The sequence below is a fragment of the Alligator mississippiensis genome, chromosome 3 (assembly GCF_030867095.1).
Source record: "Alligator mississippiensis isolate rAllMis1 chromosome 3, rAllMis1, whole genome shotgun sequence".
Taxonomy (NCBI): Eukaryota; Metazoa; Chordata; order Crocodylia; family Alligatoridae; genus Alligator; species Alligator mississippiensis.
Genome location: NC_081826.1, coordinates 66,334,402 through 66,406,490, shown reverse-complemented (window position 1 = coordinate 66,406,490; position 72,089 = coordinate 66,334,402). Strand labels below are relative to the sequence as shown.

Genomic DNA, 72,089 nt, shown 5'->3' with positions numbered 1-72,089 from the left:
TCAGCAGAACAGTGAGGACCTTTGGTTTTTTGCAAGCTAGAGACTGGAACAGTAATTAATTGTCAACTAAAGTGAAAATCTGTATTTATGAGACGTGTGTTTTCTCCACTCTTCTATATGGCTCAGAAACATGGATGACCTATGCCAAATATATCAAAAGACTAAATAGCTTTCATATCAGATGCCTGCATAAAATTCTTCAAATAAGATGGCAAGACAGGGTGACAAATGCGGTAGTGTTAAATCATGCTGGTATGTCATTCATGGGAACACTGATTAGTAAGAAAAGACTCAGGTGGCTTGGTCATGTCAATCAAAAGCCAAGTCACAGGATCCTAAAGAATGTGCTGTACTCTGAAGCTTGAGAAGGGTCTAGAAAAAGCAGTAGACTGCTGCGCAGATTTCAGGATGCTTGCAAAGATGACTTAACATCCTTTGGAATCTCTGTGGATGGCTGGAAAAGCACTGCAGAATGCCAGCCTGGATGGCAGGGTCAGTTTGCAGATGGAGCAAGGCACTATGAGGTGGACTGGATCAAGTTTTGTGATGACTGGTGTCAGAGGAGAAAAGAATCCGCTGCTCTGATGCAGAACATTGGTAGTGTGAGGGCGTGCCCTACCTGTGGGCGGGACTGTCAGTCGCACATTGGACTCAGCAGCTATCAAAGAACTCATTGACTCTGTAAAGAACAGTGGTGCCAATTATTGACTGGTACATTATCAATGTTGTAACTTTGTTACAAGAACGCTGACATTCATCTGTGGCCTTGATAATTTTCATTGCTATATTTAAGTCAACACATGCTTAGGTAATGTTGGTCTTTATATATTTAGGGAATTCTGCAATTTTGATATTCCAATCGTGATCTGGCTGTGAAAACTACAGAAATGGCATTTCAATTTGTATCGAAAATGCCAACTGGAAAAAATAAACTCTTCAACGAGGTGCTGATTCATCAGTTGTAGTTTAAATAGTACTTATGAATAAGTGAATGAAAAATAAGTGGACAGAATCAGACTGTTTTCTAAAAAAGGTGAATTGGAGAAACTGAAGAACTGCTTACTATTACACCGAATACTTTGGATTTCTCAATTCCTAATTTAAGAAACACTGAAGCATTTTTTCAACAATAATGAGATTTAATATTAAATAACAATGATGGAAATTAATATTGGAACAACTTACCTTGCTGCCAATTGAGTTATTTAAGATCAAGACTGGATGCCTTTCTAAAAGAGATAATATAGCTTCCTTGTGGGCTGGATGCAGAGTGATCTCTTGTAGTTAGTTTTATGCAGGAAATGAGGATAAGGGAGCAAAATGGTCCCTTCTGACACTGAAATCTATCAAACTGTTTGTGGCAGAAGGCCACCTCTGTTTCTCCTCAAAAACTCTGCTCTGTGACAATTTGGTTAAGATGGGCCCTGCAGAGGGTACACACCTTACCCTATCTCGTTAGGTAACCTGAGCTGGATACATTCCTGAGGGAGGGGGGAAACCTGCTCCCTCTGCCTGCATGACTGGCATCACATACCTGGGTGAGGGGCTTGCTCCCTGGGGAGCTAGCAACTGCCAGTCTGCCCAGCAACTAGAGATGCATTTCAAATTTGTTGGCTGACAGCCAACAGGTGTTGGCCTCCATTGGACCAGGTAAATGAGGTCATAAGGGCTATATAAGTTAAGGACTGCCCAGGATGGGGGAGCAGCAGCCATGAGGAAGACTCAGAGAGAGAGAAGAGCTGGACCATCTGAAACTTGCTCTCTCTCTCAAGACTCATGATCAAGGAACTGCCTGCCTCCAGAGGGAATCTCCACCTGCCTCTAGATGATACGTGTGAGTAAGCTACCTGAGATCCAACTAGATATATAGCTTGCAGTAACTCAGATGCGTGATCAAAGGCTACCCAGCCATGCCAGTTGGCTCTATGGGATTTCTCTGATATTGCTCTACCCTGTACTCTATTGCAACCCTACCCCTTGTAACCAATAAAGTTCTCCTTTGTACCTAGCATGGGAGATTTATTGGATGTGGGTGTAGATTATGCCTTGGGGTCCCCTTAGTTCGGCTGACTAAGGGAGACCACTACTTGTGCTTCCGACTGAGAGAAGCACTCACAAGTGCTTGAAGTGAGTCAAGTACCCTTGAGGGCTACTAGGTCTGTGTTTCCCAGGGTGCACAGACCCAGAATAAAGTCCAGCCCTGGGTGGTGGCAGTTTTTACTTCAGGCTAGCGGGTATGCTCCAGGAAGGGGGTCGGCCAGATGTGAGGTGCCCCCAGGGAGGCACTCGGAGCCTGGAAGGTGGTTGGGCGCAGTGATGTGGGTGGCTCAACGCAGGAGCATCCTCTACTGGCTCACCACACTGTTAATATATTTGTCCATTTAAAACACCAGTTACAAGTGGTTCCAAAATCTTCATTATTTGTATAATTCTAAATACTAATTTAACTTCCTCTAACTTATTTAACTCTATACTGTCATAGTAGTTATTAAGTATACTTAATTATCTACTAAACATAATAATGTCTTCATTACACAGAAGTGGCTATTTCTTAATCCAGATTGCTTGCAGTCCTCTCATACGGTTGTTTCTTATGAAAGCTCTACAGTTATAAATACTAGATGTCCTCATTCCTAAGAAAAGTACAGAGAAGAATATTTCATTTCCTGATCTACTTTTCCTCTGTTGTACATTGGCATGACATTTTAAAGTTCTTGTACAGCCAATATACTCTCTGACATGTATGCTCCATAGTGTGAAATTAATGTCTGTGCAGAAGATCAGCAGAAGGCCAATTCATCACCTCAGGTCTCATATCAGGATGCAAAATGGTACAGCAGCCTTTCATTGATCTCTACACAGGAATAGATTTTACTAATCTAACATTGAATTCACTTGACTTTCTAATTTATCACTAGATCCTTTTTAGTAAATTATAAATTCTCCCTAAATTTACACCTTTTAACAAACTCTGTATTTTGAAACTATTCCATAGGTATTTTCATAATCTTAGTTTCTCAGGGTACAATGATTAACATAAGTATCAGTACTATTATTGTCAGTCTGTTATTTATTCTTAGTTTATAAGATCTTTGGGGCAGGGATAGTTTTTAACCACATATTTGTACAATGCTATTTTTACAATTTAACCAGGGGCCTTTGCGAATTCCTAAAATACAAATAATTAAACTATCTGGTTTTTCTTATGACTTTGAATAGCTAAGAGATAATCTGTTGATCTAAAACATTACAATTGTTTCTGAGAGCCTAATAACTTGTGTTCTTAAGCCCAGCCATTTTCAAATCATATAATAGCTTCTTACATTTTCTCAGTTTTTTTAAATAAAGCATGTATTGTCTTCTACTGAATTTTCATCCACTAGAACTGAAAAGAGAATGTTGCTCATAAGGATTTATTTGACCACCTTTTTCTAAGTCAAATTTGTCTTTCAGTTAGAACAGTTAGCAGATGGACACACAGTAAATCCAGGAAAGTGTCACTGAGGGCAAAGGAAAGACTTGTGTATCAACCTAGTGGTTTCAAGGAAATGATTCTTTTCCTGATTTTTCTGATACGCTAAGACAGTTTTCTTTAGAGTCATAAGGGTCTTCCAGTAGGGTTGTGAAGGCTTGCCAGCTTTACATTTAGTTCAAATAGTCTTTATGGCTTATACTAATGAAGAAATATTTGTTCTTGGAAGGGGTCCAAATCCAAATAACTTTGTAAACCACTGGTTTAGTGGATTCCCCAAAACTACCCTAGTGCTGAATGTCTACGTAATGAACATCTATAATGCAAATCTCATGCACAACCATCTAACAGTAGTAGATGTTGGGAAAAAAATCGTACACTTCACATGCAAATTAATTTTTTCTTGAGGTAACTATTATAATGGTGTGGGGGAAAATGGTTTTAGATGTAGGCATAGTGCACTTTGAAGAATGAACCATATGTATCTGTAAAGTCTCTAGAGCTACCTAATACCGGAACTTGAACTATTATGTTACAGACTAATTGCCTCAGTGCATTCCGGTGAGTCCTCAGAGACTTATATTATCCCCTTCAAAAAGGTTAATTTGAGCCTAAGAATTTGTGAGGCTTGCAGTATAGGTTAGAAACCTGCTGAACTTGCACTCTCTTAAAGGATATTTTTCACTCTTTCACATTCCTAGTGGTACAGATAAGGAAGAGTGGCATGGAATTCCTTCCCAACAAAGTCCTCAACTCACCAAAAAATTAGAACCTTTGGTATACAGCCTGTCTCACAAGAGCCAAAGCAAACATATAAATTAAAAATACTTTAAATTTACTACCTTCCTTTTTTTATTCTGCTGTTGTATTCTAGTTAATAAATCACCAGAAACCTGTGTTTCAAAAATACAATACTCCCTTTGGATAAGAGTTGCAATATTCACTACTAACCACATTTTAAAATTACCAATCAGGCCCTTAAAATTCATAAAATTGGCGTTAAAATAATGACTTTATTTCTTTTTTAAAGCTTTCAGAAACTGCCTTTCCTTCCTAAAGTTTTCAATATGGTCTTTACCAAAACATTTTTGTAAACAAAAAGCAGACTTTTTATGTATGTGATAATATCATTTGAATATGTAGGCCTTCAAGAAAAATAACAAATATTGTAAGACTAATGATAAAGTCATGAGAATTTGGCATCTGGCAAGACTAGCCAGATAAGTCACTTTGAGACCAATGAAATATTTTAGATTACAACCTTTGGACTGTTTGGTACAGAGCCACAAAATGATTTACACACTTAACATAAGACTAGGATAGTAGTTTGGCCTTTGAGTTCAAAGTTAGAATTCTCATAACCCTACCTCAAATTTCAGCATTTTTAATAAAATGGGCAAGTGGTAGCAGAGCACTGGGGGGAGGGGAGGGCGGGGGTGTGTGCCACCCGAAAACTCACTGCAGGCCCCCTATAACTCCTGCTCTGCCACCCACCCTGCCCTGGTCTGGAGGCACACCCCCGCCATGCTCTGCTGCAGCTTGTCCAGCCTGGGTGAAGCCGCTGCTCATCCGGGAGGTGAAGGGAGGCTGGGCCAGCTCCTGCCACTTCACGCCACTTGTCCTGAGGCAGCACAGTGACACAGTCCCATGCTGGCCCCATGCCAGATGGGAGAGCAGCGGGGGGGGGGGGGGGGGGGCACAGCCCCTGCTCCCAATGCCTTCTACCTTCTGCTCAGATTGCAGCCCTGGCCCTGTTTGTCCCACGCAAATCCTGGGGCACATGTCACTGCTCCATGCCCTCCTGGATCAGTGGCAGGAGCAGTGGTGAGAGCCGCCGTATAAACCACCACACGAACAGCTCCTGAACCGGAGGCACGCAGTGGTTTGAGCTGCCCCACTCCCTCCCTGGGCAGCGCTTGCCCCAGCCCCAACCCCAATTCCTCCCTCACTTTGGGTTTGTTGATCTGCCCCCCCCACACTCTTTCCCTCCCCTCTACCCCCACCACAATAGACTTACCAGCTGGAAGCAGCTGTGTCGACCATCGTAAAGGAACCACTACCCCTTTTGTAATGTTGTTCCTATGGGAAAATTGGTTCCGAGTTGCAACGTTTTGACTTAAGACACAGTTTTCAGGAACCAATTGTATTGTAAGTCTGAGAACTGCCTGTACCCATCAATCTTTTCTGGTCTGGGAAAAATGTCAGGTAAATATCAGATATGCCTAAAAGCTGATGCTATTCCATATGCATTAACTACTCCAAGTTGGGTACCACTGCCACTAATGGACAAAGTTAAAGAAGAGCTAACACGCATGGAGGAAATGGGAGTAATTACAAAGATTAAAGAACCTACTCCTTGGTGTTCTAGGATGCTGGTTATACCAAAACCCAATGGTAAGATTAGGGTATGTGCTGACCTCACACAGCTGAACAAGTACGTGTGTAGAGGAAGACACATTCTTCCTTCTGTGGAACAAACCTTGGCTCAACTTGCAGGAGCCAAAGTTTTCACAAAATTGGATGCTTGGGCAGGGTTCTGGCAGATTCCTCTAGCCACTGAATCATCTACGCTAACAACTCGGCAGTTTAAAAGGGCCCGCCGACCGGGAAAAAGCCCAGTTAGACGCGGGAGCGGCGAGAGACGCGCGGGTGAAAGCTCGCTGCGCCCCCGCTCCCCCGAAGCCCCCCAGAAACCCTCCAGCAGCCGCGGAGCCCCCCCGCTGACCCCCAGCGCAGCCGGGGTAAGCGGGGCCCGTGGAGAGAAGGGGCTAACCCCTTAGTGTGTGTGTGGGAGGCGGCGGCTGAGTGGAGCCGGGCCGGGTCAAGCCCCGCCCAGGCCCCTACTTGGCCCAGCCCCCCAGGGAGCCACGCGACCGGAGCCGCACGAACAGGCTGCACAAACAGGCGCGCTTCTCTGCCGGCGCGTGAGTTAGCGCGGAGTTCGCGCGGGAGGGAGTGCAGGTGGGCGCCGGACCCTGCCTGCGCACCCCCCAGGGTAGACACTCCAAGCCGTAGCCAGCCTACCAGAGGCATGACACGGATGGGCACGCGCCGCACCCCGAGGGTCCCCTCGGGCTCCGCGGCCCCCCCGCTCTGGCACCTCAGAGACGGCCACCCAGACGGAGCCCCTGGTTCCGGGCTCCACGCAGACGGAGCCCCTGGCTGCGGGGGCTGCCAGTCGCCTTTTCAGGCTCTGGGGCCTGGGAGCATGGCGACCTCCCCTTGCGGGGTCTGCTCCCTTTTGGGGTCTCTGGCGCGCCAGCTGGAGGAGCTCCAGGCCACAGTCCACAGACTGCGTGCCATCAGGGACTGCGAGCAGGAGATAGACTCCTACCGCCAGGCCCTTCTCCCCCGAGAGGCGGAGGGTAGATCACAGTCTCTCTCCAGGCCAGAGGAGGACTCTGGGACCTCCTGCTGTGTCCAGCCAGGGGCATGGACCAAGGTGGTCAAGGGCCCTAAGGCCCGCCGCACCAAGGCCCCTCCCCCACCAGAGCTGAGCAACAGGTACGCACCTCTTGCTGCTCCAGCAGAGCCTGCTGAGTTGCCGGCCCCCACAGGCAACATGGGCCTAACTGCAGCTCCCGCCCCTGCTCTCCCCAAGACAAAATGTAAGGTGTTTGTTGTGGGAGACTCCCTCCTGAGGGGGACTGAGGGGTCAATCTGCCACCCTGACCCTTTAGCCCGGCAAGTCTGCTGCTTCCCAGAGGCCCGCACCCGGGACATTGCGGAGAGGATCCCCAAGCTCCTCAAACCCACAGACCACTATCCCATGCTCCTTATTCATGTGGGCACCAATGACACGGCTCAGAGCACTCCCAGCCAGGTCATGAGGCGCTACAGGGATTTGGGAGCGGGGCTAAAGGGTCTGGGGGCACAGGTGGTTTTCTCGTCGATCCTCCCAGTCTCAGGCTATGGGCTGAGAAGGGACAGGAGGTCAACCAAAGACTGCGGCGCTGGTGTCGTCAGGAAGGCTTTGGCTTTCATGACCACAGCCCACTCTTTGGCGAGAGAGGCAGCGAGCTGCTGGGAAGAGATGGTCTCCACCTCTCTCCCCTAGGGAGGAGGCTCTTCTCAGCCAGACTGGCTGACCTGCTCCACCGGGCTTTAAACTAAGCCCGCTGGGGGACGGGGGGACTACCACCACTGCTGGCCCGCTGAGCAATCCTTGCAAAGCCAGTGGATCACGGCACTCAAGGGAGCCCACCCCAGCCCCAGCCCTGGTAAAATCTGTGGGCAAGGAAGGAGCCCCCCAGGGGGCACTTGACTACCTGTACACTAATGCCAGGAGCTTGGGGAATAAGCAGGAGGAGCTCATCCTCCTGCTCAGTGCAAACAATTACTATGTCATAGGGATAACGGAGACCTGGTGGGACTCCACCCATGACTGGACCACAGGGATAGATGGCTATACCCTGTACAGGAGGGATCGTGTAGAGAAAAGGGGCGGGGGTGTAGCTCTCTATGTTAAGGAAAGCTACGCGTCCCTGCAAGCCGATATTGGCGACCAGGGTGGACGGCTGGAGACCCTCTGGGTTAAAATCTGTGGGGAACACGGCACAGGGGACACAATGGTGGGAGTCTATTACAGACCTCCCACCCAAAGTCCTGAGCTTGACCAGGAGTTTGCCCAGGAACTGGCTGAGGCAGCTTGCTCCAGGACCATGGTTATCATGGGTGACTTCAATTACCCAGACATCTCGTGGGAGGATCGCTCAGCAAAATCTGACTGGTCGCAGAGCTTCCTCTCATGCATGGATGACCTCTACCTGACTCAAGAAGTCTATGGGCCAAAGAGAGGCAAAGCGCTGCTCGACCTGGTGCTGGCTACTGGGGATGACCTAGTCGGCGACCTAGTGATCGATGGGAAGCTGGGTGACAGCGACCACGAGCTGATCACCTTCACCATCCGCCGAAAAGCTGGCAAGTCAGTCAGCAACACGCAAGTCCTTGACTTCAGGAAAGCCGATTTTGACAAGCTCAGGAGGCTTGTCAGTGAGGCCCTAAGGGACCATGACCACAGGGAGAGGGGAGTTCAAGAAGAGTGGTTGCTCCTCAAGGGAGCGATCCTCAATGCACAAACTAAGTCTATTCCATCTCGGAGGAAAGGCAGCAAGAGGGCACAGCAGCCCCCCCTGGCTCTCCAGGGACCTAGCAGACCTCCTGAGGCTAAAAAGAAAGGCCTACAAAGGATGGAGGATGGGAGTCACCTCCAAGGAGGATTATTCTGCACTGGTCCGGTCCTGTAGGGAGCAGACCAGGAAAGCCAAGGCTGCAACTGAACTTCAGCTAGTTTTGAGCATCAAGGACAATAAAAAGTCCTTTTTCAGATACATGGGGAGCCGGAGGAAAAGCAGGGGCAACGCTGGACCCCTGCTGAACCAGATGGGGCAACTGACAACTGACGCCCAGGAAAAAGCCAACCTATTAAATAGGTACTTTGCGTCGGTCTTTCATCAGCCCCATGGGACGCCCATGCCCGCTACTGGGCCAGGAAGTCCGGGTGAGGGTGATCCCCTGCCCTCCATTAATGCTGACTTCGTGAAGGAACATCTTGAGAAGCTGGATACCTTCAAGTCAGCCGGCCCTGACAATCTTCACCCCAGGGTACTCAAGGAGCTGGCGAGCATCATAGCCCAGCCTCTAGCGCGGATCTTTGAAAACTCTTGGCGCTCTGGTGTAGTGCCCGAAGACTGGAAGAAGGCCAATGTGGTGCCTATCTTCAAGAAAGGGAGGAAAGTGGATCCGGCTAACTATAGGCCCATCAGCCTGACTTCTATCCCGGGGAAGATCTTAAAAAGTTTATTAAGGAGGCCATCCTTAATGGACTGGCCGACGCCAACATCTTAAGGGATAGCCAGCACGGGTTTGTTGTGGGTAGGTCTTGCTTGACCAATCTCATTTCCTTCTACGACCAGGTGACCTATCACCTGGACAAGGGAGATGAGATTGATGTCATATATCTTGACTTCAAAAAAGCCTTCGATCTCGTGTCCCATGATCATCTCTTGGAGCAACTGGCCAATTGTCGCCTTGGGTCCTCCACAATCCACTGGCTGGAAAATTGGCTCCGGGGTCGGACCCAGAGGGTAGTAATTGATGGAAGTCACTCATCGTGGTGTCCTGTGACCAGTGGGGTCCCCCAGGGCTCTGTCCTTGGACCCATACTGTTCAACATCTTCATTAACGATGTGGACACTGGAGTCAGAAGCGGACTGGCCAAGTTCGCCGATGACACCAAACTTTGGGGCAAAGCATCCACACCAGAAGACAGGCGGATGATCCAGGCTGACCTGGACAGGCTCAGCAAGTGGGCGGATGAGAATCTGATGGTGTTCAACGCCGATAAATGCAAGGTTCTCCACCTTGGGAAAAAAAACCCGCAGCATCCTTATAGGCTCGGCAGTGCTATGTTGGCTAGCACTATGCAAGAAAGAGACTTGGGGGTCATCATTGACCACAAGATGAACATGAGCCCGCAACGCGATGCTGCGGCTAGTAAAGCGACCAAAACGCTGGCTTGCATCCATAGATGCTTCTCAAGCAAATCCCGGGACGTCATTCTCCCCCTGTACTCGGCCTTAGTGAGGCCGCAGCTGGAGTACTGCGTCCAGTTTTGGGCTGCACAATTCAAAAAGGATGTGGAGAAGCTTGAGAGAGTCCAGAGAAGAGCCACGCGCATGATCAGAGGTCAGGGAAGCAGACCCTACGATGACAGGCTGAGAGCCCTGGGGCTCTTTAGCCTGGAAAAGCGCAGGCTCAGGGGTGATCTGATGGCCACCTACAGGTTTATCAGGGGTGACCACCAGTATCTGGGGGAACGTTTGTTCACGAAAGCACCCCAAGGGATGACGAGGTCAAATGGTCACAAACTACTACAAGATTGTTTCAGGCTGGACATAAGGAAGAATTTCTTTACTGTCCAAGCCCCCAAGGTCTGGAACAGCCTGCCACCGGAGGTTGTTCAAGCGCCTTCATTGAACACCTTCAAGATGAAACTGGATGCTTATCTTGCTGGGATCCTATGACCCCAGCTGATTTCCTGCCCTTTGGGCGGGGGGCTGGACTCGATGATCTTCCGAGGTCCCTTCCAGCCCTAATGTCTATGAAAATCTATGAAATCTATGAAACTTTTATTACTCTATTTAGGCGCTACTGATTTAAATGGCTACGTTTTGGAATCTCACCAGCTTCTGAATTCTTTCAGTTTCGGATGTCACAGCTATTGGATGGCCTACAAGGTGTTCTTTGCCATGCCGATGATATTTTGATTTTTGGGACCACCAAGGCACAACATGACACAGGATTGGATGCAACACTCAGAAAACTCCAAGAAGCTAGAGTTACACTTAATGAAAAGTGCACCTTTGCTACTTTGTAACTTATGTTTGTAGGGCACTGGCTTACACCACGTGGAATCCAGTCAGACCCATCAAAAGTTTCAGCCATCAAAGGGTTCCCAGAACCCAAAGCTGTCCCCAAATTACACAGATTTTTAGGCATGGCCACATACTTGGGCCATTTTGTGCCAAACTTGGCAACAATAACAAAGGCTTTAAGAGACCTCTTAAGTGACAAAAACATATGGCTCTGGGGACCGCTACAGCAGTTTGCTTTCAACAAGACTAAATCTATACTCATTTCATCCTTGATACTGGCCCAATATGATCCAACATGAGAAACTCGTATTGCAGCAGATGCCTCATCATACCAGATTGGAAGAGTGTTACAACAATGTCAGAAATTGGGCCGTTGGGCCCCTATTGCTTTGTGTTACAAGCGCTTTCTCCACCTGAAACTCAATATGCACAAATAGAAGAAGAAGAACGAGCACTTACATGGACATGTGAGTGATTCAGAACTTTCCTTGTGGGCCTGACTACTTTACAAACTGATCACAAGCCACTTGTGTCTCTGTTAGGAGACAAACTCCTTGATAAACTTCCATCGAGAATCCAGTGATTTCGACTCAGAATGCTGAATTTCACCAGGAAAGGAGTTACAAACAACTGATACTCTTTCTAGGGCACCATTACAGACTCCACTGTCTCCAGAGGAACTCTTCCAGGAGCGAGATATTGCAGTTTACATGGATGTTATTGTGGATGGAATACCTATATCTGCTTCTTTACAAACAAGAATTCAGGAAACTGATTCTTCTTGCCAATATATAAAGAAATACTGCTTGGAAGTCTGGCCTCAAGTAAGATTTAAGGACTGTGAACTAGCAAAGTACCAACAAGAGAGACTCAATCTCCATGTTGTCAGAGACTTAGTCATGTTCCACAACAGAGTATTGATACCTTCAGCACTATGCCAAGAAATCCTAGAGAAGATTCATGATGCTCACCAGGGCATTACAAAATGGCAAGCCAGGGCTCGCCAGACAGTTTGGTGGCCCTCCATTTCTGATGACATATACAACTGGGTGGCCAGTTGTAAGGTTTGTCCTCAACACTGAACAGTCCATGTGGAGCCATGCCTCACGACTGATTTACTAGATCACCCATGGCAGATGTTGGGAGCTGATTTATTCACCTGGAAGGATTCTGTTTACCTCATTGCTATTGATTATTATTCCCATTACTTGGAGATGGTGCAATTACAGAGCACCACAACAGAGAGAATTATAATGGCATTGAGCAATATATTTGCACGTCATGGCATACCTTCAGTTTTAAGAACTGATATTTGGCCCACAATTTTCTGGAGTCATGTTTAAGCAGTTTGCAGCCCAGTACGACTTTCAGCATGTCACCAGCAGTCCACATTTTTCCCATATAAATGGAAAAGTAGAACGTGCAGCACAGACTGTGAAGAATGTGCTCCAGAAGAATATCTCTATAAGGCACTTTTGATCTACCATTCAATGCCATTGGAGCATGGGTGGCATCTAGCCGAGTTGCTGATGAGTTGTCAACTCTGTACAACTCTCCCAAGTATGATCAATGACTTGGTTCCAAAACTTGTTGATCCACAGGAATTTCATGAGAAAGACAAACAGATAAAGGACAATCAGAGATGGAATTATGATACCAGGCATGCTTCAAGACGTGTACCTGCTCTTTCCCCCAGCAGGAAGTTTGGATCTCAGATCCAGGGATCCATCCAGGCTAGGGCAGCGTTCATACTGGGTGGAGACACCTAGCGGTCTTCTCCGTAGGAATTGAGAACATCTCCACCAAATTCCACCTGTTTACCACACTAGGTCTGGACGTGCCTCAGTTCCACTGAAGAGATTAGATCTGTGAATTAGTTGTGTCTAAACGAACAGACTTAGCAATGTTTCTGCTTTGTTTATGTTCATTTTGTAACAAAGTGTGTATCAACTTTTCCCCTAACAGAGGGGGATGTAGTAGTAAAGATTAACTCCCTTACTAAAGAGTGATGTCATCCACAGGAAGGGGTCAGTCGACCATTTTGGGTCAGGGGTTAGTTGTTACAATAAAGGCTTAATGAGAACACAGAGTCTTCCTGCTTCTTCCTAAAAATCCAGAATAACACATCATTCCAGAATAGCCTATAATCTCCACAAGGAGATACAAAATGTGAGATTAAATCCTTTCAGGCATTAACACAAATTTCTAATTGCTCAAATCACATGTGAGACTTTATAAAGGGGGATAAGGCTAGGTGCCGTGTTTATCGATCACGAGTTAGACAGAAGTTTGGACACACAATTCATACAAATACACACAAATCATCATACACATCATTACACATAGGCATACACAAAACAACCATTTCATCCACACATACATCAGATATAGTTACCAGCAATAGTTGCTCAATATCAGCCCAGGGTGGCCAACTCAGGCTTACTGAGTAGATGATGATGATTTGAAGATAGCAGATTTGAAGATAACAGCTGGAGCGAGGTGAACAGATGCATCTGTGCTCCGATGAAACATCAGTAGAGAAAGAGACTCACCCAATTTGGAATTTTAAAAGTGTTCTTTTATAGGGATTGGCATCCTCTGTTTCAGTGCTTTGGGGTTTTTCCATACCCAGCTTGTTTTTGTGGTTGTTCTTCTTTTGTCTTCAGCTTATCTCAGTCTTGGAGTGTTCTTGTTGCCCGTCTGGCAGGATGGGTACATTCCTTCTCCTCGTTATCTTCTTTGTGCCCTAGTCTTAAAAGGGATTCTTCAGCCATTCATTAATTAGTTTACTGACTGGTAACTTACATTTGGCACCTTGTTGCTTACATAAACAGTTAAATCTTCTTCCATCTCTATGCCATTCTTTCACCATTCACCCTTTTACACACACTCATACATAAGGGCTATGCAGAGTTCTTTCATGTATGTCAAGCAGAAGGATACAAAATGGAGTTTTTAAGTTGCTTACAGGACAAGACTAACATGGTTATATTTCACTATTATTACACTCTATGTTAACATCAGCTACATTAGTTCAGTTCATGCTACAAAGGGAGGAAACTGAATGCTGGCTTCCAACCTCTTGGGTGAGTTTTGTAACTTTTATGCTACGTTTTTCATGGGACCACCCCTATATACCAGCATCATCTTCTCTGGGATTATATAGCTGGGGATGATCCTGCTTCAAGCAGGAGGTTGGACTAGATGACCTCCTGAAGTCCCTTAGAACCCTAATTTTATGTGATTCGGTGATTTTATAAGGTGCTCTCTTTTCATGCCTAAGTCACAAGAGAACATTCAAGGGCTCTGGATGTTCAGTGGGTCTGGATGGTCAGTGTTCAGCCTTACCCTGTGGCCTTGAACCTGACAAAGCTTCGTCCTCAGTGACCGCATCTACATGAAATGCTTTACTTGAGATTAGAGCTAATTACTGCACAGTAAGCATCACCGTCTACACATGCAAATGCTTACTGCACAGATATTGGCTCTAACAGCAATTAAATTTACTCTTCATTACTTACTGCACAGTAGTGCATGTGCAGATGGCTGACCTGGAGCAAGTGTGCTCTTCCTGTTCATTGTATAGAGAGCCTGGGCACTTGACTCAGGGCCGTGGATTCCATGGCATGAGCTAGACCTCTTAGAGTTAGGGCAATGAAACGCTGAGTAGTGTCCAACATGATTAAGTTAAAGGAACTTCTCATAGAAATAGTGTGGAGCTGCAGAATTTACGTAAGCCATTCTTTTTTCTATTTCATATGGCATCAGATATCAACTTCCAAGTCTATGAGCTGCTGTCTGGTATTATTGGACAGTGTGGGGATTCCATCTACCCCAATCTATGAATCTATGAATCTGGGCATTTGTAAAGATTGCAGCTTTCAATGAAGTGCTGTGCTGTTTGTTGGACACTGCATTCACACAGGGGGCTGTCCAAGATGCTGATCTTGTGAAATGTTGTTTTAAAGTGTTCATTTCGAGATCTCAACTGTTCAGCTTGGCCCATACTTCTCTGTCAACATCATGCCCAATGGGGGACTTGTTCGTTGTTGGTATGAAAGGCTGTAGGAATAGGCCTGACCTTTTCTAGCAGTTGGCCCACTCTGTTCCTGCTCATAGGTTTGGTTCAGCATCCAGGAGCTTGCGGGCTTCGTGCACAGTTTACAACTTTTAAGATTCTTAAACCTCCACCTATTCGGGTCTTCAGTTAACCATTGATGGAACAGGTGATTTTCATCATCTCTTGCCTCTATTGCTAATAATGATGTTAGGATTTGTCTTTTTATATCACTTGGTCTAATGCTTGAGAGGACAGGAAGTACATCTGTACATGTATATACAGCACACCTATAGGTTAGGGAGTGTCCTTCTCAGCAGCTTGGAGGCAGAGAGGGATCTTGGAGTCATAATTGACTCCAAGATGAACATGAGCCGGCAGTGTAATGAGGCCATCAACAAGGCCAATCGCACCTTGTCATGCATTAGCAGGTGCATGACTAATAGATCAAAGGAGGTGATGCTCACCCTCTATGCGGCACTGGTCAGGCCGCAGTTGGAGTACTGTGTCCAGTTTTGGGTGCCGCACTTCAAGAGGGACGCAGGGTATCTCGAGAGGGTCCAGAGGAGGGCCACTCACATGATTAGTGGCCTTCATGATAGACGGTACAGGGGGAGGTTGAGAGAGCTGAATCTCTTCAGCCTTCACAAGAGATGGCTGAGGGGAGATCTTGTGGCCACCTATAAATTTATTAGGGGAGGTCAACGGGGAATAGGGGAAGCGCTGTTTACTAAGGCGCCCCAGGGAGTGACTAGGACTAATGGGTGTAAACTAGTTGAGAGTGGAATTAGGTTAGATATTAGGAAGAAATTTTTCACAGTAAGGGTGGCTAGGATCTGGAATGGGCTTCCAAGAGAGGTGGTGCTATCACCTAGCTTGGGGGTCTTCAAGAGGAGGCTAGACAGTCACCTGGCTGGGGTCATCTGACCTCAGTTCTCTTTCCTGCTAGGGGCAGGGGGTTGGACACGATGATCCAACATGGTCCCTTCCGACTCTACAGTCTATGAATCTATGTATAAGTTGTGTAGCCTGTTATGAGTCTCAGCACACTGTTAAGTATAGTGTTGAGCTTTTTAGTGAAACAACTTCCGGAGCATACAGCAGCAAAATATTCTGCTGAGGCATATACCATTGCAAGTGCAGTGGTTCTGAGCACTTTAAAGTTGGCACTCCATGCTGTGCTGGCTAAACGTCTTAATGCAGCTACCCATGCAATGACTTTACTGCTGACATTCTGAACGTGATGTTTCTAGTTGAGGGAATGGTCTCATGTGACTGTTAGGGAGGTTGTGGTATGCTCATGGGGAAGGATATAGTTGCCTACTCTGATAGTCAGTGTGCTGTTGGCTCAACGATTGTCTAGGTGGAAGAGTGATGGTACTGATACTCAACCTTAAGTGCCACCTATAGAGGTAGTCAGTGATGAGTTCTATGTCCCTACTCAGTGTCTTTTCCAGTTCTGTCATGTCTATTCCTCGGGTTACTATGACAACATTGTCAGCATACACGTATCACTTAGATGTTGGCAGAAAGTCTGAGGTATATACCTGGAAAAGTATTGATGCTAGCAGTGTGACCCTTGGGGGACTCCATTCTTCAGAATTTGTAGTCTGCTTTTTTCACCTTGGCTGGAAGTGAGCTCGAATGATCTACTGGAGATCATGTTCATGATGAAAGTGCATAGCTTATGGTCAGGTATCATAGAATATTTGAGGACTTGGTGTCATACAGTATCATAGGCAGCTATAAGGTTGATACAGATTGTGCCCCTTTTCTGCCTCATTTCAAATCCAGTTTGTATGTCAGATGTAAGTACTGTAAATTGGTCAGTGTTCTTTTGGGAGCCGTGAGTCAATGATGTTCTCTATTTTATTTAGAATTATGTGCTGAGATTGTATGTAATACAGAATAGATAGGTTGGTGTGTCAGGGCACTGTGTGTGCCTGCCACTTTAAGGGCCTGGAGCTGGCAGCCACCAGGTGCCTGATGAGGGCAGCCATTTTGGAGCTAAGGGCTGCCCATGTAAACAGGTCAGTTTGGCTGCTGGAGGCCAGGCAGCAACATTGCTTGGCCAGAGGGCTGCTGAGATCATTTGGAGGTAAGGGAGGAGCTGTAGGGGATGGTAAGGAGGCTCCTGGTCCTGGGCATGACCTAAAACTGCACCCTGCCGGGAGCGGGTGGCCTGGTGGGGCTCTCAGTGTCACAGGAGCCCCCAGGAAATGCCAGGCCAGTTACCACCCCGGTGAAAAGTGGATTGGGGTGCCTTAACCCCTAGCCCCCACCACCGGGTGGGTAACCCCAGTGTTTGTGAGTGGCCCAGAGGGTGGACCCTGGGAGAGAGTGAGGGGCTAGAGACCTGACCCGGACGAGAGAGTACCCTCGACTGGCCCATGCTGGGGCCAGAACCAGGAGGGTCAAAAGGGCCAGGGGCCCACTGTGAGGGATGCCCAGGAGCCGGGGCCTGGGGTCCCGAATGGCCTAGAGGTGGGCCAGGGCTGGTAGCCGAAGGTCCCGGGGGGACCACACCCGAGAGGGGAAAATGGCTTCAGGGGGGCTAGGTAGCCTGAATGAAGGCAGAGAGGCTGCCTGATTGGAGGGATCATGGAGGGTCCTGTTTGGATGATTCTGGGTCTCAGCATGGGGGCCGGTGAGGATATGAACATCAAGATGCCATCTGCAAGGCTTGGGCTGCAGTATTGGGGAGGAAAGGTGCTGCAGAGAGTGCCCCCTGGCATTGGGGCACCAAAATGGGTAGCCTCCCGCTTAATTGACATCCATTAATGAATCTATTAACATCAAGGCATGGTGGGCGAGAAGGCGGGCGGTTGGCCCAGGAACAGGTGGGAGGGCCATGGAGATTGGCCCTGAGTAGGCCCCCTGTTACAGCTGGTCAGCAGCTCTTCGGATGCTCTGGTGATTTATTGAGTTTTAGGATATTATGTCGGCTTTTCTCCAGATTTTTGGAAGTCTGTTACTTTCTAGACACGTATACATGCATTTCTGAAGCCATCTTTTCATTGTGGTTTCAAGCTTGTTAACAAATTCTGGAAATATCTTATATGGTCCAGCAGGCTTGCTAGTCTTGATCACTTTAATAGCTGTGTTGAACTCACTGTCAGAGTTTGGGATGATTTAAGTTAGGGTTGGTGTAAGGTATACAGTATATTTACAGACTGCTTCATTCAAATAGTCAAATCTTGTGTACCTGGAAGCTATAGAAGCCTTTTATGTGCCATGCTGGGATGAGCAGCGTGAACAGCTCTTCATCATCATCATCAAGCAATGCAATGACCCTGCAATCCTAAAAAGAACTACAGAACAGCTGGCTACCACACTGAACAATATTGAAAAGGAGAGATGTTCCCTACTGAAGAACTGGGTGTGACCCACTCCAGCAGACAAGTATGGCACACCTTTAACCGTTTTACAGGCAAAAACCGATGTTGCCTTGTGTCAGCAAACTCCCTCTCAAAAATACCGCATAACAGCAGCAAGTGCGGGGACCCAAGCAAGCAACACAGAGACATCATTTGATGCTTGACTCGGGAACAAGCTTAATCACCTTATGCCAGCCTTACTGGGTGAAGCATGCCTTTCAGTCACGGGGGATAGGCAAATGATTAATGGAGGGTGCACAGAGGGGGGCAGCAAAGGTCAGTTAAACTGGCACTTTTTTTTTTTTTTTTTTTAAGGAAAATTTTTCGTGTTCCAATCCAAATCAATTCCAAATCTGTGAATCATTCAAGAACCATATGCGGCCCTGCTACCAGCAAGCATCCCCTACCCCTGCCTGGGGCTTCAGATGCTTCAAAATCCTTCGGCAGGCATCCTACATGCTGGCCCAATGCTGGAGGCTTGGGGTTCGGAAGCCCCCGAGTTTCGCTTGCTCTCATCTATATAACCACAGGAGCAAGCTAGGGAGGAGTCTCTTCTTTTCATAAAGTATGTGTATAGCCAAGATTTTCCCACTGGAAGCAAAAGTGGGAGAGTATGCCTTACCTTGTTCAAGGTGCTTTCCCCTGCAAATAGGAAAACCATTTGTTTGGTCACGGTGTTTCCCTGGCAGGTGCCCTGAAGGGGCATATGTGTTAAGCAGATGCCTCAGGGGCCAGGTGCAGGGTCTGCGACGTGTGACAGCAAAAGGATGTGCTGTAGTCACCCCTGGTGTGCAGGCAGAAATTGCAGGGCTCCCTACTGGCCTACAGCAGCACCTGCAATTTCCAGGATATAAATCAATATTTTGGAATTACACCCTTTTACCCTGAAGCAGATGCCTACACTTGACACTGCCTGGCACCGCAACTTCCGCCACATCAGCAGCTCAACCAGGTTTGCACTAAGAGCAAACCTTGACCAGACCAGACCAGACCAGACAGACTGCGCATGCGCAGCTTGCACCGTCACCACCTCCCCCGCTTTTTTGAGCATGCGCACTAGAAAGAATCAAGCCTCGCTCCCATCCCCCTCACTGAACAGCCCCTGGCTCTTCCCCAGGCGCATGCGCAGTCACGAGCGGCGGAGGCAACGCCCACCCCTTCCGCCTGGCCTTGCGCGCGCGCGCAGGCGCCATGGCGACCAGAGGTCGCTCCCCGCCCCCTCCCCCTCCCTGCTGGAGCGGCTGGCGCCGGCCCCACGTGACATGGAGGCGGAGACGGGAAGGGAAAGGTCAGCGCGACGCCGGCGGAGGGGGAGCGGAAGGTCAGGGCGCCGCGGAGCGGAAGTGGGAGCCGGAGACCGTCCGCCATTGTGGGGAAGCGGAGCCCAGCGCGGGGGGCGAGAAGCAGAGGCGCGTCCGGCCGGCCGGCTGCTTCCAGCGGCGTCCCGAGCGGCGGCGGCGACAATCAGGCAGCGGCGGGCGGCAGCACTCGGGGCGGGGCGGAGTGGAGCGAGGGGATCGCGGCTCCCCGTGAAGAATGTCAGCCACCAGCGTCGACCAGGTACCAGCCGCCGGAGGCCCTATACACCCGGCCCGGCCTGGCCGCCGCTTCCTCCTCCTCCTCCACCCCGGGCCGGGCCGGGCCGGGCCTGGCCCATCCCGCCCAACGACCGTGGGGCGTTGCTAGCCGCCCCCTCGCTGCCGCGGCCCCTGCGCGCCGAGCGGCAGAGTCGCGCCCGCGGCCCTGGCCCGGCCCTGGGCCCTGCACGGCTCGCGCTCCGGGCTCCGCCGTCGCCCTTTCCCCGCCCCGCCCCGCCCCTCCTTGGGCCCGCGCTGCTCCCGGCTCCCAGCCTCGCTCCAGGCTTCTCCGCCCTTCCCTCCGGCCCGGCCATTCCTTCACTCCGCTGTGCCTCGGCCTTCTGGCGACTGCTCCCTCCTCTCCCTGCCTGGGGGCCTCGCACTCTTCTCTTCCGTCCCATTGCTTCCCCTCCTTGTCCCATGCTGCTTGGGCCTTTGCTTTTTCCGTAGGCCTCTGCCACTCCTGGAAACTTTCTGGTCTCCAAGCTTCCCCTTTCTTTTTTCCTTTTGCCTTTTCCCTGCTCCCCAGTTTCCTGGGTGCCAGTGTGGAAGACATCCCTCCCACTGTGCCCACTGCTCCTCATACCTGTCTCTTTGTCTCTTTGTCTCTCCTGTGCATCCTAGCTGGTCTGTGCTTGCAGGTGTTTTTCTTTTTTTTTTTCTGGTTTGAGGGATTAGTCTCTGTTCTGTCTGGGTTAGGGGAAGAAGTGACTAATTGGAGAGCAAATGGTTAGAGTGACAAGTCAAGGGGCCCACTCAAGTTCAGCAGTGCTTGCAGGTGGAGAGAAACATTAGCAGCTCATGGCCTAGTAGCTATTTGTATCTTTTCTCTGTCCCCCACCCCCCTGCTCTGTTATGGAAGACATTCAGATTGTGATTTGCACTGTTGTAATATCACTTGACAGATTAAAAGTGGTTTGTAGTTACTAATCCTTGAACACCTCCGTGAAGTATTATCCCTTTTCCTCCTGTGGAAGCCTCAGAGGAATGGCACCGGGGAAACCATGCAATTGACAGACCTGGGAACTAGAAAAAGACAACAATGTGGCCTTCATCTCAGGTTCATGCTCAATCCCATTTTGCCTGCTCACTTTGGGTATCTGAAAAGCAAAAAAAGTGTACATCACTTGTAAATTTTTGACAAGTTCCTTTAGTAATGGGCCCTTCCCTATCTGTTACCATAAAAGATCTCACATAATAAACAGTTTTTTTTATGCTAGTAATACCAGGTTTTTAGGCTATTAGAAAGGAGAATATTCTTAAGATTTCCTTTAGAGCTTTATTCTTTCTTCATTGCTTGCCTGTATTTCTCTAATCTTGGATAAGCAGGCTCAAAGTCAGTTTACCTTCCCAGTTCCTATTGCCGCAGATTTTAGGTTTTCAACAGTACAGAATAGCTTATGGGTAAAAAAAAAAAAAAAATTACAGTGAAATTTGAGATGTATAAGAAAATCTCTTAGGCCTCATACAACCTTATTTTTTGTAATACTTAAGTTTGGACTGTAATTTGAATTTTCCTTTAAACTATTAACCACAAACTTTAAGTAATCTACCCTGAAGTTTAACGTTTGTGGTTTATCATTGTTGTTAACTTGTTTGTTTTTCCTTTTTTTTTCTTTTTTTTTAATATGGCTATATACAGAGACCTAAAGGACAGGGAAATAAAGGTAAGTTCCTCTTTTGTGTCTATGTCAAAGTCTGTGACCCTACAGTTTGTAGAGGTAAATAACTGTTCAGCCAATCATATGTAGAGAATGTAACTTCACAATGCTTTACAATCCATTTCATCACAGCAGCATAATTAGAAATAGGATACCAAAGGAATATTTTCCAGTCATTTTAATATTGTACAATGATACATCATTATAAAAATGCTTTTATCTGCTGACCAAAGTAAACAGTTCATGACTAATCAAATGGTAACATGATATAATTTTTTCCATATAGCTATCTTTCAGTGAAAATGTTTGTACTATAGCTGTGCAAGTATGCGTAGGCACTTGAGTAGGGTTGGTGTACTAATATCAGATGAAGAGGGTCTTTTGGATAGATAAACAGTAAAGAGAGATGATCATTCCTGTTTCAAGTTTCCCCACTCATAACTGAACAGAATACATCCCTCCAGTTCCAGAAATCTTCAGTGGTTTCTTTTTCATTTTGACTACAGTACAGAATATTCTTCCTAGTATTTTTCTAGTTTCTCTCTTCTTCCTCTGTCGACACTTTGCTTATGATCTTTAAATACCACACTTGTTTTGGCTTTTCTTTGCCCACACACATTTTTCTTAACAGTTCTCCTCCATCCTCCCTGGAAAAGCCAGTGTCTAAATGACTTATTGACTTTTAGGATTATATTTTATGATCACTTTCTGTTCTGTATTTTCTAATCATGTTTTGTAAGTATCATTCATTCTCTTTGATGCCCTCTCTTTTTCCTTGCTTAATTTTTTTTAATGTGTATTTATTTCCTTGGGAGCTAAGCCAGTTGGGCTGTGCTATAGTAGACAGAATGCAACACGTATGATGTATGTAGTAAACATGCTTCTTGCTATTTTCACATGTAGGAATTATTTTGTGTGAATGCCTGATAATAGGAAAAATAGCATGTATTATAGTAGGAAGATAATCAATAACATTAAAGTGTGTTCTTGAACTATGAGCTTTATTTTGTTTGTAAAGTGTGGGATTTTTTTCATAATGTGGTCACACTTAGAAATGTTGCACTTGTTACTAGAACCCCAAATGAAAGAGGGTTTCACCATTCATATTGCATGTTTACTAGTTGAGTTGATCAAGGATCTCTCTAGGAACTGTAACTACCTTACATGTTTGTTGTCTTTGTCCCTCTCACTCCTGTGCTCTGTCTGTGCAGTTTTATCTGTATCCACAGTAACACGTCACATTGGTACAGGTGATTCCCAATTTATCGTTTGTACTTGGTACTTTTCCTTGGTGTTCCATCAGCATCTTGGGTTGTAGCTAGTGAAAACTGAAATTTATCTCTCACTTTGTCCATTATATCACTGCATAACCCCATACCTTCCTCCATTTTTGTTCTCTCATTTTCATTACAGCACCCTTCCAAAGGCTGGCTTTTAATTGCCTCTTTATGCTTTTCCCCCTTCACCTACCCCCTTGTATTTCACATTGTCTGTGTCCACAAAACTACCTCTTGTTCTTAAACATCAAAGTTACTGTATTTTCTTGTGTTATTTTTAAAACCTTAACCAGGTCAAAATTTTTCACTGCTGTGCTTTAACAATAACACATGTATTTGAAGTAGAATTTAAGGGGTTTTATTCTTGGGTGGTTTTACAAGCATTTGATATTGAAAATATGGTAGTCAGTTTTACTTTCATTTATCTGTACTAGCATAGTTTGGTGAAATTTGTGAGTACTGCAGAATGTTTATTTCTAATAAAACTTTTTTTAGAAACCATATCCTGGTCAGACTTGATTGATCCCTTTGAACTAGGCAAGATTCACCTTTGGAAAAGACAGTCCCAGCGCCAAATTACTTAATAGTTAAGAAAATACATTTTAACAGATGAAAGAGGAAGTTAATGAGAGTATTTTGGTTACATAGACTAACTCAAACAACTAACTGCCCACAAAACTATTCAGGTCACGTCTGCATTGTCAAAGACCTGAGTGTGGGACTGGCTACCATGCAACATGGCATATCTATCCGTGGGTGGAATACCTGAAATGCATGTGTTGTAACTGCTTTATTAATGTGTACCCACTACCATTTTAAACATGCTTTCATGACACATCTACTGGTGTGTACCCGTCACTGCTGTAAGGCAGCTACATTACATCCATTCTAGGTTTGTACTGCATGGTGTAGACATGACTTTAGAAGCTGTTTCAAGGGTATATATTAGATGCTTGTGGTCCCTACTGCTTGAGCATTAACAGTTAGTAATTGCTTACAGGCAGCATGGCATGGTTGTTATTTAAGGAGATTTTGAAGAAAAAGTGTGCAGGATTGAGATTACTTTGGGGAGTGCATTCCATACTTAGGGGATTAGCATGATTTGAAAATGGAAAAAGGGCAGTTAATGGCATCTGGAATGGAGGTAGTAGGAAGCTAACAATAATAGTAATTGGCATAAGCTATCATGGTTTAAGAAGGCACAGTGCTAGGATATAAGAGCAGATATGTTCTCTTTATTAAATGATACTGTGGAAGTGGCTAAATTGTGTGGTTTAGTTCAATTTCTTTTGACACCTTGTAGACAGCTCATTACAAATTGTGGGGGAAAGCTCCATGTGCCAACCAAAAATACTGAGATTTTTATTTCAGTTTTGGGCAAAAAAAAAAAAAAAAAAGCCTGCATTTCGTGCCTCTGTGAGAACTGATTGAATAAAATGTTCTCCTTAAGTTTCTTTATCACTTAAATTGTCATCTTGTACACATTGTCAATTAGAGCAGGTTTCAGTGCATAAAAAGTGCCTTTTTAGGAAAGTTCGGTTATTCATTTAAAAAAAAAATCTTTTTTCCTTTCTATTTTGTATATTGTAATATGTTAAAACTAAAGCACATGTGGAACTCAATACTTTCCTGTTATCTTTCATTTTATACAGTAAAGTTTTCTTAATTAAAACTGTTTAGGTGGGTGAAGTCTTATCTATATGAAGCATAGGAATGGAAACTTAATATACCTATATTATACATTGGTTAAGACAAATTGAACTCTTTTAATGTAAAGTTAGTTTTTCCATCTTTGTATCCCTAGCTGGTGAAGATCAATGTACCATAATATTTTGCTACCAATTATTATCTAAAGGTGGAAAAAAATAAAAAGACCACAAGAGTGGATTTTGCAGTTGAGCTATTTAAAATTTACAACTTAATAGTGTACCTGTAGACTGTATTTTAAAGAACTAAAAAGAAATATTTCATGTTTAAGCTAACATTTGAGGTAATGGATTTTTTTGGGCACTATAAACTAATTACTAGTTTGAGCTGGGCAAAAATTAAGTTGGAACATTGTTTGCTTAGCGTTCTTGGAATGGGGCATGTACTGTGGTCCATTTTTAGAACATTCTTTAAATATGCAGGGCTAAATCCACTATTTTTAATAGGGTAGTCCAACATACAATGAAAAGTTAAAATAAAACATTATCAGTGCTGAATTTCATCTCTGGGAGTATGACAGCCTGGCAGTCTAGAACTGTTTTATGTTTCTGTGGCTTAGGATGTGGCTACAGACAAAGTAAGAGAGCAAATACATTTTTAAGAAAGATCCAGCATTAGAAATCTGATGGCTGGACAAAGTAAGACAAAAAACTTAATCTAGATTTATCTTTAAAATATTTCCTAGACCACCAAAAACACTTATTTTAGATTGAAATTTAATGCAGATTCTTAGTATGAGAGAATTACTTCTGATAGAAAGGTTCTGCTGCTGGCATAAGTAATATGTTTCTCAAACTGTTTAGTAGGTTGATTTTGTTTGCTTGTTTTTTGAAAAATTTGTATTCCTTAATCATCTTATTATTAACCATTGCATCTGAGTTGTGGCCCTATCCATACTGTTTAGACCAAGCAATGAACCCATTTTTTTTTAAGTGACATTGACAATAGACTTTTTGTGGATCCACCATCCTGTGCAGCTGAGCCGAACATAAGAAGAATTGTATTCTTTCAGCTCATTAAAGCATTTTTTATTGTCTGCACTCAATTTAATATGGGTATATTCACTTCTAGTTTTTCTTTCAATACTGTAACTCAAGCCATGTATTTTTATTTTGGGGAAAAGTCTAGGCAACTTCATTACATTACATTTAATTAATCTTATTTGAACCTTTAAGTATTTCTGTGTCTCAGTTTATCTGTATCCTTCCCTCCTACCCCTCCCTTTTGTTTTTTGGGGGGGATTTTTATTTATTTATTTTTTTGGCTTAACCATTTAGCTGTGACCTCAAAATATGTCTTCTTTTTTTTATAATTGTGGTGTCAGGTGTTTTGTAACTACTGCCTGAATTGCTGAAAAACTAAAGGCTTACAGGAATTAGGTATGCTCTTAATTTTTATTTTGTTAAAAATATCAACACGGATTCTGATAATATATATATCAAAGGACTGCATGCATGCACACTTCCTACTTTAAGACATTAATTGTCAGCTCCTGGAGCTGGTACAGTAATTTGTTTCATTTATATTTTGTTGACATTGTAAGTGATACTGTTAAATGATTCCTGCTACTTAGTCACTATAGTACAGCTTTAGCTTCACAGTTGCCTTTGATTCTATATAATCTCATTCATGGAAACTTTACAAAATTGGGATGGGCACAAGCTAGTTTGCAACTTAAGTTTTTTAAAATGAGCATCACTGAACTCTGTAAGTCTTCAGCTTTTTAATTTAGATTCATGGCTGTATATGCTTTTTCAGAGGATTTTGACAAAAGAAGGTAACCACAGAAATAACTTTTTTTTGATTCCAGTCAAATAACTGAGTCAGTCTGACACATTCTGCTTCTCATGCTTGGAACTTTCTGTTTCAGAGTGGCTAAAGTGGGTCTTTAAACGTCATCCTTCTCACTAAGTTTATTGATTGCCAACCAAAGAATTGCACATAAGGAAAATTACACAGCTTTGAAACTCAACCTTCATCTGTAGAATGTATAGAGGATGGTCAAGAAGTTCACACTCATGAATTTCCCAACCACCTTCCAAGTGCCTCACTTTAAACAGGTTCTAGCCTGCTAATGGCTGATCTTGCTGGGGTACAACTGGGGGAAATGTGTTCATGGCTTGTGAGTACTCATCTATGTTTCCAGAGATGTTTACTTTCAGACTGGAAACTCCTTGAGGCAGGGACCTGTCCTTTTATGCCTTTACAAATGATTTAATGTACCATACATTGGTCAGTGTTGTTTGTATGCCACCCTAATACACTAAGTTCTGTTGTGCAATGAAAATAATTTGGCATCTTTTACGTTAGTTGATACTATAAAGTTAAATGCTGTTGTTTAGTGGAGGTAGATTGGTTGAGCGTGAATTGTGACTTGAGAGTTTTTGTTCTGCATTGTATAGGCCTTCTGTGGACAACAATACTGAATATATTTGTATTTTTTCTTGTGACTGCAGGAAAAATGATTTGCTATGACACACTGCTGCACTGTGAAATTATGCCAAATAAGTGTGCGTGCAGATACGTTCTTCTGGATAAAGAATTCTGTGCCATCAGACCTCTATAGTGTATAAAACATTAGTTTTCCTTTTCTGTTAATAGAAAACATTCTAACTGTGATATCTTAATTAGAATACTTTTTGTCAATGTTTTTCACCTAAGCAGGTGACCTTGATAAAATGTCATTAAGATTTAAACATTTGGGAACCTGTATTTTAGTTACTTGTAAAGAGTATTTTATGTGTTTATTAAAACGACACTTTAAATGACATTTTCCAAGAAGTTTATTGCAGTCACTTTGTGTCTACTGGTTGTAAGTGCATATTAGAATTTGCTACCTTATTTTGTTTCTATTCTTAGATAGAGAAGCACTGGTTTTCAAATACTCTAAAATAAATTCAATAATTAATTGTATAACAAGATGTTCCACATTTCACCAAAACAAGAATACAGGCAATTTCTCAGTACAGATAGCAAAATATGTGGAATTGAGTTGGACTTAATTTAAAGTTACAATAAAGCCCTTCTAAAGAGCGTTCCTAATACAGACTTACTTTTAGTTTCAGTACAAAACGGTTCGATTCATCAAAAGGATGCAGTAAATGATGATGATTTTGAGCCATATCTAAGTAGCCAGACAAATCAGGTAAGTGATATGAAATATATTTGTAGTTGGCCAACTAAGTTTCCTTCACCTTGGATATTATGTATGCAACTGATTGCATGGAGTGTAGATATATAATTTAATGACTGGCATATACCAGGGGTGGGCAAAATGCGGCCTGGGGGCCAGGCCATTCTATCTGGCCCGCGGGGTACCCCCCAAATTAAAAAAATTAATATTTATCTGCCCCTGGCTGCCTGTCATGTGGCCCTTGATGGCTTGCCAAAACTCAATAAAGTGGCCCTCTTCCCGAAATAATTGCCTGCCCCTGGCATATACTGTCATTAAAAACTAAATTTTTAAGAGTTACTGTTGAAAACATTGAGTAAAAAGATGGAAATTAAGTTAAAATTTTCCAATGTTAATATATTTGTATATTTTAGTATCCTTTAACTTTTAAACAACTTTTCCAGCTTTTTCAGTCTTAAAAGTATTGTTTACCATACCCTGAAAAACAGTTTATTGTCCCCCGGCTCCCTCCCCAAAAAGCAGTTCCTTGGCTTAGAGTAATATTAGCTGTGGAGACTTGATTTTCGCTGAAGTTGATGAAAATACTATGCACGATTGATGACCTAATGAATTGAAGTTTAATTTCGCCACCTTCTTGGGTGTAACTTTTATGACAATAAGTGAATGAAGTTTTTTGAATTCTGTATGCTTCAGGAATGCAGATTCATTTTAAATTTTTTATACATCTAATTTAATAATTAAGGAACATTTAAAAGTTGCAGGATTCTTTAGGAGGAGGAGGAAGTGGAGATAACATAAATGGCCTTTGGCATTTTTCCCTGCCTTCCTATCTCCTTTAATGTCACAACACTAAACTGAATTCTGCTGAAGGAAGATGGCATATGGCATTTTTTTCAAAGCAACATCACATATTTCAAGTAAGTTTGTGCTGCATCTTCCAAAAGAGCTGAATAATTTGCCCTCCTATTTCAGAAGCCTTGGGAGCAAGCAGATGTTTCACTAGACCATTGAATGATGTTTGAGATCCACCCTTAAGTAGTTGGAGACATAGGTTTATTTCTACTATCTCTGTACAAGACAGGCAAATGCTTTTGTACCCTCCATCAAAACACTGAAATCTTATTTCTTACTAGCATTTTTATTCCTAATAAGAATACCAAAAAATTGCAGTCATGCTTGCAAATCATGAAGCATTATTTATGGATTGGCAATATTTATAGGTTTCATTTTTAAAATGCCTTCATTTAGTAGTTTTACCATTGTCTGTGGCACATGTTTTGAATGAAGTTTTTTGGCTTAAGGGTGGGAAGATGAAAGTGTTAAAATATAGGGTGATATGTGGGCTGTTTAAGTAACTTTGACAGATTTGCCATCTTTGCTACAGACCCTGTATTCATCTCACTATCTTGTAAAACAATGTTCAGTCACTTTATATCTGGGAAAACATGTCAAACTATATTAGAGATCCTTGCATAGATAATATTAGTACTTGGATGCTAAAATACAAAATACTGTGAGAAAGTAGCCCTTAAACATAACTATATTTGTTATTTGTGTGCTTTGCTATTTAGGAGAAGTTGGTGCAAGCAGCAGCTGTTTATACTAACTTCAGGCCACTTCTATGTATATGCCTGACAATTTTAAATGTAAATCAATATTTAATGTGGGTGCTTAGCTTATGAATATTCCAGCATTTCTCTCCAAAGCTATTCTATATCAGTTCTAATTCTATGGGTATGAAAAATGACTTTTCATAAATAGCATATACGTTTCTTTTTTCTCTCTTAAAAATAATTTTAAGAACAGTAATACATACTTATGTTTCAGAATGCCAAATATATGGAATTATAACTAAATTCACACCTAGCCCTATTTAACTGCTTGCTTGATGTATTACTTAAAGCTTTAGTCAGTAAAACTGAATGGTTTGAGCTTTTTTTGTATCAGTTTTTTAGGAAAGGCTAAATGATTTCATGTTTCTCTATTAACAAGTTATAAAGAAGCCTATTGAATGGCTTTGTATCTGAAGAAAGAACAGTTGGGTTTTGCAAATTCAGGGATAACTCTGTTTTACGTGTCATCACTTGTGTTTCTTTCCTGAGCATCTTGTTCATGTCAATTGAATAGACTCTTCCTGATAATTGAGTATCTTAAATCTAGCTTTTTGAACACTTCTAGTGTTCTTTATTGCTCCACTTTGACAGGTGACACTCCTCCTGTCTTGCTGTCTTTAGGATGACAACTAGTACCTTTACTTTATTACATATTCCATTACAGATTTAACTTTTTGCTGGTGACAAGAGTGTATTTATACTCCATTCAGTTTTGAAAAATGTTGCTTCTGGTATTTATAAAGCTATCAGTTTTGAATAAAAAATAGTTTGACATTTATGCAGGAAAAATAATTGAACATTAGAAATGGAATGTTGGCATTTCTTATGGTGTTCTGTCTGTCATGCTTTCTTGAATTATGTGCATAGCACTGATTTTTTGCTTTATTTTCTTGCAGAGTAACAGCTATCCACCAATGTCAGACCCATACATGCCTAGTTATTATGCTCCATCCATTGGATTTCCATACTCTCTAGGTGAAGCAGCATGGTCCACTGCAGGAGACCCTCCAATGCCGTATTTGACAACCTATGGACAGATGAGCAATGGTGAACACCATTACATACCTGATGGTGTGTTTAGTCAACCTGGGGCATTAGGAAATACCCCTCCATTCCTTGGTCAGCATGGATTTAATTTTTTTCCTGGGAATGCAGATTTCTCTACATGGGGGACAAGTGGATCTCAGGGACAATCAACACAAAGCTCTGCTTATAGCAGCAGCTATGGCTACCCTCCCAGCTCTCTTGGTAGAGCCATAGCAGATGGACAGGCTGGATTTGGCAATGATACTTTGAGCAAGGTGCCTGGGATTAACAGCATTGAGCAAGGCATGACTGGACTGAAAATTGGTGGGGATATGACAGCTGCTGTGACAAAAACTGTAGGTTCAGCTCTGAGCAGTACAGGTATGACCAGCATTGCAGCAAATAGCGTGCCCCCAGTTAGCAGTTCAGCACCTAAACCAACCTCATGGGCTGCCATTGCTAGGAAGCCTGCTAAACCTCAGCCGAAACTCAAGCCTAAAGGTAATGTGGGAATTGGAGGCCCTGCTGTGCCACCCCCACCTATAAAACACAACATGAATATTGGAACTTGGGATGACAAGGGGTCAGTGGTGAAAGCACCCCCTACCCAACCAGTACTGCCTCCTCAGACTATTATCCAGCAGCCTCAGCCATTAATTCAACCACCACCATTGGTGCAAAGCCAACTGCCTCAACAGCAGCCTCAGCCACAGCAACCACAGCAGCAACAAGGACCTCAGCAGCAGGCCCAGCCTCATCAGTTGCAGCAGCAACAGCTGCAGAACCGCTGGGTGGCTCCTCGTAATAGGGGTGTGGGCTTCAGCCAGAACAATGGAGCTGGCAGTGAGAACTTTGGTTTAGGTGTTGTACCTGTCAGCTCTTCACCTTCTGGTGTAGAGGTGCATCCAGTGCTGGAGAAACTAAAGGCCATAAACAACTATAATCCCAAAGACTTCGATTGGAATCTGAAGAATGGACGTGTGTTTATAATCAAAAGCTATTCAGAGGATGATATACACCGCTCCATTAAGTACTCTATCTGGTGTAGTACTGAACATGGTAATAAACGTTTGGATGCTGCTTACCGTTCCCTGAATGGAAAAGGTCCACTCTATTTACTCTTCAGTGTGAATGGTAGTGGACATTTTTGTGGAGTGGCTGAGATGAAGTCTGTTGTGGACTACAATGCATATGCTGGAGTCTGGTCTCAGGATAAGTGGAAGGGGAAGTTTGATGTTAAGTGGATCTTTGTCAAAGACGTTCCTAATAACCAGCTGCGGCACATTCGTTTGGAAAACAATGACAACAAACCAGTTACCAATTCGAGGGACACTCAAGAGGTACCCCTAGAAAAAGCTAAGCAAGTGCTTAAAATAATTGCTACTTTCAAGCATACCACCTCAATCTTTGATGACTTTGCACATTATGAAAAGCGTCAAGAGGAGGAGGAAGCCATGCGTAGGGTAAGAACCTAGCATTGTTACAGTAGTTTATTCTTAAGTTTTGTTTTCGGTACCTTCGTTATTTTGTACAACTCGAGTTGCTTTGTGTGGGTTGGAAGGGGAATATGTTGAGGCAGATAGTAATAGTGTTTTGTGCCAAGCTGATTATAGTATGTTTGTAGTTGATATAACTGGTTCTTTTTGTTTAGTAATTCTTGCGGTTAGGAATTTGTGTTAACACTTGTAGAATGCTAGTAATAAGTGTATGTATAAGAAGACTTGAATTGCTTTACTTGTTTTATACAGTTAATAATAATAAAAAAAAAATTGAATGCAGTATTCCTAAATGAATCTTCTTGAGCTTTTAACCACATCTAGTGCCATAATAAAGCTAGATGTAACCCAAATGGTTATAAATCACAATATTACAGGGGAGGTAGACAGCATTTAAAGTAATAACATAATTATCAGGGGAAAAAAACAATCGTGATCTTAAAAATGCCAACGTCAATGTGTCTTGTTTGTAGCAGTTATAAACTATGGAAGCAGTGCATTGATGGTCTGGGCAGTGTCAGAAATACTTTTATCTTTCTAATGGTCCTGCTGTCTCAGTTATTTCAGCCTGTTTTGTGCCTATAAAGAAGCATGTGCTTCATAGTAAAATCGTTTAGCAGGAGTGAAGGGATGATATTCTAAATTTATGCTTTCTAAATCAGAATTTCAGGAAAATTAAGAAGAAAATTGTTTAACTTAAAATTGTCTCTTCAAGTTCATCTGGTTTGATCTGAGAATCTCCTTTTGTCCTGCAAGTAATAATTTTCTTCTCTTGCCTTTGGAACTCCATGGGAAAATTGGCCTTCCCACCAAACAGCTTTTACTTTCTTAAGCTTCTCTCAGAGCTACATATCCATGGCTTTGGAAACCTCATCAGATCTAGTCTGAGTCTTCTTCTCTGAATAATACCTGTAATCATTTATGCTCTTGCCTGTAACTTTTATTTCTAATCGGTGCCATCTTGAACTCGGCATGATTACTGACAGTTTAATTGCTATCCACTGATTTCAGGATAAGAGTTGTGAAACTAACTAGTCTGGTTATCTAACTGTACTTCTGTTTACCAAAGATTTTGAGTTAACAATGGAGCTAATGAAGAAGACTGCAAGCACAGATGTAACATTTTAGTGGCTAACACTTGTTTTTCACTTAGAAGAATGTCTTTGAACCCATTGGGCATGTCCACATGAGAGCAGATGTGCATCTTGCAGCATCTCAAAGCCCTTTGAGACTGCAAGAGGCATGTGCAGAATGATAAAACATTCCCCATGCTGCAAATTTGCAGCGCAGGGACAATATTAGACCCCTGGATATCCAGGGGTCAAAAAAACCACAGGAGGAAAAAAGGAGGCAGTCCCGGACCATGCCCTGAGGCAACTGGAGGCTGGTTCCTCCACAGAGATGCTCTGGTAGCTAGCCAGAGCGTTTCTATGGCTGGCCATCACTCCAGTGCCAGCCGCAGGGAGCTGGACCCAGGCTCCTGCTGGTAAGTAGGGGGACCCACCCCCCCTGAGCAGTCCCCCCACAATCTACCCACACCTACCCACATCCCCCCAGCACATACCCTGCGTCCCCTGCTGCCAGGAGCTGTGGCTGCAGGTGCAGCTGCCCCCACATCCTGGTTAGTGAAGGGGTCACAGGGAGCTCTAACTGCTGTATAGTAAGAAAACCAAAGGCAAACAGCAAAACATATAGGTATTTAGAATTCATTTTATGATAATGATAGTAACACTGGTAGGCTTCCAAATTGCTTTAACACTGTAGAGAAATCAATAAAGCATTGCCCACATGATCTCTCTCTCTCATGGTTTTTTGTTTGAATTGTGGAGTAACATGGATTTCGGGGTATTTTACAGAGTGGCTTTGGGATTTTTTTATTGGGGATTTTTCAGTTTTCAAATAGGGAACACCAAAATTCCTGCTAGGGAGGCAAGTGGCAGAGGACCCTGCTCAGAGCTGACACTTTGGAACCAGCTAGAGGTGGCTGGCCTCCTGGCCAATTGTGATCAGGAGGACATGCTTTGACAGTTCAAAGCAGGACACCACACTGTGAACATCTAGGTGATAAGCTGCCCAGATGGCCAGGCAGGGGGCACATGTGGTAGTAGTGCCACACAAAGGCCAACTCTGCAGCCACAGCCCACTGGCAGCTGGCCCAGAGGGGCAGATGCCTCTACTGGCTGTGCAGTCCCCATCCGGGTCTGGCAGGTACGCAGCAGGTCACAACCAGGTAGCAGCCCCCACTGCCAGACTGCTGCAGTGGGTAAAGGGTACAGGTAACTCTCAGGGCTGCTGCAGCAGTCCAGCTGGCACAAGGGGTAGTGTCCCCACGTACCAACTGGCTGGGCCCCAGAAGCTCCTGAGAGTGAGTAGCCCTGAGCTACTTGACAAGGCAGCTTTTTGTACTGCTGGGGCTGGGATAAGTGCTGGCCCCAGGCTCTAGCTCCCCCTGGCTGTAGGTCTGGGAGGAGCCAGGCAGGGTTATTTTGTCCCAAGTGGCACAATTTACCCCACACCAAAGTTCATGTCCGGGCACATGCACTGAGGCAAAAAGCCCCAGCTAAAATTTGCACCACTTCTGTTTAAGCTGCTGCAAGTGGACATGCTGGCATGTGTGGATGCACCTGCTGTGGCAACACTTTTTTTTTTTTCCTGAATCAAAGCATAACTTTCATGTTTTAGCTTCCGTCATATGCTAAGGCAAACTTCAAATTAATGAATGTTTCAGGCCTTAATACACCGTATTGCACATGGTCAGTAGCTGTGTGCATTTTGTCTCATCTCAGAGACTATTTTCCTGTAGGCCTGCATGGTGTATCTTTGAGATTTAATTACATGGATTTTGTTGCACATCTCAGTAACTCAGCATGTGGAGAGAGTGACTTAATGATTGATAGAAATGGAGATACCAATATTCTGTGGATATGAGATGTCTGAAAAGTTTAATTTCCTTCTTAAATGTAATTAATTCTCTAAATTTAATGTTTTGCCAGTTTCATGAAACTTTCTTTTTAAAATAGATTATTAATTTGGATAAATAATAATTAGACTTTTAACATATCTTTATTACATTTTCTGGTAATGTTTCAGAAGTGTATAAGCTCTGCTTATAGATAGGTCACCAAGTTTCTTAATTGGTTTAATGTTTCAGGATTTTTTTTGTTTTTGTTGACCTATTCATTTTTAAAAGTGGAAACATTTTGTGGGAGAAATTATAAAATATTTCCTTTTAAATTTATTGTCTTTTAACAACTCAGGAAGATAAAGTCTTGTTTACATTTTCCAGCTTGTTGGCTGTAATCTCTTTAGGGAAAATGTTTAGCATCCATATAGCTGAAGCGCTGGCATCTGCATTTCTGAAGTTTTAAATAATTCAGTTGTCTGTTTTCTTCAATGGTATTTTAGTGAGAATGGCTAATTGAAAGAAAACTAACAGAGCTAAATTATTTGTTGTGATGCTTTTTAAGCGTGTAATCTGCATTCGTTTTTATTGCCACCTACAAATAGTTTTGAACATGACCACTTTAAAAACAAGCTAAGAACTGCCTAACAGCACCACTGCTGCTTCAGTATGGATGCCTTTGAAATATGCCTAAAGTCTTAGTAAATACTTCCTATATAATGGGAAGTTTATAGTGCAACTACAATGCTCGCAGAACTTGAGATCTTCAAGTTTTACTCTTCTTCCCTGTGCAGATTTCAATTTTGTCTTCAAATCCATCAATAGCTTTTGCTTTGTATGTTTTTCTTTTGCCACCTTTAAGTTGTAAATTTAGAATGCACTTAACTGTTTTAATTGGCAAACAGTTTCTGAAATCCAGTATTTCATATGCTAAATTTGTGGAGCTTATGGCTAATTGGATAATCCAGCTAGGTTTTACAGTTGGACCTAAATTGGGGTATTTTGTATTGCCAGTGTAGCCATATATTCTCTGTTTTTATAGGCTGTGGACATGCCTATTTTCTATACCAGCTGGGAGTTCTTTGTTTGCCAATGTTCTTACCTGTCCTGAAAAATGCTGTTTCTTGCTGCTAATAAAATATTAAAAGCATGAAATGACAGTAGTCAATTATACATTTCTTGAAGTTCAATTAGGATTTTATGTGCACAGGTAATAAACTTACTTAAAGTCAGCGGTCTAAACATACCAAGCAGCAAATGAGTTATAGATTTAATTTACTTTATAACCATTCACCACTTCAACTAACTTACCTCAGAGTAATTGGTTTTAAAAAATTAATCTAACAATTTGGGATGATCACTTTTCAATATAGCTTGGCTTTCTTTTCTATTAAAATACAAAGGCATATTTGCTGGAGTGCAATGAGTGCACTATAACTGGATTAAAGTGATCTTCTGAAAAAACTATGGTTAAATTTTAAGTAGTTATTTACGATTTCTGTACACTAATTTGAATAAACTCTCCTTGATATAATTAACCATAGTTATTTGAGGTTCCTTGTATCTCTTTTTATTTTTTCTCATGCTGTTTTTCTGTTTCAAATGTAGAAGGGTGGCAACCCTACCATTTCAAGGAGCAAAGATTTGTAGATACATCACGCATGATGAGCTGTAAGGTCATGGAGAATCTTGAGCCCTTAATGTGAACTATTAAACTACATGAAAATATGCTGGATTTTATACAGACCACTATGGGGTGGGAGGATGTACACAGGGGACAGCCTTCCAACTGAAAATAATAGTACAGTTATTTAGGAAACTTAATTGAATTAAAGGTTCCTGTTTTTCAAAAAATTCAAAAACAACACTTCATCTATATGAAAAGAAACTCACTGTATCAGTTTTTGTCCATTTGAATGCTCAGTTGCGTATGTATAGCTAAAGGATTGAGTAGAAAGTCACAATTGTTAAAGGAAACTCATAGTAAATATCTTCATTTCACATACCGTCCATTGTTTTGTTCTAGTAATCTCAAAATCAGCTAGCACATCATATATTCTGTTTCCCTGTGTGGAATGGTGTCTGTAATCATGTAATCCTCTCTTGCCATCCCTTTTTTCTGCAGTTTAAAATTGAAGCTCTTCTGGTACTTTCTAGCACAGGATACATTATTTACTGGCATGCAGTAGAAAAAACATGATAGTGAACTGAAGTGATCAAAGAAGGTTAAAATTAACATTAATAGGATGGTAGTAAAATGCAACTACTTGAGTAGTGCAAGTGTAAAACTCATAACATTTCACCTGTTGGAAAGCATTTGTGTCTGTATTTAATTGATCTTTCCTAGAACAATATTTAGGTTTTATCCTTGTCCAGAAAAGCTCCAAATACTGGGAAGAAATAGTTAAAATTTTAGATTCCTTTTGCCACAGTGTTATATTTGCTGAACATCTTAAGCCTAAATTGTTGTCAGCTGTATAATTTTTTTTTTAACTCTTACTGCTTCAAAATGTAGAAAAAATGATTTTCAGTTTGCTATCCAATCCAACAGTAACATGTAAGTGTGTAAATTTAATAGAAGAAACATGGTAGGTAAATGGGGAAACTCTGTAGAATTCTGGTTTGCATAAAACATTTTTTGCATGAGGATCACGTGCAGACTTTTCCAAAGACCTGACTAAAAACGGCACAAAGCTGTTTGGAAGCACATGTTCAAAGGCAGCATCTTCATCAAAACAAATAGAGCAAGGTGGAAACTTAAGAGTGGGTCATAAGACTGACCCCTCAAGACAGTGACCACTTGCAGTCTGAAGAGTGCTAAATTTTGTTTGTGCTTGGTAGCCATTAAAACTGGTATATTTGCATCTTCAGTTAAGAAGCTGTAAATATTACTTACGGTGGCAACTGTCAATCCTCCTGCATCATGGTGTATGCATGAGGGGCACCCAGGCCTTGGATGCACATGCCTGGGCAGGATTTTTTTTAATTTTTTTTTTTATTTTTTTGGAGGAGTGAAGGCTGTCTCCTACCTTGGGGGTCTTCAAGAGGAGACTGGACAGATATTTGGCTGGGGTGTTATGATCCTGGCACTCGTTCCTACCCAGAGCAGGGGGTCAGACCTGATGATCTGTTTAGGTCCCTTCTGACCCTAAGCACTATGAGACTATAAGTCTGCCCAGACCTTCCATCCTCCCTTCAGGCCACTGAGACAGAATCCAAAGACCAGACTGAGTCCAGGTGTTTGGTGCGTCCATGGCTGTAGTTGTGTGAGTGTTTGGGAATCAGCCTAGGTCTCCTCTGTGGTAGACAAGGATTCTACTACTGAACCGCAGGGGACTCCAGATAGTACTTATATTATATTTGCAAATAGCTTTAAAAAAAAAAAAAAAAAGAAAAGGACACACAACCTTTCATCTTTGTTCAGAGAGAGCCTGATATACAATACTGAAAAAATAATGTTTCCAAGTTACAAGAATTCACTCACTAGTGCTAGAGGCAGGAGTTTTTGTGGGTAATATGTCTAATTGGACCAGCTGCATGGTTGGGATGGATTTAGACAAGCTTTTGGGTATCACAGTACCTTTGGACAGTAGTCTGCCCAAGGACCCATGGGAAGGTGTGGGGCTCAGGTCATATTCTCTTTGATCCTTCTGGTGAAGGAAAAGGACCTGGGCAGGAACAGGTGCATCCTGCAGATCAATACCTGGCTGTACAGATAGTGTCACCAGCGGGGCTTTGTTTTCTTCAGCCATGGGATGTTGTTCCAAGACGAAAGATTTCTGGGAAGAGATGGGATCCATCTGATGAAGTGAGGGAGGAGGATCTCTGCAGACAGGCTTGCTAATCTAGTGAGGAGGGCTTTAAACTAGGTTCAGTGGGGGATGGAGACCAAAGCCCTGAGATAAGTGGCAGACCAGGAGAAAGAGCAAGTCAGAGGTGGCAGCAGGGGTGGGATTTTCATACTTTGTGAGAAACCAGGGCAATAGACTAGCTACCTCAGGTGCCTGTACATGAAATCTTGGAGCCTGGGAAACAAGAAATAATTGGAAGTCCTTGCACAGTCATGGAGCTATGACATGATTGGAATAACAGAAACCTGGTGGGATAGCTTGCATGACTGGAGTACTGTCATGGATGGGTACAAACTGTTCAGGAAGGACAGGCAGAGAGAAGAGGAAGAGGAGTTGCACTTCATGTAAAAGAGCTGTATGGTTGCTCAGAGCTCCAGTGTGAAACTGGAGATAGGACTGTTGAAGGTATTTGGGTTAAGCTTAGAGGGGAGTACAACAAGAGCGCTGTTGTAGTGGGTGTCTGCTATGGACCACCAAACCAGGAGAAACTGGTGGATGAGGTTTTCCTCAAACAGTTAGCAGAAGTTTTCTTGATCACAAGCCCAGGTTCTCATGGGGGACTTGAATCACCCTGACATCTGCTGGGAGGGCAATATAGCAGTGTGCAGGCAATCCAGGAAGTTTTTGGAGAGTGCTGGGGACAGCTTTCTGGTGCAAGTGCTGGAGCGGCCAACTAGCGGCCATGCTCTTTTTGACTTGCTGCTCACAAACAAGGAAGCATTGGTGTGGAATGTAGTAGTAGATAGCAACTTGGGCAGCAGTGACCACGAGATGATTGAGTTGAGGATCCTGAGGAAAGGAAGGAAAGAGACCAGCAGAATAAGGACTGTGGACTTCAGAAAAGCAGACTTTGCCTCGCTCAGGGAACTCAAGGGCAGGATCCCCTGGGAAGCCAGTTTGAGGAGGAGAGGAGTCTAGGAGCTGACTGTACTTTTAAAGAAGCCTTACTGACTGTACAGGAACAAGCCATCCAGATGTGCAGGAAGACTAGCAAGTATGGCAGAACACCAGCTTGGCTTATTAGGGAACTCTTCAGTAAACTAAATCATAAAAAGGAAGCTTATAATAAGTGGAAATTTGGACAAATAATGAGGGAGGAGTATAAAAACATTGTACAGGCATGCAGGGATGCAGTCAAAAAGGCCAAAGTGCAACTGGAGTTGCAGCTAGCAAGGGATGTGAAGGGTAACAAGCAGGGTTTCTACAAGTATGTCAGCAGCAAGGGTGATTAGGAACAGTCAGCATGGATTCACCAAGGGCAAGTCCATGCCTGACCAACCTGATTGCCTTCTATGATGAGATGACTGACTCTGGATGTGGGGAGACCAGTGGATGTGGTATACCTTGATTTTTAGCAAAACTTTCAATACCGTCTCCCACAATGTTCTCACTGGCAAGCTAAGAAAGTATGGGCTGGATGAATGGACTGTAAGGTGGATAGAAAACTGGATGGAGCATTGGGCTCGGAGGGTAGTAATCGATGGCTTAGTGCTTAGTTGACAGCCAGTCTCAAGTAGAGTGCCCCAGGGGTCAGTCCTGGGGCCAGTTTTGTTCAATGTCTTCATCAATGACTTGGAAGGTGACTTAGAGTGCATCCTCAGCAAGTGTGTAGATGACAACAAGCTGGGGGAGTAATAAATACACTGGAGGGTAGGGCTAGGATTCAGAGTAACTTAGACAAATTGAAGTATTGAACCAAAAGAAATCTCATGAGGTTCAACAAGGTCAAGTGCAAAGTCCTGCACTGAGGCTGGAACAGTCCCACGCACCAGTACAGGCTGGGTGCTGACTGGCTGGGCTGCAGCTCTGCAGAAAAGGACCTGGGGTTATAGTGGACAATAAGCTGGATATGAATTAAGTGTGCCCTTGTTGCAAAGAAAGCTAATGGCACACAGGGCTGCATCAGTAGGAGTGTTGCCAGCAGATCAAGAGAAGTGATTCTATATAGCACTGGTGAGGGCACATCTGGAGTACTGTATCCAGTTTTGGGCCCCCTACTATAGAAAGGATGTGGACATACTGGAGAGAGTCCAGCAGAGAGCAGCAAAAATGGTTCAGGGGCTGGGGTACATGACTTGTGAGGAACAGCTGACGGAACTGAGCTTATTTAGTTCGAATAAGAGAAGACCGAGAGAGTATTTAATAGCAGTCTTCAGCTACATGAAGGGAGGTTTGAAAGAGGATGGAACCAGCGGTTCCTGAACTGACAGATTGCACACCACCAATTTAAAATGATACAACCTTAAGTACCACCAGCAAATTTTTGGAATATAATTATAATAAATCTGTTAACATGTACCACTGACAGGTGTTTTGTGTACCACTGCTGGTACCCATACCACAGACTGGAAACCACTAAACTAGACTGTTCTCAGTTGTGGCTGATGACAGAATGGGGAGTAATGGTCTCAAATTGCAGCAAGGGTAGGTTAGGTTAGATATTAGGAAAATCTTTCTCACTACTTGGGTAGTAAAACACTGGAATAGGTTACCCAGAGAGGTTGTGAACTCTCTGTCTTTAAATAGCACTAGGTAAATGTGTGGAGGTTCTTAGACAAAGCTTTGGCTAGGATGGTCTGGTCGGTGCTCCTGCTTTGAGCAGGAGGTTGGACTAGATGACCTCCTCAGGTCCCTTCCAACCCTAACTTTCTATGATTCTAAGGGTATTATGATATCTAAAAGCTTATCCAAATCTATCCCAGCCATGCATTTGGTCCAAGAAAAGATTTTACCCACAAAATCTTGCCTCTCATTTTTCTCCTGGACTGTGACAGCTACCTCACTTCATCACTCCTAAATAATATTGTCATTGAACTGAGGAAATTTTGTGTTGTGTTTGGGTTTCTGATGCAACTTCTAGGTTGAATATTTCATAATTAGCCTGCGTGGACTGTGTATGTCTGGAGTCTCATCTACATGGTGAAAATGATCAGATTGCTGAAAGTTGGCCTGAGGGGGCCACAGGGCTTTTCCTATTAGCATTAGGAAAGGGTGAAAGATGCATGTAGGACTGCTGAATGAGAGGAGTTGGAGATTGAGGTTGTATGGGAGCCATTTTACTCTGAAAGCTTGGAGGGGGGTGAATGTGGGTATTACTGCTGGGTTTCTGGGTGTTTTTTAAATATTAGTTAAGGACCACCAGTTCCGTGGGCCTAACTCATCTGCTGTGTTCCTTTGTGTTCTGAACTTGCCCTGCTGCAGGAACAACAGCCCCAGCAGTCACTTGAGTGGACCTCTTTACTTTTCTTTCCTGTGTCGGTGATAATGGTGAGGGGGAGGGAGTTGGCCTTAAGGAGGAAGTGAGAAACACAAATTAATTACATTATTATAATGCTTAGAGATCCAGATTCTACATTTCCTACCCAGTTACTTAAATTTGAGAGAGACATCAAGTCTGTATAGTTTGACAGGGTCTTGCTCAACTGGAAAAGCATTAATTGAATGCTATAATCAGTTGTCAAAGTGGTTATGGCCAGAAAATGGCTGCTTTTGAAGTGGAGAAGGATTACATGTAAAGTAACATGCTGGAGACGCACAAATGTAGAAGGTAAACACATGACTAGCTCCCCAAAAATCACACTGTGGTAGCATGTTTTATGTCACTATTACATTCTCTTTCCATATAGTGTCACTCAGAATACACTTCAAGTGGTTTTTCCTTCAGCTGCTTTTGCCAGTTGCAACTAAAGAGTGGTACAGAAGCCTGCAGGGATGTATTTGGTAGCAGTGTTGGTCTGAGACTAAAAGAAATGCAAAACTCTAGAACTCTTGGTTCAAAGATGATACCTTTTATTAGACCAGCTAAGAAACTGCAAAAAAAACCCCACCTTTTTCTGCAAGCTTTTGGGCGCACACACCCTTCCTCAAGCTCAGAAATTAAAGTTGGTAAAAAGTCCTCATAGGTAGAAAATAAATTTCATTTTTGCACAGAGGAAGCTGAAGGTGGAAGCTGAGGAAGGGTGTGTACGCCCAAAAGCTTGCAGAAAAAGTACAGAAGCCTTTGTATTTGACAGAACCACAGCTGTAGCTATACTGTTGTTTGACCTGGACCAGCAACTCCATTTCTCTGTGCTGCAGAAAATCTAGTTGGGATTGTCAGCAGGCTTTGTATAGCAACTTCTCAGTTGTCCGAGTAGTTTTTCTTTGAGCACTTGAATGTTTCTTCAGTTAGTATGCTTAAAGCTTTGGTTTCTGATACTGCAGACTCTTGCAAGAAAGTTTCTTATGAGTCACATCAGTATTGAATTGCCTGTGCATGCAAACATTTTCCTAGTGCTCTTTAAATTTACACAATAGTGCACAAAATGAAAAGTGCAGTACAGATTCCCCTTCTGTTCCATACAGTTGTTATCTATAGCATGCACAAATTGGCATGTGTCTTTTAACTGGAAAGGTATAAGATAGTAGTTATCACTTCTCAGCCTTGTGGTGCAGATCAAATATAGTTCCTTTGACTTCTCTAATTGGAATTGGCCTGTGGCTTTTCAACTCTCAGCATTTCAAGTCAAGGAATATTTTAGGATAAAATTAATCTTGCAGGATTGGTTTTGATTTGCTAATTGTGGATACAAAATAAATTCAATATCTATTTTTGTTGAAATAGGAGAGACGATTGCTGTTTTCTGCTCTCTTTGGATAACATGCATATAAATCTATGGCTAAAGTATAAATGGAGAAAAGTGCTTTTACATACTTTTAGCTCTGTAGGTATGTTCCATGAGCCAGGAGATGGTTAGCTGCTGGGCAGTCAGGGTGGCACCATAGGGCACCTAAACAAGTGCCTGATGCCTGTTCTGATGTATGCTAATTACCATGCATCAGAGCAGACTTATTAATACAATGTGCTGGAGTGTGCTAATTGGTGTGCTCTAGCTGCTTCCGTGTCTTGTGTATTCAGCATCCCTGTGCTTCAAAATGGCAGTGGGGGCACTTTAACTAAAGCTTGTCAAGTGAGCTTTAGTTATAGTGCCCCTGCTGCTATTTTGAAATGTGGGATACTGAGTACATGAGGCGCTGTGGATACTTCAGTTAGAGTGGTTCCCAAGAGCTGTTCTAATTAACTCATCACCCCTATCTTTAGAGATGCCCTTGGAGACTAACTGGGGGAAAGATGCATGAGCTTTCATAGGCAATCTGAAGAAGTAACCTGTGGTCTATAAGCTTATGCTTCTCTTAACTCTGTGCTGGGTGTAGGTACTTATGTAGCCCCCTGTCACTGGAGCAGTGGTTCTCAACCTCTTTAGACTAGAAGCACCCCTTTGTGTGAACTGGGCTACTCAGTTTCAAAAACCAATGTATATATTAATGACCTTACAAAGAGGCTAGGCAGGGGTGGGGAATCAGCCAGGCAGGGACAAGCTTGAGCCTGCATTTACCTTCTTATCTCCTCATACTTCATGGCACTCTTCGGAGGATCTGGCAGCACCCTGGGGTACCACTGCTGCCTGCTTCAGAATCACTCCTGTAGACTCAGTTAATTGCAATTACCTAGGCACTAAACTAGCTCCATCCTTAAGGTTGTAACTGAAATGTAGACTTTTGGAACATGATATGGATTTCAGTTTTTACAACTTAAAGAAAATGTTTATCTCAGCTATTTAAATAAAACCCAAAACTTTGAGTTTTATTCAGTTGCTCTGACCAGATGTAGTACAGAGTATCCTTTTTTTATTAGCCAGTCAGCAGTGCATTGCTTGAGTTTGCAATGAATTTTGAATTGGAATGACATTATTTGAGCGCAGCTGTACGTTTGCAAATGTCAGAGGTAGCAGAGCTATACTGAATACTGTTATTCTGTTAGCCAGTCTTTTCAGGTATAAACTTTGTTTAAATGTTTTGCTGCTATTTTACGCACACGTATGCTATAGTTTGAGATAATTAGGGATGAAGGCCAAACATTTTATTTATTTATTTATTTATTTATTATATATAATAAAATGTTTGGCCTTCATCCCTAATTATCTCAAACTACAGTGTATCATAAGAAAATATTTGTTGTAAAGTTTTATCTTGCTATTTGATTGCATTCTAAATGAAATGTGTAGATGATAACATTCACTGGCTGCCACTCTTATTGAAGTTTCCCAGCACCAGAAGCATGAAACCGATAGGATTATTTTGTGCTGTCCAGAGAGTTCTGAGTAGATTCATAGATGTTAGGGTTGGAAGGGACCTCAATAGATCATGGAGTCCGACCCCCTGCATAGGCAGGAAAGAGTGCTGGGTCTAGATGACCCCAGCTAGATGCTTATCTAACCTCCTCTTGAAGAGCCCCAGGGTAGGAGAGAGCACCACCTCCCTTGGGAGCCCGTTCCAGACCTTGGCCACTTGAACTGTGAAGAAGTTCTTCCTAATGTCCAATCTAAATCTGCTCTCTGCTAGCTTTTGGCCATTATTTCTTGTAACCCCCGGGGGCGCCTTGGTGAATAAATACTCACCAGTTCCCTTCTGTGCCCCCGTAATGAACTTATAGGCAGCCACAAGGTCGCCTCTCAACCTTCTCTTGCGGAGGCTGAAAAGGTCCAGTTTCTCTAGTCTCTCCTCATAGGGCTTGGTCTGCGAGCCCTTAACCATACGAGTGGCCCTTCTCTGGACCCTCTCCAGGTTATCCGCATCCCTCTTGAATTGTGGCGCCCAGAATTGCACGCAGTACTCCAACTGCAGTCTGACCAGCGCCCCATAGAGGGGGAAGTATCACCTCCTTGGACCTATTCGTCATGCATCTGCTGATGCACGATAAAGTGCCATTGGCTTTTCTGATGGCTTCGTCACACTGCCGACTCATGTTCATCTTGGAGTCCACTAGGACTCCAAGATCCCTTTCCACTTCCGTGCCACCCAGCAGGTCATTCCCTAGGCTGTAGGTGTGCTGGACATTTTTCCTCCCTAGGTGCAGCACTTTGCATTTCTCCTTGTTGAACTGCATTCTGTTGTTTTCTGCCCACTTGTCCAACCTGTCCAGGTCTGCTTGCAGCTGTTCCCTGCTCTCCGGTGCGTCCACTTCTCCCCATAGCTTTGTGTCATCTGCAAACTTGGACAGAGTACATTTCACTCCCTTGTCCAAGTCGCTGATGAAGACATTAAAGAATATCGGTCCAAGGACCGAGCCCTGCGGGACCCCACTGCTCCCACCCTTCCAGGTCGAAGCCGACCCATCCACCACGACTCTCTGGGTGCGACCCTCCAGCCAGTTCGCCACCCACCGGACTGTGTAGTCATCCAAGTCACAGCCTCTTAACTTGTTCACCAGTATGGGGTGGGATACCGTATCAAAGGCCTTCCTGAAGTCTAAGTATACGACATCCACCCCTCCTCCTGTGTCCAGGTGTTTCATAACCTGGTCATAAAAAGAAACTAGATTGGTCAAGCACGATCTGCCTGCCACGAGTAGAAACAGTGGAGTTGGCCACAGCCTTTGGTAACTTTGCTAAGCTTTTTTGTAATAATGGATAGAAGCAACTCAATGCATCTATGTTCTCTTTGCAGACCTAGGAAGACAGTACTGCTTCCATTAACTTGTGGGGGGGGGGTATTATTTATAATCATGAGAAACTAGACGTTGCTTTTTAAAAAAGAGATAAAACTGTGCTGAAATTGATGGCTTAACCCATTGTCTAACTAATATATTATTGAACTATGAAATAGATGTTCAGCAGTGAAGAGAAATACTTACTTTGCTTGCTTTAATTAGAATTGTTTGGCTCTGTGCCTGAAAGTAGCATATATTTGAATGGATCTCCTGAGTTGAGTACAGCCTCCCAGTGATGTAAGGCCATTCCCATCATGTCTTTTTCATAAACTTGTCTAGTTTGGAGTTGTAGGGACAAGCTTAGTGAAAGGCTCTTCTGGAACATCATAATTTATGTTTAAAACCTAGTGTCTACATTTTTTTCATCTTTTTCTTAAATCAGTATAATCTTTTAGCTTAACTGTCCTTCCTTGGTGATGCTTAACACCTGTCATACCAACTGTTTAGGTCTTGCTAGGCCTAAGCAAGCCAAACTCTTTCAGGCTCCTCTCAAATATATTTTCCTTTCCTTCTGTCATCTGAGCAACCCTTCTGTGCACTCATTCCAACATGAATTCATCTATCTTGAATGAAGTGATCAGAATCGTGCACAGCACTTCTAGATGAGGTCTCGCAAGTGCCTTATATAATAGTGCTGCGTCTTGATTTTCTTGTGGTGAATTACCACTATATCTGAATTCCTAATTTCTTACCTTAAAGAGTTCCTTTTTACTTCAGCCTGTAATTGAGATTTCACCTTAGACCAGTTTGTGAGGTAGCAGCTTGCCATAATTTAGAACTGAAATCAGTGTCTAGGAGGCTGCTTTTTCACCTCTTTCTTATCTCTGCTTAAGGCCCTTAAAGTTAAGGGAGCAGTGCAGAAGTAATGGATAGTGGCAAGCAGGGTAATAAATGGGTGGAAGTCCTTGATTAAGAGAGGAAGTAGTGGCAAAAGCTTAATTGGATTCACAAATGCCAAGCCAATTAACAAAACAGAATGGGAGATTCATGGTTTACCTTGGCTGCAGGATTCTTGACTTGTTGAAATGTAGGAAGACCATAAGGATGACTTGCAATTGGCAAGGAAATTGATAAAGGACCTAGTTAAGTAATGTTGGAAGCATTTGTGATCTTTCTAGGGCAATAATACTTTTCTGTATTCTAGTGTCTAACTAAAAGCCTTTTGTAGATTTGCAGCCATGTCTCTAATGTCCCGTGTTTCAAAAGCAAACTAAGTTTTAAACCATTCTTGTTTAGAGAGAGACTTCATACTTTAGAAATACAAACAGAGCTTTACTCGTTGTCATGGAGAACTGCGTTAAAAATTACCACTTCCCAGAAAAGTTATGGAAGTTCACAAACCTTGGACAATCTTGTTCTTCCTTTGTGTTACTTGATTAATTACACTTTTTATTGCCTAAAGCAGTGGTGCTCAGCCTTTCAGCCCTGTGACTGGATGAGCGACATTGAACAAGCCTGGTCAGGATCCTATAGGTGGGGTCAGCCTGTTGGCTGGCTCCTGCATGGTGGATCAGCATGTGGGATTGATTAGTGGGTGCGATCCAGTGCACCAGCCTCGCTCCGCATAGTAGATCTGGCTGCAGAGTGAAGCCCTGCGCAGGGCTACTTCATCTGGCCTGTAGGGCTTCCCAAGGATCCAGAAATTTGGCAGTGGGGAAGCGGTGGCATCTCTGGCTCTGGAAACCATGGCAATGAATGCTGCCACTGACTTTCCCAGTGGTCTTAAAGGACAGAAATATACAAGATTTTCTGTACCAGAGCCACCTTCAACAATTTAGGCAATGTGGAAATCATTACTTGAATGTTGTTCATCTTTTTGTTGTTCTATTTAGTGTAGGTATGCAAGAGAGAAGTATGTGTGTGCACATTGCTTAGTGGCAAAATCCAAGAAATTTTTAATAGAAACTCCTGATTGTGCTGCCATCCAGGTGGAACAGCTTTAGTTGCTTGATTATGTTGAATGCAGTTTAATGCAAGTTCATCCAGGAAAAAAAATGCAGTGGTGAGGGAGCTTCAGTTGCAGATGCTATCCTTGTGCTGCTGTGGGAACAAATTTGAGCTGCGGGTGTTCTTGCCATGCTGCAGCCGAGGCTGGCAGCAGCAGCCACATCCTAGCACTCGCCCTCCTCAGACCTGGATGGATCATATCAGCCTCTGACCAGGAAAGGTTGTCTACCCCAGTTCTAGATGATTAGCTAAGCTAAGATGATGGTGCTTCTAGATGTATGTGGGAGCTGACTTCAGATATCTGTCAATTTTCAACAGAGTATAGGTACCTATGTCAAAGCTGGGCAGACAGGATTTCTATCGATCTCTCTTGTGGGCTCATGTGCCTAAGCTCTATCAAAGTTTATTTCTGAATCTTGTCCTAAGAAACGTCATTTCTTACTGCAGGTTCCTAACTCTTCCCACCTCTCAAATTTGGCATTTGTTTGTCTTTGCCGGTGCAGGACAGGTTTCTTTGGCTCCATCCTTGCAGTAAACCAGTGGTCACCAACCAGTCGATCAGGATTGACTGGTGGATTTTGGAGCCTCTTGAAGTCGATCCTGGGTGGGGGGTGGGCTAAGGTTGGGGGGGTATGGGCAGCAGGGCTTGGGGCACAAACCCCAGCCTGTAGCTGCCTCAGCCACGCACAGATCGGGAGGCACGTGTCCCCCCCACAACATGGGACAGTGCTGTTGGTTGCAGCAGCTATGAGGTTGGGAGTGGCACTTGGGCAGGGGCTCGTCCTGCACAGCCAGAGCAGGGTGGGGGATAGAGCCATGAGCGACTTGTGTGGGGAAGGGAGGGCATGCAGGATGGGGTGTGTGCGCCCCTGGGTCTGCTGGCAGGACGGGGCAGGCTGGGGGGCTGGGGCGGTGTTGGGCGGTGATTGGGCCAGGCAGTGGTGCTGGAGTGGGGCCACAGTCGGGGTGCCATAGCCCCCCAGCACTGCTGCAACTGCCTGCCCCAGGCCAGGCCCCGCAGGAACAGCCTAGCCCAGCCTTCCCCTCCCCGAGGACTTGGGGAGCAAGGAGCTGGTTGGTGTGGGGGAAGGTGGCTTGTAGCTGTGGGCTGCAAGGCTGCTCCTGGCTGTTCCTGCTGGGTCTGGCCCACTCAGTGTGGGTGGCGGCAGCGCTGGGAGCAGGGGTTGGGAGGAGGCTACTGGGGGGAGCCTTCTCTCCCCCCCACCCTGCTCCCAGCACCACCGCTGCTTGGCCCAAGCACAGCCTGACACCACCTCTGGCGCAGCCCACCCTGCCCCCTCTTGGGCTAGGTGCTCCCCCCCACTCCCTGTGGCCCCTGGACAAGCTGCTTGCGGTTCCATCCCCCGCCCCTACCTGGCTGTGCAGGACTTGCCCCTGCTTCTCCGTCATTTGGGGGGGGGGGGGGCAGATCGAGGCCCCAAGCAATGAGAGAGGTAGTGGGGTTAGAGCTAGGGCCTTGATCTGCCCCTCCCCTCCCCAGAGACTAACTTGGGGGGGGGGAGGGGAGGAGGATGATAGATCTTGGGTTCTTTTTAAATTCCAAAAGTGATCTCTGACCTTAAAAGGTTGGAGACCACTGCAGTAAACAGAACTTTTAAGTGTTTTGTGGTGTTTTCCTGTCATCTTTGTAACAAAGGGGAACCTGATACAGATTATTTTCCTTTCCTTGTGCTGTATTTATTTCTCTCGTCTCCCCCAAAGCACTCTTAGATCAATCTGTAGCTATTAAGACTTGTATGATGTCTGGAGTTTTTGGTTTATGTTAGACTTGGTAATTGCTTTCTTTCCTAAAATACCTGTACTTTTCCTAGAAGCTAAGTAGCTTCCTCTGGGACCCATTGAACAGAGGAGTCAAAAGTATAGATGGAAGATCCTTCAGCTAAGTGTAATGCATTATATCCCAGCCGTTTCTTGCCTCAGTTCAGAAACCACCATGTAGAATGCTGATCACAAGTTTTGTTGTCTGTATCCTTGCTATTATAAGCTTTTTTGGGGGCAGAGACTCTTGTCCTGAGATTATACAGTGGGTTCCTGGTCAATGACTCAGTCTCCTGCAGCACTTACAGCGATGGTTTCTGAATCTGACTAAATTCTGACGAATCAACATGATTCTTTTAGCAGCTCTTGGCCCCTCTGAGAGAAGGGGATATCAGTGTCCCTGTCAGTGTTGTGTGCGAAAAATGTATGCAAAGAAAAAAGGGAAGGAGAGCTGTGAGTTTAGTTCAAGAAATATTCAGGAAAGAACAACAGGCCAGTCTTGAAGTTTTTTATGTTTTTCTGACTTGTCAGTTGATCTTCAAGCAAAGCCATGCCTTAAGTTTTATCTTCAGTCTCTGAAGTTGCCAAGCTATTATGAGATTACTAAGAGTTCTTGGCAGAAGCACTGCAGGCTTTAAATGGATTGGTACTAAACTTTGTTGATATTCAATATTACATATTTAATGCTTGGCAGTTTATCTGGGTTGGAAGTCTTGTGTTTATTTTGTATTTCAGCATAATTCAAAAAATAGCATACCTTTGTTTTATATTTGAACATGTATCAGAGACTGACGATATATGAGATATCTAAATCTAATTGGTTAACTTAAACATTGCGTTTCAGTCTGTAACTTGTTTTCCAAAGATTGTTTGCTTTATTCAGTAGCCCTTGTGTAGTATCGGGATCTAGTATCTGCAGTTCCACTGCTGGAATGATTCAGAGGTTGTGGAATAAATGATGCCAATGGACTTTGCAGAGTCTCAAGCACAGAGGGCGAAGCAAGATATATTGTTTGTAATTGTCCTTTACCTTTAATAGTGTGACATGTTTAGTTAAGGAGAGCTTAGTTAATTCTTCATATGTAGATAAAGAACACTCCACTTTGCAGGGAAAGTTCATGGATCAAATTCAGTGAGCAGTCTCTCGTTTCCAGAAGACCCACCCACTTTGTTCCCTATCTTGGCAGCAGAAGACAGGATCTGCTGGATCTCCCTCTCAAAACTAGTCAAAGTATCCTTTTAAACTCTGAGTCTTCTCTCCTAAATTCTTTAATGGCTGAATACTTGAGCTGATGTGGCTTGGAATCAGCAAAAGGCAGCCAAGTACCAGACTTAAACATGTATGTTTTTCTAAGTTAAAAATCAGCTTTTTATCTTTTCTTTGTCTATGGTGTTTAACATTGTGCATTTCACTCTCTAGCCTGGTTAGTTACTTTTGTGGTTGGCAAGCACTAGATTCTTGTCTGCACTAAGGGCTTTTCTTGTCACATTTACTAATGGTTAAGGATGTATAGAGGGTATTGACTGACACGGCGTGTAGTAAAAGCTCCCAGTACAGGCACTGATACACCAGCAAAACTGCCTTTGGCCATGAAGCTATTGCTGGGATTGATGATGGGCATTTTTAGTTTAAGTTTCTTTCATTTTCAGAGAATTTTGCTTATAGTGTACCAGTATATAGCTATACTGGTATCATCTTCCAAGTGTAGATCTGACCTCAGTCTATTGAGCTTACTTACGTTCCTAATGCTGCATGTGGGTGAAGGTTCAAATGACAAAAAAAACCCAAACCTCTCCTCTGCCTTTTGCAATTCCCATTAATAGATTTTTGCAGATCCATACCAAACACTTATTTTCAGCCTAAAGTAATAATATTTTCTTTTTAGATTGCAATGGCTTTTTGTTAAAATACTGCCTTAGATATTTTTCCTAGAAATTACCCCTTTGACTGTTTACACTCTCCTCTCTTTCTACCAAAATGTCATCTTGTGATTATTTGTCTCAGATGGAAATCTGTTTTAAACTGAACCACATGCTCATTTTTACTCCTTAAAATTTTGGAAAAATAGGGGAAGCTAAAATAATATTTTGGCTGAGCAACAAAGTCTTTATTTTGAGGAAAAAAATCTATCAGAACCTTCTTTTTGAGGGGATGGGGGCTGTGCTAACTGTGAATTTAGAGAGAAGTGAAATTGCAAGGAAATATAGGTCAGCTTGGAAGAGTTCAGTGCAAATTGCTATATTGTGGGTTCCACATGTTTGTGTATTCTAGATTGATGTGCACGTTTCCAAAGTCTGAGTTCTTCAGGTTCATCCCCTTAATTTTATTTTGTTAGTATGTGTAGCAAATTCTGTTTGCATGCAGGAAATCTGCTTACCATGTGGTCTATAGCTAGCAGTTATCATTAACCAGCTGTTGCATTATCATGTAATTCTAATTCAAATGCTAATTACTCTCCATGTGCTGTCCATAAACTCTACCCAGAGCCCAGTAGCTTCACTGCTTGTGATAAATTCTTCAGTGAAACAGACTGTATTGTCCTTTGGCAGAGAACTTGAATTGATGGAAGCAGCTTACTATTCTGGAGCATTAAGGAGAGATTTGGCAAAGATTTGGCTATTCTGAATTTGAAGAGTACAGCAAAGATTGTACATGAATGGAAACTGGGAGAGAATCCAGACTTTGCACTGGAAAATTTTTCTGTGTGAAGATGGTTGGTTCCAGTGGTGGGAAGCTGCTTGGATAAAGGTGTTGTGTTATGTAACCTCTCTCTCAAATGTCTCTTCTATTTCAGAGAAAAGGGCCTCTCCTGGAAAGTAGGTTATTGACTTGCCTGTCTTTCCTGATTGATCATCAAGCTAGGATAAAGGAATCAATATTACTGTATTTACTCAAATATAAGATGACCTCCCCCCACCCCCCATTAGATTCAATATATGGAAAATTTTAAAATTTGTTATAACTTCCCAGGTATAGAATCTGATTATTGCAGGTTTGCTTGAATTTGCTTCCTTCCCACTGCTACAGTAGGGAAGATTTATATCTGGGGATCAGGTGGCACTCTTGCCTTCTGCCACCCCAATTTCTTTTCCTTGCAGCCCCTTTCCCATGCCTCTTACTGTCAGACCTTGGTCTCCCAGAGCACATGGAAGTGGAATTTGAAAATACTGACTTTATCATAAACATGCTTGTAGTAATTTTAATATAGGTAAATTACTATGGGTACCCATAGACTTAGTTCACTTGGAATTGATAGTTTTGTTTTGTTTTTTAAACTGCTGCAAGTTTAGCACAGCTACTTCATAAACATGCTTTCAAGCAGCACGTTAACGTACCTGCTTTCCTGTAATAGTACAAAATATGCATAATATTAGTTCAACGGTAAAAAGTTCATGGTTTATCAGATAGTTCATTGGGCTATGAAGACCCCGTAGCTCAGTACTTCTGTGTGTGTGTGTAAGTGTAATCTGGATACCCCCCTAACAAAAGGTCTGTGTGTTAATTAGCCCCTACTTATGACTGTAATTGTGTGTTCTTGTCCTGAGTTCTGAGATCTTCTGAAAATGTGTAGGTAGAGGAGGCATAGGGCAGTCTGGTCTGGTTCTACCTCATGGTTGGCAGGGCTGCACTAATCATATGCAACAGGCTGAGAGGGGGCAACAGAGGGATTCTGGGTGAACTGTTTGGGACCCTGTTTGGTGAGGTTTGCCAGACATTTGAGGCTGGTGAAGAAACAGGATTCATTGGAAATGGGAGAGCAAAGTACAGCTTAGCTGTGGGAGTGAAGAGGAAATCGAAATGTATTCAGTGTAGTGGCTCACTATGACTTGAAAAAGAGTTGGTGCTGAGGGGAACTGAGCACATATGGCCACCACCACATTTTATTCAGAGGGGCTGCACTAATGTATCCTTGTGATTGGTTCCCATCAGAATGTTTGCCCAATATAGGACATGTGTGTTACAGTCATGCTCAGTGCTGTTTGAATTTAATCAACTCATAGGTGGTTTCCATTCTTGAGCACATGCTGCTTTTGGCACCAGTTTAATGAGGCTTGTATGCAAATGTAAGACAAATTGCTTTTTTCCCCAGACCCGTGAGGGTCTGGGAGAAACCTCATCTTTAGATTTGAGTAAATATGGTTATAAAAACTAAATTTAACACTGATTGTGAGGCTTCACCTTAATGGATTGCAATGAACAATTTTTTCTTCATTATTGTTTTATGTTACTGCTGCTTAAACATATTTGAAATGCATATTATTCTATGCCTGTCATTCATTAACAAGATTCCAGAATCTACAGGCAGTAAAAAAAAAAAAAAAAAAAAAAGTTTTCCTTGTTCGTCTTCGCTTGTACCTATGTAAAGCGAAAACATACTACTAGAAATGTGTGCTTGAATAGAGAGGGGAAGCGTGTTTGTTTCAAAATAGTCCTTTATTTTCTGAGTTGAAAATGTACAATTTTAAGAGCTATCAGATTTCATCCTCTTGAAGCAACAGATATGGTTAGGTTAACTGTTCAGTTCATTGTGCTTTAGAAAAATTTTGCTGAACATGAAACTGGTTTTGTTTGGAGATTTCTTTTAAGGGTATTTTTTTTTTTCATTTAAGTATATACTGAGTCCAGCAGGTGTATATAAAGTACAAATAGGCATAATCTTGGTCTCTAATTACTGTGTTGAGGTTTGGTTCAGGGAAAGACTAAACAAAAAACTGTGTGGCCCCTTATAGAAGTCAGTTTTTTGCAACTTTTGCAAACATAATGTGAAACATTCCAGAAACACAAAATTCTTGCTAAATGGAAATCACTTCATGTTCTCTGATCACTTCAGATTTTTATATTGCTCTGTTCAGTGGAAGTCTGCTAATAATACAGCCATAAACTTCGACAGCTTATGCATTAGTAGACTATTTTTGCTTTACAATACACAGTGAGGCATAAAGCCAAAGGTCAGGTGCTTTTAGCTGCCTCAGACATACATTAGTATCACACTAATATATATTAATGCCTCATTAATTTCATATTTTAAAAAGGGCTATTCTTTCTCGGCACTTCTGCCAGTGTATCCTTGTACTATGAAAAGTATGTAGTAAAATGTTGATAACTATTTCCCTACAATTTTGTACCTCTTGAACTATAAACTTTTTGGGGCATTAACTATCTTGTTTTATCTGCAAAATGTTCAGGACAGCGAGTTTCTCGTTCTGACTTCAGATTCTGGATATTACTCCAATGCAAATTATTTGCATAACCAAAGCAGTGTGAAGGAAACAGATTGCATGCCAGAGCCTGGCCCAAAAACTACATATAATTAAAAAAAAATTTTTTTTGAAGGATGGAGGATCTCGGTGTACATCATTTTGAGTAGTTGCAAGGCTTTAACATCAGAAACAATTTTTGAAACAGTTTGTGCCTTCAGCTAGTCTCTAACTTCTAATAATAAGGGAAACTTGTCATCTGTGGCTATTGTATGTTCTCTTTTTTTCATGTAGCATGGATGAATTTAATTAGGATTTCCTACTTTGTTCCTGTTGTTGTAAATAATTTTAGGTGCACTCTATAGTTTCACCATGTTACATGACAAATAAAGCTGGGAATTGGTCTTTAGGTGCAAGAAGTACCTCATTCTAGCACATATTGATACACTGGGTTCCATTTTTATGTAGTTTGTTGCAGAATTGGCACAAAAAAACCTAACAAAAATGGGTCGATTGTCCTTACTCGCTTCTGTGGGGGGGGGGGGAGGAAGGGAGGGGGCCACCCTTTCTTTATGTGGATTTTGAAAAAAATATAAAATGCCTTTGTGTTAACGCAGGGTTTCTCAACCAGTGGAATACAAAGGTCCTCTAGGTGGGACTCGGACTTGGTATTTCTGCATGCTTTGATTGGCCGCGGGGGACACCTGCGCCGGCCCCCCCTCCCCCCCGGTCAACCAATGGGACCAGGATTTTTTGACCTTGTGTAGGTGGGATGTAAGGTGCAAAAGGTTGAGAACCACTGTGTTTAAATGCACCTGTTGAATCATGAGTGCATGTACAAATAGAGATGAAATGTCATAGAAAAAATTGCTTATCCTAATCTCTGCAGAGAAAGGCACTCAAGGTACCTCATCAAGAAGTATAGATTGAAACTGGAGAAAAGTGCTTATTGGCAGTTTTAATAGCTTTCTTCTGAAGGGAAATTAGAATATGCATGTGGCTTTAAGTAATATTGAAGCAGGGACTGAGCAGTGTTAAAAATAGTTCTTTAAGAAATAATTCTTCCTATGCCAATCAGTGGGAGGAAGGGAGATTTTGTTCACTGTCTGTTAGATACAGTACAATTGTGAAAGCCACTAGGAATTGTAAAAAATGTTTATGGATACGTTTTTTCAGATCGTGTAGTGTTTTCAATTGGCGTCAAGATTTTGCACTTTTTTTGCATTTAATTGAATTGAATGGGTCATTTTGGTCCTCTGGGATTTTTGTTAGCATCTAATGTTGTAATAGCATTATCAGTTCCATATGGCATATCACTTTTATGGGAATTCAGTCTGGTTCTTTGGGTAGACTCAAAGAAATAGGTTTCTTTTGCAGGTTACTGTGTTCTCAAAAGTCTTGCTGTTTTCTACTGTCATATCTGTCGTTCCCCTTACTATCACCTTTTTGCCTTTTTAGTAGCAAAACTATTTTTTACAAATGGTAGAGTGTCTTGGTCCCATGATTTTCTGCTGCCGTTTATTACTCAGCCATATTTGGTAGCGCACATAGACCTTAATTGCTAGACCTGTTTTCATAAGGTCAATAGTGACAAAATTTGTTCCACCAAGGCTTGATCCCAGGCATAATACTTAATAGACTCCTGTAGACTTCAGCAGGCTTCAGATTAAGTAGTAGGACTGTCATTTTATGGAAACTTCAGTTTATAGAACCCTAATAAATAGACTCAAGGAAATCTAATGCTCTGCTAATTTTATATAGTCCATTTTTGCTGCCTAGCTAAGCAATACATTTAGGATAACCTTTTTTTGTTGTGATGGTAGGTAAGCAAGAGGTTATCTCTTGCTATATTCTGTTCAAGCAGTGCAATAGCTGTCTTCCTAGCAGAAGTAAATGTTTTTACACAGCAAGACGTAAATGTACAGTGGGAGGCTTTTTTTTTCTTTCAACAGCTGATTTATCAGTTGAATATATATAGCTTTTAATTGGTCCTGTACTTGCCAGGAGGCATTTTTTTTAAAATGTTAGCGTGACCTCAGCTTTCAACTGGCCTAAATGTATGTGGAACGTTGAGTTGGTTTCTTGTAAAGCTTGCTGGAGGCTTTAAAGGAAGTCATGAGTAATTGATGGCAAAAGAACAGCTCTAAGGCAATGGGAACCTAATTTAATGTGAAATTGTTTGTATTAATTGTATTTCCTCTTGTGTTTTTGTTTTCTTTCAGGAGAGAAATAGAAACAAACAATAACTGTACGGAGATGTCCTGCTAGAATTACAACACTAATGATGTAGACTCTGGAAATGCCTAATATGTCTAAGAAGACGTTATTAAAGCTTTTTTTCTGCTTAAGGTGACATCTTTGAACACTTTAACACAAAATTGACTCTTCTTGTAATGGTTCTCATCAGTGCATCTGCCCTTATACTCTCTCACCAAACACACTTGAGAACTGTAACTTCGTCAAGCACTTTCTGTCCTGAAGCTTTTACCAGTATCTGCTGTCTTTTGTATTTATGCATCCTAGCTAAGGCACAGGAGACGGAACGAATGCAAGGATTCATTAACTCTTTGAATTTGTTAAATACTAACAATTAACCATTAGAAGTGGTTCAATGATGTGAGATTCACATTGCTTCAACTTATTTTTTCTTTGTTGTAGGTTTTTCTTTTTTTTTTTTTTTAATTGTCAGTTTTTAGCTATTCAACAGATTAAAAGCAAAATCATGCCATATTTAGTCCTGGAGTAAAACTCAAGTCTAAATGTTCATGTGAAAATTATTGTAGTAAACTTTTAATATGGCAAAGCAACTTTAAGCTGCAGTTTAGCCAAATGAAACGTAACATGAAATTATATTAGAATGACATTTCCCTTGTTTCAAACTGTTTGGTGTAAGAGAATATTAATATGCAGCTTGGTGGAAAACACCAGCTAATGCACATTTCTTTATTTTTTCTGTAACATGTATACCGAAAAAAGTGCATTTGTCTGAGGAACTGTTTGTTTGCTACCACTCAATGAATCTCAGTTTTGAGTAAATGTACCTCAGTCTAAATCAGACTTTTTATGACCTTTATAACTACATTTAAAATAATCTTTAATTCCTATTTCTGGGTGTTTGCAAGCCTGACAGATTGCTATCATGGAAGTGAAAATTTACTCCTCTAGGTGATTCACTAGCTAAATAAACCTAATTCTTGTTTAGCAAGCATATACTCTGTTTCTCAACTTTTTTCCCCCCTCCTGTTATATTATTTGGGCATTCTCTGTATTCGACATAGTTCTGGAAAAATACTTTGATCCATGGATTCATTTTGTGTTCACCACTGTTTACATGTTCTTGGCTAAAGCTATATTATTGTGTGTTTAGGATACCTATTAATCTGGATACTCTTATAGTAATTTTTAATTCTTTTGAAAATATCTTTTTTGATTCTATAGCAAGATGAATTCTATCTTCTGGAAGAGAATGTTCAAAAATGCCAAGCAGCTGTATTAACTGCATAAAATACTGAACAGCCTGTACGGACTCCAAGGATAGCTTTCTCTTTTTAGAACAGCAATGTAGAAGGCAGATATGTTAAAGCTTAAAATAGCAATACTGCATATTATTTGAATGTGTGTGGTGTCTCTTACTAACCAACACAAATGTTTACATTGTGTTTGAAATCTTTGATTTACAACAGTTTCTAATCACCTACATTGTGAAATTTAAGGACAGGCATTGCTTTTTTTAGTATAAGCTATTTTACAGTATTGTGCTACTTCCTTCCTCCTGCCCCCACATTTTATATATATATATATATATATATATATATATATATATCTCGATATCTATAGATATAGATAGATAGCATTTAAGACTTCTGACAATTCTTTGGTAAGAATGAGCGTATTGAAACAATCAGATAGTTACGCACAGTTTAGCTTGTCCCGGCTTTCTAAAAGTTTGAAAGGTAAGAGGCACCCAGGAATGTAGAGAAGGCAGCATTTGGGGGAGATGTGTAGATGGGGGAGATGCTGAAGGCAGCAGGTGGAGAACAGGAACAGGGAGATGGTTAAAGAAAAAAAGCTGAGCATGTGGAATGAAATAATGCCAAGCGATTGGGCTAGAAGGAAGCTCTGGAATCATGGCAAGTCGTCTTCCAGAAGCTGGGATAGACCTGGGATTTGTGAGCCCACAGATTCTTCATACAGTAAAAGTAGCTTTAAAAACTCACCGACAGATCTCATCCCTTCCCACCCCCGCAACCTCCCCACCCCTCCGGCTGGTTGGTAGAGGATAAATAACTGATCATTGCTATTAGTGTATCGTTGTAATGCTACCGCATTAGTGCATGTGGTAAAGATTGGAGTAGTGACTCCAAAGGGTGCAGTTACCACGTACTTCCACATGGTAACATTTCCTTGTTTTCTATTTGTTTTTTAAAAATCTGAAGTTATATGGAAACCTTCACAACACTAGCATTCTGCCAATGAAGCCAGGTATTCACAAATTACAAAATTTGGTCCATTGATAGTTCTTAGTTACTTGATCCACATATTTTGTTTTGTTTTTTCCTATTGGCTCCTTTGCCTGATTCATTGCAGTACATGGGCTTTGCTCAGAGAATGAATGAGACTTGTGGAAGAGGCTACTGCATCATTTGTTGTAGAAATTGGAAGGTACAGAGGAAAGAAAACCAGAGATTGCAAGAACAGAGAATCATGAGGCTTAAGGCACTTGTCACAGACTTCCTATTTCATGCTGGCTTTGCCTTTTGAATCTAAAACTTAAGTGTGATCATTAATAATGTATTTGTCACTTTCTGGGTGTCCAGCTTAAGACATTTGGGGCCTGATATGCATTAATATTGAAAACTCTCACATAAAACTAAAATCAGCAGCACTGTATAAGCATAATAAATTCTGTAAAATATCAGTACACATTAGACCCTGTGTGTGTCCAATTGAGCAGAAAACCAGTGAGCACTTGTTACTTTTAGCCTTCGTCTTTCTGTGCCTGAGCCTATCCCTCTGTGTATTTAAAGAAAAAGGAATAAATGCTGCCTTATTTTAAGAGTGCTGTGTTTAGTGTTTGCAAAGTAATTATGTTATAGTGATGAGAGTCGCAGAAACATCCACAATGAACATACAAATTCAGTATTCAGTTTAAGGTTTGGAAGGTGTACAGTAAATAAGGTACAGTGCTATGTGTTAAGAGTTTAAAGAAATATTAAATGGCTACCAGTTGGTGAGTATTCTTCATTCTGTACATTGAATGAGGCAGGAGTCCAATTGAGAATACAGTAAGTGATCATGTACCTAAAGGGTGCAGCATAATGCATGCATAAGGAATAAATTATAGTAGAGAAACTGTCATATTTTAAGTGTTCTGAAATTTAAAAATTGGCTGTTTTTGTATGTGCTAAGGCTGGTTGATCTTTCCCAGCAAAAGTTGGGTTGAATAAGCACTGCGTTGTAAATCCAATAAGCAGTGGCCTTATTTATTTATATATATTTTTTCCTATCTAAACTAGCTTTCAAAATTGCTAGTATTTTTCTAGCAAGAAAGATATTAAAATAGTTCTCCAGATGTTTCTAACAGTAAGAAAGCCTAGTATGGATCTGGCCTTTTGTAATTTGTTGCTGCATTAACTTTTAAATGGATACTTTGAGGCATTCAAATACAAAATGCTATTCATGGGGGAATGGGTCTTGCACACTTTGGAAAAATAATATAAGCCATTTGATTATTTCAACTCATTTTACTGCCATTTTCATTTTAAGGAAATAGGAGACACCTGTTTTCAATAACGTGTGTATTGCCATGTAAAGATCATTACCTAATTTTCTGATAAACTTAAAAGAAAAAATTAAGATAGAATGATTCATTTAAGTTCATTCATAGGAAAACATGGGTTCTTGAATTTTGTTTGTTCCTTCATATGAATTAGAATGCAGTTAATTAGGTGAGAACTTCTGTTTGGCATGGAAATTCACCATTTGGTCCTTTTTAATCATTCTGAGGGTTTCAATAAAGAGAACCTGTTCACATGGCTGACTATTTCAACTTTCTCTTAGCTTTATAGAAATGTAATGTGTTCCCTGTCAACGTTGGTTTTTATTCTGTCATCGTGTTCCAGAAAAGAAATGTATTTGTTGATCATAAGGGATTTTAAGTAAATGTGTTTGGCCTCTTTTAAGATTCCTGCAGTGGTACGCAGGCTACACACTGACGTATCAATAGGTCTGTGTTCTATACTGTTTTCTATAATTTGCTAATAAAGTGAGTTAACATGATGAATGTAGAGAGCCTTTTAGTTCACCATGTCATGCTTGTCAGATATCAACTCTTGTGGGCATTTTTGTCTAGGTTATATACCCTGAAATAGATTTATGTGAATGATGATACATTGATGTGCCTAGCATTGTAGCCTCCTAATCCAAGTGCTACCCAATATTATTGAGAAGGCAGTAGATTGTATTATATTGCTATTAATAGCTTTAAGTATCCATATTTTCAATATTTGTTTTTAGTTATCTTTGTACTCACCACATAGTCAATCTAGATGTTAGCCAGATTTTTTTGCCCAGTTTCTTCTTTGTCTCAAGAAACTATTACACATTGAAGAATCTCCCATACTTGTGCATACGTAGACATGCTTCTAAATAACTTGCGTGGTCCTGGCAAAATCTCCCTCTTTCTCGGTTCACAGTGCTATGAGTAGCGCTCCATGGCTTCCTAGCTTCCTCCTATATATAATTCATCCTATGTGTAAATTACCTCACAGCATTCGTTGGTTTTGACAACTCTGCAATGTTTTGATTTGAGAGGTGAGAAGGGAAACAATTTCACTGGCATTTTTCAAAAATGGAGCATACAGCTTTTCAAAATACAATGATGGGATAAACCTCTTGGTCGTGACTCTGGTTATTGCTGTGGATAAATATGGTGTTGATGTTTTTGGTAAGAGTGAGACTGTCACATTTTTAATTCAATCTTTCAGGTGCTTATATTGTTAGTGTTTGTTGCCTTAACAGTTTCATTCTATCATTGTTTCAAGAGAAGTTGGGAGGCTAGGGGGAGCTAAGAGACCCTATTTACAGCCCTTGGAAACTCAGCAAGATTTATCTTTAAATTAATCTGCTCATTAGACACACCACCTAGCACAGGGATGGGCAAAATACAGCCTGCGGGTCCCTCGGTCCCCTGGCCCAGGCACAGTCCAGCTGTGGTGCATGTGTTCTACCACCGCCGGGCGTGCAGCGGAGCTGACGCGGCTCCACAGCTGGATTGCCTTTCTAGACATCTCAGGTGTCAGGCAAATCCTTCCAGCCACTGCTGCTGGCCCCAGCCCTGTGGTACCAGTGGAGATGTGCACTGCACAGCCACGACCCTGTGTGCCCCTCACCTGCTCCAGGCTTGTCTCCTTGGGCTCAGCAGTGATGACGCTGGACAAAAGTTGCTGCTCAGCACGGGGTGGGGGGAAGCAGCCTTTTCCCCTCCCACTGCCAGAAGTTCCCTGGTACAGCTGCCTGGAGCTCATGCTGGGCTGCACTGTGTCTGCGCTACCATCACTGCCCCACAGGGCAGCCTGGAGGCAGCAGTGATGGCAGGGACCCACAGGGCAGCCTCGCACGGGCTCTAGGCAGCTGCAGCAGGGAACTGCCAGCAGTGAGAGGGGGAAGGGCAGATTTTTTTCCCCCCTGTGCTGAGCAGCAGCTTTTGCCTGGCACTGCCGCTGCTGAGCCTGGAGAAGGAGCCAGGTTGGGGCTGGGCAGTGTGGGTCCCTTCTGGTACTGCAGGGCTGGGGCCAGCAGCGGCAGCAGCTGGAAGGAGCTGCCTGCCACCAGGGCTGCCTAGAAAGGCAGTCCAGCTGTGGAACCGTGTCAGCTCCGCTGCATGCCCAGTAGGACAGCAGGACACACATAGCTGGGTGGCACAGGGCAGGCTGGGTCAGGGCTGCAAACAGGTTCCAGCTGATCTGCTCCAGAAGTGAGTCCGAAGTGAGCATGGGGCTGCTGCTGGTGGTGGGGAGGTGCTGCAGGGCGCACAGGCTGTTGCAGGGTGGGGGCTGAACAGCTCAGGGGGGTCCCATGCACACCCTACCATACCCACAAACACCCTCCACAAACCCCAGAGCCACACTCTCCTCCACACAATCACACACCACACAAACACCCCCCCAACACACACGTGCGCCTCTGGGGGAGTTATGCTTACTGCTACCCATGCACCCTGCCATCCACCTTTCCCCTCTACACACCCCACAGATCCCATACACACACATCCCCACAAACACTCCCCCTCCCAATTCCTGCATACCCACCCACACACACACCTTCCCCCACACCACACATACACATGTACCTACTCCTCCATGCTCCCCTATAATATACAAGGGTAAGACTTCATTTTAAGCTATTATGCAATCACCTCTATACCCCACAAACGTGCACAAATCAAGACACAAATATTTTTGAAAATAAAATTAAAATATGTTATGGTCAGCGTTTTATTTATTTATTATTTTATGTTTTAGTATATCATTTGGTTTTTTTCTGGTTCCAAGATGGCAAACCCCCTTCCCAAAAGGAGTACTTCTGGAGGCATGGGGTGGGACTTCTGGTGGCAAAGGTCAGGGTTTAGGGGGCGGGACTTCTGGTCCCAAGATAGTGACCAGAGGGCGGGGCACCCGTTAAGGGGCAGGGCTACCCTTGCAACCCTCAACAGCTTGCCAAAACTCCTTAAGTGGTCCTCCACTCGAAACAGTTGCCCGCCCCTGACCTAGCACATACCATATCCGTAATTTTGTGCAGCTCAGTAGTACTTTGAGTTTTGGATACACCTTAAAACAGCTACTTCATATAGATTGAACAGATTTAGGTCAGTTTAGTTTAATTGATTGCCAGTATTTTCAGTTATCAGCAACACTGCCTTGTCAATTAACTATGCACAGTCTGTTTTGCTGCTTAGTTTTTAAGTCAGGGCCAAATTATATTCTACCTGTTGTGTGTCTAGGTGGTACCTGCACATCTAGATTTCTAGGTGAAATCTTATTACACCTGGCTAGAATCTCAGAAAAAATGTTAATATGTTTACTTTTGTAATGGATGGTTGTCTTATCTTAAATCTCAGAAGTTGTGAAGAGTAGGGACCCAGTTTTTGTTAATGACTTCTTAAGGGGCTTCACCAGAACGCAGTAGCATCTGGAATTCAGTATGGATGTCTCTCTTTTTTCCCCTTCCCTTCCCTATTTTGCAAACAGCTGAAGTAACTTCATAAAGTAATTTTACATCACCTTTTAAGTTGAGACTAAGCATAGAAATGTAGTATTTCTAGATGTCTCCTAGTAGTTTAGAGCAAGCAAAAATGAGGATTGGAAATTTGGAGTCAGTTTGATGTTAGCTAGTTCATTCATCAAAAGGGCAGGAGGAGAAAAAATAGGATTCTTAGTTTTCAGTTAATTAACCAGCCACTTTGTAGATGTTAAGTGAAAGCAACGGCATATATTAATGTCTGAGAATCTGGTAAGGTATTGAATAGTTCAAAGCAAAAAAATGACTTGTTTTCTTAGAGAAAGGGAGGGAAGAAGATTGGCATCTCCTTTCCGAATGCTGCATCATTGCTGGGTTGGTTATAATTCAGATGTTTGTGCTGTATGACTGGAATAAATATTTAAATGTTAAATCAATCCCCCCTTCCTCTAGAAGACTGCTGTTAAATTCTTAATGTAATCTAACTTCAGGTTGCCTTTCCAGTTTGTTTTCCCAATGATTAACTAGCTTGCAGCTCGTTTTATGAGACGCTTAACTGGGTCTTTAGTGTGTTGTTTCTGGAAATTGTTGAATTTCTTCAGGCAACTTAATATTAAGCAATTGCTTTTTAAGTTGAACTGCATTTAGATTCACATTTTATGGCAATGTGTGATGTTTTAGTTGCATTAAACTAATTACAAGGAATTTCATAATATTACAGAAAATGGGGAGCAGAGAAGTTCTTAGTTCTTAATCTATGCTTATTTAAAGTTTTAGTAAATACGTACTGTGCCTAACATGGGTTACTGGTGAGTATTGACTTTCTTGGAAAACTCGCACAATCACATACCAAGGAATACTTCTACCATGAAGATAAAGAATACTGGCACACCAGAGAACCGTATGAGACAAACAAAGGTAACAGCAGAGGAGTATTGAAATGCTTGCAATTCTTCATGGCTCGATATAGTAGGGAATGTATTTTTTAAAAGAACTAGATAATAGGTAATGAATGGGTACACGACTATAAACACTTCCTTCCACTACCTGAATTCCTAATTTTTATTTTAAATTTTATATTTTGAATCTTTCGTTCTGTGGCTGATGCTGATGCTCTGTTGCTCCTTTCTTCTGGGCTTCAACTGATGGTTGTGATTAGCTTGCTGAAAGGATACTACATTTTGTCTCTTCAAATTATACTTTATTTTTAGAAAAGCCCTTACACCTTATTTTTAGAAAAGCACTTGTAATCTGTGATCCCCCTGATCCTGTATTAGTTATTTGTCATCACAATTTACTAGACTCCTACCACTCGGTCTTCCACTCAGTGATGGTTCTGATGTTCAAAGTTTACACCAGAATGTTTTTGGGTGTTTGACAGACTGCAGAGTTTTGTTCTTTATCTCGATGCCACTAAACCTTGTTCAAAGGAGTCCAGAATGCAAATTTGTCATCAGTTACATTTTGCTTAATATTAAATAACAAGATAATAAAATAACTTCATGGGTTTTGTTTTGTTTTTTTAAATAGGGGAAGCTTTCTTCTATGTTATTGGGAATGTACCTTAACCATGGTTCCTTGGGTGAATTTGATATCTTTTATTAGACTAACCCAAATAGAACCTTGTCTGCCTATGTCCTTAGACCAACGCGGCTACAACCTACACCCTTTAACCATGGTGGTATTCGTATTGAAGATTTCAGTTAAGTTTTTTTCTACATATGAATGTTTAGGAATTTAAGGTTTTTATTTTTGTCTGGTTTCCTGTATTTTTAAATGGGCACCCTCTGACATTAGTGCCATACAGGAGCTTCTTTTGTACTTCTGTGTCTTTCCATAAATTTAACTTTAAGATGGGCACTAGTACTGATAGTACAAACTCAGTGAATTTAATTTTGTATTCAGCTGATTTCACTTGCACTTTGAAAGGGCATTTATGATTTTTACTTCTTTTGTTCCTTCTGACACTTTTCCTGTTCTTTGAAGTGGTATTGATCACACCTATGCCAAGAAAAAAAATTGACAAAGGGTTGATGGTTTATCAGGTTTGAGCAGGTGGTGGCACAATAGGAACTGATTCAAGGGGAGAAGAGAAACAGATGGAATTGTGATCAGTACACCTGAAAGGAACAAGAAAAAACATCAAAGCCCAAGTTAAAAGTAAATCACTGGGGGTGGGGGGCGACCAGATGTTCTATGGAAAGTTTTTCTACATGTTTTGTGGATTCAGATACTTCAGTAAGTGTTCATATAATTTATAATAGAAACAAGTGATTGTAATAGATAGCCAAACTAAAATTCAGAAGTAAAGGAAGTACACTGGTTCCAGCTTCAACTTTGTTGGGAAGATGTTGAACAACCTCCTGCCTGGCTTTTATCTCTTTCTAGCAGAGAAAGAGCAGCAAAAATCTAAGTGGTGAGGAAAAGATGCAATTCAAGTAACTCCCATATATGCTCTTCTGTTCTTATAGTTTCAAGAAAGCTGCTGTTTGCTGAGGACCTACTTCTGTTTGTAAAATTTCAAAACAGATTAAGCTCTTGATGAGCTACTGCTAGTGGCTTAAAAACAAACCCTGATAGCTAAGCAACAGTTGGTTATGACCTTTTGGGAAGTGACTTAACTGCTAACATTATTTCTTGCATTAGTAATAGGAAATCCTTCCCTGTTGTCCAGCTACCCACAGCTCACAATGTGAGTTTCTTCAAAGTAATCAAAGAAAATTCAATAAAAGATGCAAGAGGACTAGCCCCTGAGGCTGGCACAGGGTATATCTTCTGAAGAGTCTAAAGGCCACCATATTATCATAATTTTTACACCATGATCATAAAGATGTTTAAAGGTGATCAAAGCATTTAAATTTCTAGAACATCACATTAGTATATATTGTGTTAACTTTTAATAATTGCTTGTCTTTTTCCTCCTTTTTGGACAGTATCTTCTCAGCCGTTATGTAACTTAGTTTTCTGTGAAATGATGACATTAAACTCCAGACACCTAATTACTGACTACAATCTGAGCCATTCCTAGTCTGTTTTCTTCACTCCCACACACTGCTGGGGGATGGTAAGGTAACATCTTAAACACAGGCACAAGGTACAAGTAAAAATAAAAATGTGATGAAAAGAAATTTTATTAGTAGCCACTTCAGTTTAAATAAAAAAAAAACAATGCTTGAGGAAAAAACTAGGAAAGTTGGAAAGAATCTTCATGTAGTATCATAAGCTGAAAAGGTTCCTGGATGCACCAGAAGTCTTCAAGGGAATAAAAATTGTGTATTGTGTACTTTTGTTTAAATACATAAAGGAATGTGCAATCCAAAAAAAATAGTGTTATTTTAAATTTCATGTCTTGGACCAAATTAGCCAAATCAATTCTGAATTCTATTGACTGAGCAGAGCTCAGTTGTTTAAGTCTGTGTGGTGCGACGAACAGCAAGTATCCTGCCTTCCAGGCTTCAGGGCTTCAGATGCTTCTAAATCCATGGCAGGCATCCTCTGTGCAGGCCCCAAGGCCAGAGGCCTTGGAATTTAAAGGCCCCTGCATCTTGCTTGCTCTTAGCCAAAAGGACAAGCTAGGGAGGAATTTAAAAAAATAAATCTCTCTCACTCTCATTTACCTCTAGTTCTCAGAATAATTTAATTGTTAATCCAATCACATTGAAATCAGGGCTGTATTATGTATTATGCCAGGTACTGCAGACCCACAGTGAGAAATGATCCCTACTAGTTTGTCTTTCAAACTCGAAATGGATGAGATGGGGAGACTTCCATTTTACACATGGGATCTGAGGAACAGACTAATTTGCCTGGGCTCAAAAGAGGGATAAAGGGACTGAACTCATGACTTCCAGTTCACTGCCTTATTCATAATCTTTGCAGAAGAGGTTACTAGAAAATAGTGGTGGCTTCCTGTTTTGAGAGGAATCCAGACCTGCATACTGACCTCAACACTACTGTGGTTCTCGGATCAAGAAGGGGGATAGTGTACCTGTGACCTATTCCTCTGAGTAGAGGAGATCAAGCATGATTTAATTGAATTTAAACAGGAGTGGTAACTAAATGACCTGATTCTGAATGCGTGTTTCCATTGCGGCTAGCATATTGCACCTCCCCAAAAGCTATATATTCTATTTACCAAACCAAAAGTTTGGCCCAAATTTGATCTGACAATGTATCCAGAAATGCACCAGAATAACAATGTGATGAGATGGTCAGAACAGACTAGGTGCTTATTATGCTCTACTGTCCCCTCATTTAGAGTGATGAGAATTTGATAAAGAAAAATGTAGATAACATAAAAGTGTATGTAGGTATCAATATTAATATTTGATATTTGTATTCCATATTAATGCAGTGCAAATAGTGGAACATTAGTCTAATTTTGAATACAAGATAAATGTTTAGTAATTTTAAGACCTAATTTCTGCAAATAGAGCACTCAAGTTGACTCAGTTGATTTTGCCAAAATGCATATCTTTGGCATGAATACATGAATGTTTGTGATTCCATGTTGCACTGTAAATTTAAAAATGCAATCTTGTAATTAGCCCAGAGTTCAGACTGAATAATACTGCAATCTGTGAACTCACTGCTGTACTGGTCATGGGCCATTAGCCTGCATAGTTCGTTACAGGATTGGTGTCGGTCACATTTGTGATGTGAATCTTGAGTATTCTACATTGCCTAAGGGCCAAAAAGGATGGAGCCTTATTCTGCTGGGCGCTGTACACAATGACATAATAGGACAGGCTCCCTTGTCCTGCAGAGCTTTCTAAATGGGACACACTGAGTAGAAGAAGCATGTAAAATGGTGAATAGGTGATAGCAGCATGTATTTGATTTTTGGGAGACTGGATTAAGTTAGAGCTATCTGATTTGGATTGAAGAGGGTTAAGAGTGGCAAGTGTAGTAGAGTCAAGCTAAGACGTAGAGACAGTAATGGTGGTGGAAAGGGGAATGCATGGTATCTACTGAACAAGTTTTCATTAAAGGAACAGATGAATAATGCTGAATGAGTGGGCCAAAAAGCACAGAGGTAGCATTGTTGTCGCCTAGTGGTTGAATACTGCCCATGCAGTGATTGAGGGGGGAGGGAGGGACTCGTATTGCCCGTGCAGTGTGACGGGTCCTGAGGAGCCTGTGGCGCATGGTCTCTGGCAGCTCAGAAGTTAAGCAGCCCTGCATTACCCTGTTACATACCAGAGGGGCAGCACTCCATCTCCTTTGGCTGCTGTATTTTAATAGAATCATAGAAAAATAGGGCTGGCTGACCTCTACTCTGACTCTTTACTTAAGACAGGATCATTCTTGTTGAAAAACCTTTCCAGGCAAGTGTCCGTCTAATCCAGGGTAGCTTGTAGGTAAATCTAGGTCACAAAGAGGTTGGATGCCCATAATATTCCCATGCCACATTCCACCTTTCCCCTCCCCTCTCCATTCTCTTCCTCTGCTTACCATCACCATCAAATTTGCTCCTCTGAAAAGTCATTGGACATGTGAATCTGTGGAACTTCATCACAGTGTTAAGCAGAGACTACAGGGCATATGTGGGACAGGGCAAGGATAGCAGACTTAGCAGCCCACAGCAGCGGCTGGTTTGCAAGTGCTGGCCTGGTGTCTAAAGGTTGCAGACCCTTGATCTTTAGGTGCTTTCAAAAGCTTCCAAGAATTGAGATTCCACAATTCAACGTATCAGTTGGTCATTCCAGTGTTTAGCTACCCTCACAATTTATAATAAAAATTCTGCACAGTTCTTTGAAAGAGAGGACCAATATGTTTTCTTTCAGGAGAAGATTCCAAATTGTGATTCCCATAAATAAAGAACTGCCTGCCTGCCTGCAGTCTTGCATGGGGTAGTGGGGTAGCTAAGGCACGGGCATGTAATATTCCATCCTCAGCATTTTCCTGTCACCTGGCTCCAGGCAGCTTCACGGTGAGTCTGCTGGCATTAGGTAGCTCTCTGCTCAGAGAGCTGGCTTCTTTGGTTTCTGTTTTACTGCATCTGGTTCTCCCCATGAGCTGCACATGAAGGCTGTATGCTCGAGAGTGCTGGATTCCATGCCATGCCAGCTTTTGGTATCTAATAACTTATTTTACCTTGCTATTTGTAGGGAGAAGGTTTTTAGTATAATTGTAGGTGTAAATTTTACCAATAGTTTGAGTCAGGATAACCACTTGTGTAAACACTCATGTTTAACTATATAACGCTTATATTTTGTCATTTGGGAAAGTCTTAAAGCTGATCCGAAAATTGTAATCTTAAACTTGCACAGGAGTGCCCAAAATGGGGTTATATTTGGATATCTGTATCTGTATAACTGGTATATGTTCCTATGTAGGCTGAATTAAACACCAAACACATTCCATCAATCAAAGTTAGACATTGTAAGTACATTTGCTGAGCTTCTTGATTAGAGAAAAAAATCAATAGCCCATTCCTTTCCCCCCGCAGCAGGATTCAGTAGACCCTTGGTCAGCCCAGCTTCTGGTCCATTCTCACTTAATTGCACTCTAGTGTTTCCCCAGTATTTGTCTTAGCTTGATATTTTAAAAGCATGATGCACCTAAAGACTATTTATAACTCCTTGGTACACAGATGGAGACTGCCAAGTCTTCCAACTGGGGGAAGGATTCAGCATACTCCCCCCTGCCTCCCACTTTGCTTGCAGATGCAAATTTAGATGACATTTTCATGTTCAGTGGTATAAATGTGTCAGAGAACATCAAGGATGTATGTGGTAGCTGTGTTGGTCTGGACAAAAAGTGATGCAAAAATCACAGAGGAAGCAGAAGCTGGAAAACTGTCCCTCTGGGTTCATGAGAGTTTCTTTGGCAAAAATGAAATTTATTTCCTACATATTGGGACTTCTTACCATCTTGAACTTTCCCTGAGCCTGATGAAGGGTGCATGAGCCTGAAAGCTTGCAGGAAAAGATTTTTGCAATTTCTCAGCTGATCTAATAAAAGATATCATTTTGGAACCAAGTGTTCTAGATTTTTGCATTTCAGAGGACATCAGGTACTGGCTTTGTTTAGGATACAGATGGTTTACTCCTGACTATAAAACTTACTCTCAAGTCTAGTCACCCTTCTTCAGGCATACCTGGAAGAAAAATTCCTCAAGACCTACACCGTCAAACCCATGCTGTATCTAAGATATATAGATGATATCATCATTTGGACCAAAAACCTGTGGTCTGATTTCCATCACAGATTCAATAACCATCACTCCTCCGTCAGACTTTCTTGAACACAAACATTTCCTTTTTAGACACTATAATCATTATCCAGAATGCTAAACTACAAACCACCATATACAAGAAACAGACCAACATGCATATCTACACAGAGCCAGCGATCACACTAAACACACCAAGAAAGCTGTACTATACAGCCAAGCCTTCCAATACCAACACATTTTCACTGGGGAGATTATCTGTGATGGTCACCTTATTAATTTCAAAAGGGCTTTCACCCAGCAAGGTAGACAAAGTTTTTTGAGTAAATCTGATATCTTTTATTAAACCAGCTCAAATAGTTGGAAAAATTCTTCTTTGCAAGCTTTCAGGTACGAATGCCCTTTGTCTGCAGTTGGTCTGTGCTCTTACTGGATGGAATAGTAAAAAAGGCAGAAACCAGCATGCATGCAAGAGGCACTCGGTGAAAATGTAAATTGAGGTAGGCAATGTGGGAGGGGTGGAGGAAGGGGAATGAATATAGCTGTTCAATAGTTAAAGAGGTTACTTGGTGAGTGAGATGTTAGGAAGGTTATAATTGGGGGTGCACCAATAAGGATTTTTTGGGCTGATACTGATGGCCAATTATTAACAAGCCATATCAGCTGCTACCAATTCGATTGCCAATACGCAAGCCCA

General features: G+C 42.3%; 1 protein-coding gene across 4 annotated transcripts; it reads left to right on the top strand.

Moving 5' to 3' along the window:
• The first annotated feature begins 19,580 nt into the window (after positions 1-19,580).
• YTHDF3 (YTH N6-methyladenosine RNA binding protein F3) lies at positions 19,581-58,186 on the top strand. Of its 4 annotated transcripts, none has more exons than XM_006261032.4 (5): positions 19,581-19,842; positions 21,502-21,526; positions 27,564-27,649; positions 30,147-31,739; positions 57,201-58,186. In XM_006261032.4, exons 1-5 carry the CDS (start codon positions 19,819-19,821, stop codon positions 57,222-57,224), a joined length of 1,752 nt encoding a protein of 583 aa, XP_006261094.1. In that variant the 5' UTR covers positions 19,581-19,818; the 3' UTR covers positions 57,225-58,186. The 4 variants fall into 4 exon arrangements, with proteins under 4 accessions (XP_006261094.1, XP_019354174.1, XP_059580030.1 ...); XM_019498629.2 differs by lacking the exon at positions 19,581-19,842 and adding an exon at positions 20,765-20,919; XM_059724047.1 differs by lacking the exon at positions 19,581-19,842 and adding an exon at positions 26,961-27,071.
• Positions 58,187-72,089: the final 13,903 nt, after the last annotated feature.

What these genes read in the sequence shown, in the direction of transcription:
- YTHDF3 (XM_006261032.4), top strand. Translation starts at nt 19,819, where the DNA reads ATGTCAGCCACCAGCGTCGACCAG. An exon ending in TAAAGGACAGGGAAATAAAG is followed by an intron (nt 21,527 to 27,563) that starts GTAAGTTCCTCT and finishes ACTTACTTTTAG; the next exon opens with TTTCAGTACAAAACGGTTCG. An exon ending in TAAGTAGCCAGACAAATCAG is followed by an intron (nt 27,650 to 30,146) that starts GTAAGTGATATG and finishes ATTTTCTTGCAG; the next exon opens with AGTAACAGCTATCCACCAAT.